General features: G+C 47.1%; 1 long non-coding RNA gene across 1 annotated transcript; it reads left to right on the top strand.

Moving 5' to 3' along the window:
- The first annotated feature begins 29,737 nt into the window (after nt 1-29,737).
- LOC147121100 (uncharacterized) lies at nt 29,738-52,324 on the top strand. Its single transcript, XR_015076567.1, has 4 exons — nt 29,738-31,478; nt 40,795-40,895; nt 44,210-44,294; nt 48,333-52,324. It is a non-coding gene; the product is annotated as an uncharacterized LOC147121100 (long non-coding RNA).
- The last annotated feature ends 19,765 nt before the right edge of the window (nt 52,325-72,089 follow it).

The raw sequence follows: 72,089 nt of genomic DNA, 5'->3' as shown, positions 1-72,089 counted from the left end.
TCTGATTGACCATATCAGATATGCGGGGAAGGGGGTATGCGTCCAGCTGGGTGTACCGGTTTATGGTCTGGCTGTAGTCGATGACCAGGCGGTTTTTATTGCCGGTCTTAACGACCACGACCTGGGCACGCCAGGGGCTGCTGCTCCCCTCGATGATGCCCTCCTTCAGGAGACGCTGCACCTCAGAGCTAATGAAGGCTGTGTCCCCGGCGCTGTACCGCCTGCTCTTGGTAGCGACGGGTATGCAGTCGGGGGTGAGGTTAGCGAACAGTGAAGGTGGCGGGACCTTGAGGGTGGATAGGCCGCAGGTGTTACGCGGTGGGCGGTTTAAAGGCTGCTGGTTGTCAACTGTGAGTGGGGGGAGGGGTCCGCCGTATGCTAGAGTGACGCTTTGGAGGTGGGATTGGAAGTCCAGCCCTAGTAGGACGGCAGCGCAGAGCTGGGGGAGGACGAGGAGTTTAAAATTTTTATACTCCATGCCCTTAACCGACAGGGTCACTGTAAGAGCCATAAAAGCTTAAGAAAATACTTTAAAATAGTGGTTAAATGGCATAATACAGTTAATTTACCTGACTGACTTATTGTATTAAGAAACCCCCTATTTTCTTGCTCCAGTAGTATAGTCCGAGACTTGCTTTGTTCATTCTATTGAGAAGCTAAATAAGAGCTGCGGGTAAAATGGCCGAGGCCTTACGGAGCCAGGAGCTTCCATCAGCCAGAAAGATTGCTGGCCAAAAGAGGGAAATAAAGCTCACCCCAAAGGCAATGGAAGAGAAGTTACATAGAAGCATAGGTGCAAGGAAGGCTAAATTAGCTCAGATAACTGGAAAAATGAAGATAATCGATCGTCTCATGGAAGATAATGCTAATATTAAGAAAGCTGAAGACATGATGTATTACGATTTCTCCAAGCTGCATGAAGAATTTAATGTACTCAATGAAGATGTATTAGCACTTCTGCCTGAAGAAGAGGGAAAACGCTGATCAGCACAACTGGTTTGATCTTAAATCAACCAGCATTAAGGACTATATCAAGGCCACGGAACAGTGGATGTTAAAGATTCGTCAAGACGCTGATACAGCAGAGAAAGATAAAGTTGACGATGAAGTCGGACCAGATGATAGCATTTCAGAGACTTCCGCCAGACCGAGCAAAAATCAAAAAGAAGGTAGCTCTGTTTCTGGACGCAGGTCAGTCGCTTCTACCACAAGCTCGTCGCGACGCATGAGAGCGGAGGCCGAACGGGCGGCGTTGATGGCGCGCGCAGCATCTTTAGCGGAGAAGCAAGCTCTTGAACGGGAAGAGGCCCAACTGCAGGTCCAAGAGGCCCAACTGCAGGCCCAACGGGCCCAGGTGCAGGCAAAGAAAGAACAGCTGGAGATAAAAACAGCTATCGAGGTCTCAGATGCCAGGTTGAGTGCGTACGAAGATTATGAAGGCTCACGGGATGGCGGGAGCCACTGCCAGTCAACGTTGTCACATAGAGTTGGATCCAGGGCACCTTCAAGAGTTACAACAGAGCCCGAAGGCAATCCCCTGGCATTACAGCGTGGAAGAGTGGCCTCTCCACTAACAGGAGCACGTGATGCTACCCCAGACGTCAGACGGTCTAGACTAGACCCTGCTGATGACCACCAGAGGCCTGAAGACACAGGGAGAAGCCTATACCGAGTGATGCAACGTCAGAACGAAATTACAGAGATGTTTGTAAAACAACAGAATCTGTTTCGACTCCCTCAAAGAGACATACCAGTGTTCCAAGGTGACCCACTCAAGTATAAGCCCTTCATCAGATCCTTTGAACAAGCCATTGACTCCAAAACAGAGAGCAGCAGTGATAAGTTGTACTACCTGGGACAGTACACCAGTGGTAAGCCACAAGACCTGGTCAGAAGCTGTGAACACATGAGACCGGACCGGGGATACATAGAAGCCAGGAAGTTGCTGCAGGAGCACTATGGTAACGAGCTGAAGATAGCCACTGCATATATCGAAAAGGCTACCAAGTGGCCACAGATCAGATCGGAGGACGGAGAGGCATTGAACGCATATGTTCTTTTCCTCATAGGATGTCGCAACACCATGGAGGATGTTGAATTCATGGAAGAGATGGACAATCCTACGACTATGAGAATCATCATCTCTAAGCTTCCTTACAGGATGAGAGAACAATGGAGAAGAACAGCCTTTGAGATAATGGAGAGACGGAAAGGTAGAGCCAGGTTTGCAGACTTAGTGAATTTCATAGACAAACAGGCTAAAATTGCTAGGGACCCATTGTTTGGAAACATCCAAGACGTCAGCCCGACCACCAATGGAAGAGTGAAAGCCAAGCCCGTTGAATCAAAGACTCTCAGGAAAGGTGGTTCCAGGGGAAGCAGCTTTGCAACTATCGTCACCCAGGCCGAGGAAGAAAGGCCCCAGAACTCATCTCCCAAAAAGAGCAGCACAGTGACGTCTGCTAATGCCTTTCAGAAGCCATGCTTATTCTGCCAGAAGAATCATACATTGGATTTCTGCAGCGACATCAAAGCACAGCCACATAAGGACAGAATCGAATTCCTGAAGTGCAACGGCCTATGCTTTGGATGGCTCTCTCAGGGGCACCTGAGTAGAAACTGTAAGCAAAGAACAACATGCAGAGAGTGCACTCGGAAACATCCCAGTCTGCTGCATATCCATAAAGAAGAACAAGTCTCTAAGAAGAGTGAAGAAAACAATACCGAAGAGAAGGTTGTCTCAAGTGCTCTGGTGTCGCTAGAACCAGAGACTTGTGGACTCACTGGGGCCGGTGACAGTGACTGTATTCTTGCCATCGTACCAGTAAAGATCAAGTCTAAGAGGAGCGAGAAGCTTGTGGAGACTTACGCCTTCATGGATCCAGGTAGCTCAGCAACGTTCTGCACAGAATCACTCATGCGACAGCTGAACGTTAGAGGCAGAAGAACAGAAATCCTATTACGCACCATGGGTCATGAGAAGTCAATGCAAAGTTATATCCTGTCAGACCTAGAAGTGTGTGGACTTGAAGAGAAGGACTTCATAGACCTGCCTAATGTTTTCACACAGAGGGAGATTCCTGTTAGAATAGGGAACCTAGCCCTGCAGAAGGATGTGGATAGATGGCCTTACCTAGAAAAGGTGCGTCTCCCATACATTGAAGCAGAAATTGGCCTATTAATTGGAACCAATGCCTACAAAACTATGGAGCCATGGCAGGTGATAAACAGCAAGGATGACGGACCCTACGCCGTCAGGACAGCCCTTGGATGGGTAGTCAATGGACCGGTAAGGAGAGATGATGGCCACAAGTCGAACAAGGAGGAACGACAAAACGTCACAGTTAATCGCATCTCTATCGCAAGCATTGAAGAGCTGTTGATCCAGCAGTTCAACGCAGACTTCTCAGAACGCAGCTGTGAGGAAAAGACAGAGATGTCACAAGAAGACCATCAGTTCATGGGTTTGATGACAAGGCTTACACAGTTCATTGATGGCCACTATCACATTGGTTTGCCACTGAGAAGACAGACCGCGAAGATGCCGAACAATCGCTGCATAGCAGAGCAACGCGCCATCAGTCTAAAGAGAAAGCTGAACAAGAACCCCGACTTTCACGAAGACTACAAAGACTTCATGAGAAACATCATAGCGAAAGGCTATGCTGTAAAGGTGCCCGAGGAACAGTTGAACAGAGACGATGGAAGGGTCTGGTACATTCCTCATCACGGGGTGTATCACCCAAAGAAGAAAAAGATCCGTGTAGTGTTTGACTGCGCCGCCTCATTCAGAGGAACTTCACTGAATGACCAGCTGCTTCAAGGTCCTGATCTTACTAATACCCTCATTGGCGTCTTGACTAGGTTTAGACAAGAGCTCGTTGCCATGATGGCAGACATAGAATCAATGTTCTACCAAGTTAGAATCCCTGATGAAGATGCTGATCTTCTGCGCTTCCTTTGGTGGCCAGATGGTGACGTTAGTCAAGCGATGGTGGAATGTAGAATGGCCGTTCACTTGTTCGGAGCCACATCATCTCCCAGCTGTGCAAGCTACGCTCTCAGAAAAACTGCAGAAGATGGCAAAGGCAAAGCACCATCAGAGGCTGTGGAGACAATCTTCAGAAACCTTTATGTCGACGACTGTCTGAAGTCCGTGTCAACAGAAGACGATGCCATCGCACTGTCAAGAGACCTTAGAACTCTGTGTTCGAATGGAGGATTCCATCTGACTAAGTGGATAAGCAACAGCAGAGCAGTTCTAGCTTCTATCCCAGAAAAGGAAAGAGCCACTGAAGTCAAAGATCTGGACCTGAGCCATGATGTCCTTCCTATCGAGAGAGCTCTTGGTGTACAATGGTGCATCGAGTCAGACACGTTCAACTTCAGGATAATGGTGAACGAAAGACCATCCACAAGACGAGGGATTCTCTCCGTGGTCAGTTCCATCTACGACCCTCTTGGATTCCTGGCACCACTCATTCTGCCGGTGAAGCTGATGCTACGAGAGCTGTGTAGAGACAAGAGAGGATGGGATGAAGATATCCCAGAAGGTCAAGCTCAGAGATGGCACAGATGGTTGACAGATTTGCAACAACTTTCTAGCTTCAACGTCAGTAGATGCATCAAGCCCGTGAGTTTTGGAGTTACAAAGACGGCTCAACTACATCATTTCTCGGACGCCAGTGAGGACGGCTATGGCACGGCTACTTACCTCTTGCTGACAAATCAACAGGGCCAGAAACATTGTGCCTTCCTCATGGGGAAATCCAGGGTGGCTCCGCTGAAGCAGGTCACCATCCCGAGACTGGAGTTGACGGCAGCGGTTGTTGCAGTTAAAGTTGACCAGGCGATGCGGAAAGAGTTACAGCTCCCACTAGAAGAATCTGTCTTCTGGACGGATAGCACGACGGTGCTGAAGTATATAGAGAATGAGAAGATACGCTTCAAGACCTTCGTAGCAAACAGAATCTCATCCATTAGAGAAGCTACACAACCATCTCAATGGAGGTATGTAAACACCTCATTAAACCCAGCAGATCAAGCCTCACGGGGATTGAAGGCCGAAAACTTCATGAGGAGTGAAACTTGGATACAAGGCCCAAGTTATCTGCTGGAAACAGAGAGATCATGGCCAGAAAGACCAGATATGCCAAGTCAGATTGCTGAAGACGACGTCGAAGTCAAGAGATCAGTCACAGTAAATCTCATAACTACGAAAGAGAACTTTGACACAGTGAACAAGCTTGTTAACCATTTCTCAGGATGGCACCAGTTGAGGAAAGCAGTTGCATGGTTTCTAAGGTTGAAAGAGTTGCTGCTACACCTGAGCGGTAAGAGAAAAGAGTACCGAGCCACTATCAGTCAGTCTGAAAGTAACCCTGATAAGCAGAGAATGCTTCTACAGCAGTATACGCATCATCACAAGACCACATTGGGCAAGAATTCATTGACCGTGGAGGATTTGGCCAAGGCTGAGAAGGAGATAGCTCGCTTCAGTCAAAGACAAAGATACCCAGAAGAAATCGAAGCTCTACAGCGAAATACTCCAATCAAGAAAGGTAGTCATATCTACAAGCTGGACCCTACACTGCAAGATGGAGTACTGAGGGTGGGAGGGAGACTAAACAAATCTGCTATGCCAGAGGAGGCCAAGCATCCTGCTATCCTTTCTAAGGACCTCCGGGTTGCTACCCTCATTCTTCAGCATATACACCAGAGTATTGGACACAGTGGGAGGAATCACGTGCTTGCGAAGCTAAGACAAAGATACTGGATTCCAGGAGCTAATTCCATAATAAGAAAAATACTCTCTGAATGCATTGCTTGCAGACGGTTACACGCTAGAGCTGGGGAGCAGAAAATGGCAGACCTGCCTGAAGACCGTTTGTTACCGGACAAGCCCCCATTTACAAACGTAGGGGTGGACTATTTCGGGCCTTTCGAGGTAAAGCGAGGACGGAGCCTTGTCAAGAGATATGGTGTGCTTTTCACTTGTTTGACCATCAGAGCTGTTCATATTGAGGTGGCACACACGCTTGACACTGATTCCTGTATTAACGCCTTGCGGTGCTTTGTCTGTAGAAGAGGACAGGTGTCCATTATGCGTTCTGATAATGGCACTAATTTCGTCGGAGCGGAGAGAGAACTACGGGAAGCTATTGAAGGTTGGAATCAGCTTAAAATACAGGAAGCCATGATGCAAACAGGAATTAAGTGGATCTTCAATCCTCCGGCTGCATCCCACCACGGAGGTGTCTGGGAAAGACAGATACACACCGTAAGAAAACTACTCAGTTCTGTACTGAAGCAGCAAGCGCTTGACGACGAGGGACTCCAAACCGTTCTGTGCGAGGTCGAAGCCATCATTAATGACCGACTGATAACTAAGACATCAGATGATCCCAATGACCTCGAAGCCCTGACTCCGAACCACCTGTTGTTGTTGAAAATACAGCCAGCCATGCCCCCGGGAGTCTTCAAAAAGGAAGATCTGTATGCCCGTCGGAAGTGGAGGCAAGTTCAGTATATGTCAGACCTTTTCTGGACCAGATGGACAAGAGAACACTTACCTCTGCTACAGGAGCGTCAAAAATGGTCCAAAATAAAGAGGAACTTCATTGTCGGAGACATTGTCTTAATTGTGGATGATTCAGCCCCTAGAAATTCTTGGTTGATGGGAAAAATAATTAAGACCATGCCAGACTCCAGAGGCGTCGTTCGTCGCGTTTGTTTGCAAACCAAGACCAGTACCCTGGAAAGATCGATCACAAAGCTCTGCCTGCTACAAGAAGCAGCGTGAAAGGTTCCCGAACGAAAAAAGTGGACACTTATATTGTAAATATGTTGAACTCATTAGTTTATGACTCTTAATGTTTGAGTAATTGATATGCTTCATGTGCCTAGTCAATTAGGGGCCGGAATGTAAGAGCCATAAAAGCTTAAGAAAATACTTTAAAATAGTGGTTAAATGGCATAATACAGTTAATTTACCTGACCGACTTATTGTATTAAGAAACCCCCTATTTTCTTGCTCCAGTAGTATAGTCCGAGACACCCCCTTCATTCTTGCCACAATGGAACAGTCCCTAAGCCACACATGGGTGCAGCTATTTTACAGTTTAAACTGCACGTGGTTGAAGGAGGCAGAAGTTGTGAGGTTTGGAGCAGTACAGTTTTTGACCGTGTTCGTTTATACGTGTTTGCTTTGTAATTCCGTTTGTTAAGTGTTATAGTAAACAGTTTAAAAGACAAAGCTACGTTTGGGAACGTTTTATTTCGACACGCGTCTACTCGTTGTTAAAAACCCCACAGCTCAGTGGCTGCCTGTTTGGAAACTAAGAAGCGCCACTACAGTCACGACACAGTAGCCACTGATGTCTGTGGCGTGGGACCTCGATGCCATCGAGATCCGGTTGCGCGTTGGCCGGACAGTGAGGGAGTAGTGGCTCACCGTGTCTGGGTGGATGAAACTCTCCGTGCTTCCGCTGTCGAACAGGCAGGTCGTGGCGCGGCCGTTTACTTTGATGTCCATCATGGACTTGGACAGGTGGTGCGGGCGGGCTTGGTCCAGTGTGACGGAGGCTAGTGTGTGGCTCAGCGAGCTGCCGTAGTCTGCGGGTGAGGCGGTGGTCGAGTCTGGAGGCGAGGTGGTGGTCGAGCGTGGAGGGTAAAATGGCGGCGCCCACGAGGTTGGACAAAATGGCGGAGAAGATGGCTGCCCCCACAACTCACATGAGGCACTGCTGGTGTCGGTTGCCTGGATTAAAGATGGCCACCCCCATGACTCACACGTGGGGATGCTGGCATCTGTGGCCTTGATGGAAGATGGCCGCCCCCACAACTCGCATGAGGCACTGCTGGCCTCTGTTGATCTCTGTTGGCCTCTGCAGGCCTTAGCAAAGTGGCCTTTCTTCAGGCAGCTTGAGCACGTCGCGTTTCTCGCTGGGCAGCGCGCCCTAGGATGTTTCGCCTGGCCGCAGAAGAAGCAGCCGGCGGCCCGATCGCGGGGGTCCGAAGTCGCAGCCGGTACCGGGGGTGGCGGTCCCGATCGGGTCCGGGACGCCGACGCAGAGGTAGGTCCCAGGGGTGGCGCTGCGAGGGGTATCGCGGTCGGGGTCGGTCCCGAGTCCCAGGGTCGCAAATTACTGTACCTGGAGTACGCCTCGAGGTCCCGATGGGCCACTTCTAGGGAGCGAGCGAGGGCTGCAGCTGTGTTCAGGTCAAGGTCCTTTGCTTCAAGAAGTCTTTGCCGTGCGTAGTCGGACCGCAGGCCTTTCACGAAGGCATCGCGGACATTATCTTCAGTATTTTCTGCCGCTGATACCGCTTTAAAGTCACAGTCCCTGCCGAGTGCTTGTAGCGCCCGTAAAAATTCATCTACTGACTCTCCTGGCTGTTGCGGGCGGGATCTTAGGAGGTGTCTGGCATACATGGAGTTTACCAGGCTCCGGTACTGTTGTTTCAGCAGGTTGATGGCGGCTTCGTATGTTTTAAGGTCCCGGATGAGTGCGAATACTTTAGGGCTCACTTGGGCGGTCAGAACTCTTAGCATGGATTTCTGAGGCACGCCGGATTCTCCCAGGTAGGATTCGAAACAGCTCAGCCAGTGTTCGAAGTCGAGGGCTGAGTTTGCTGCCTGTGGGTTTAGATCCAGGTACGGTGGTCGGAGGGCTCGCAGCCAGGCTGGCTGCTGTGGCTGTTGTAGCTGGGCGTCTGGCTGGTCGCTTGGCTGGTCGTTTGACTGGTCGTTTGACTGCTCAAGTGTCGACATTTTAAAACTTAGCCAATAAAATTGATATACCTATCAATTCATCCAATGAAAAGCGACGAGTTAAGAAAGTAACTATAGGTTTTTATTGGCTAAATAACAGAGCCCACCCTCGTGGGTGATAGGATCCAACAAGGAGGAATACCAACAGTCGACCACCTTTATACCTGGGCAGGTAGGTGGAGCCATGGGCGGAGTCAGCAGTGGTCAGCCCAGGTATAACAGCGTGACAAGAGGCGACCTCGTATAGTGATACAACAGTGTGAACAGTGATAACCATAGAGTAACGATATAACAGTGATAACTATAGTGTAACGATAGTGAACGACAAAAGTGGTTTACCACACTTCACCATCCTGGTACCATGTTATGTTCATTAATAAATAGACATTCTTATAATGAACACAGCTAGCTTTTGCTAGCTACTTTTATTGAGCACATGTGGACTTGTACAGCATCTTGTAGAGGCTTCCATCTTGACTGCTGCCTTGTGGGTAGCCTAGTGCCTCATGGGTAATGTAGTCTTAATATCATACAGCTGGGTAGTGTAGTCTTATACATACAGCTATATACAGCTCTACGGCTCCACCTAGTGTCCACTATAGAATGACATGTTATTGATCGTTACATGGGGAGAGGCTCAGGGGGCGAGGCCTAGGGGCCGAGTGAGGGGATAGACCCAGAGGCCGGTGGGAGAGTGAAGGGAGAGAGCCAGGGGCCGGCGGAGAGGCGGCGAGGGGGATATGGGCAGGAGGACAGCGGGGCCCGGGGAGAGAGTGGGGCCCGGGGGGAGAGCGGGGCCCGGGGAGAGAGTGGGGCCCGGGGGGAGAGCGGGGCCTGGGGAGAGAGTGGGGCCCGGGGGGAGAAACATAGAAACATAGAAGATAGGAGCAGGAGTAGGCCATTCGGCCTCTCGAGCCTGCTCCGGCATTCAATGAGATCATGGCTGATCATCCAAGTTCAGTACCCTGTCCCTGCCTTCTCTGCATATCCCTTGATCCCTTTAGCCCTAAGAAATATATCTAACTCCTTCTTGAATATATTTAATGAATTGGCCTCAACTGCCTTCTGTGGTAGAAAATTCCACAGGTTCACCACTCTCTGGGTGAAGAAATTCCTCCTCATCTCTGTCCTAAATGGCTTACCCCTTATCCTTAGACTGTGACCCCTGGTTCTGGACTCCCCGACCATCGGGAACATCCTTCCTGCATCTAGTCTGTCTAGTCCTGTTAGAATTTTATAAGTTTCAATGAGATCCCCTCTCATTCTTCTAAACTCCAGCGAGTATAAGCCCAATCGACCCAATCTCTCCTCATATGTCATTCCTGCCATCCCAGGTATCAGTCTGGTGAATCTTCGCTGCACTCCCTCCATGGCAAGAACATCCTTCCTCAGATAAGGCGACCAAAATTGCACACAGTACTCAAGATGTAGTCTCACCAAGGCCTTGTACAACTGCAGCAAGACATCCTTGTTCCTGTGCTCGAACCCTCTCGCTACGAAGGTCAACATACCATTTGCCTTCTTACCCGCCTGCTGCACCTGCATGCTTACCTTCAGCGAATGGCGCACAAGGACACCTAGGTCTCGTTGCACTTCCCCTTCTCCCAATCTATTGCTGTTCAGATAATAATCTGCCTGCCTGTTTTTGCCACCAAAGTGGATAGCCTCGCATTTATCCACATTATACTGCATCTGCCATGCATCTGCCCAATCACCCAACCTGTCCAAATCATACTGGAGTTTCTCGGCATCCTCCTCACAGCACACACGCCCACCCAGCTTTGTGTCATCTGCAAACTTGGAGATATTACATCTAGTTCCCTCGTTTAGATCATTAATATATATTGTGAATAGCTGGGGTCCTAGGACTGATCCCTGCGGTACCACACTAGTCACTGCCTGCCACTCGGAAAAAGACCCGTTTATTGCAACTCTTTGCTTCCTGTCTGCCAACCAGTTCTCTATCCAAGTCAGCACCTTGCCCCCAATCCCATGTGCCTTAACTTTACACGCGGGGCCTGGGGAGAGAGCAGGGCCCAGGGGGAGAGCGGAGCCCAGGGGGAGAGCGGGGCCCGGGGGGAGAGTGGGGCCTGGGGGGAGAGCGCGGCCCAAGGGGAGAGGCGGCGAGGGGGATGTGGGCAGGAGGAGCGCGGGGCCCGAAGGGGAGAGCGGAGCCTGGGGGGAGAGCGGGGCCCGGGGGAAGAGTGGGGCCCGGGGGGAGAGCGCGGCCCGGGGGGGGGGGGTGAGCGGCGCCCGGGGAGAGAGAGGGGCCCGGGGGGAGAGCGCAGCCTGGGGGGTGAGCAGGGCCCGGGGGGAGAGTGGGGCCCGGGGGGAGAGCGCGGCCCGGGGGGAAAGAGGGGCCCGGGGGAGAGAGGGGCCCGGGGGGAGAGCGGGGCCCGGGGGAGCGAGGGGCCCGGCGGAGCGCGGGGCACAGGGGGAGAGGGGGGCCCGGGGGGAGAGAGGGGCCCGGGGGAGAGAGGGGCCCGGGGGGAGAGCGGGGCCCGGGGGGAGAGAGGGGCCCGGGGGGAGAGCGGGGCCCGGGGGAGAGAGGGGCCCGGGGGGAGAGAGGGGCCAGGCGGAGCGCGGGGCACAGGGGGAGAGTGGGGCCCGGGGGGAGAGAGGGGCCCGGGGGAGAGCGGGGCCCGGGGGAGCGAGGGGCCCGGCGGAGCGCGGGGCACAGGGGGAGAGGGGGGCCCCGGGGGGAGAGAGGGGCCCGGGGGGAGAGCGTGGCCCGGGGTGAGAGCGGGGCCCGGGGGTAGAGCGGGGCCCAGGGGGAGAGTGCAGCCTGTGCCCGCCAGGAGGGAGAAGCTTCCTCTGGGATGCCCAGGCAGAGGAGGCTGAGCGGAGATTTAATTGAGATGTATAAAATTATGAGGGGCCGAGATAGAGTGGATAGGGAGCTCCGGATAGGGAGCACCTATTTCCCTTCGCAGAGAGTTCAATAGCCAGGGGTCATAGATTTAAAGTAATTGGTAGAAGGATTAGAGGGGAGTTGGGGAGAACTTTTTTCACCCGGAGGGTGGTGGGAGTCTGGAACTCACTGCCTGAAAGGGTGGTAGAGACAGAAACCCTCATAGCATTTAAAAAGTACTTGGATGTGCACTTGAAGTGCTGTAACCTACAGGGCTACAGAGCAAGAGCTGGAAAATGGGATTAGGCTGGGAAGCTCTTTTTCGGCCAGCACAGACACGATGGGCTGAATGGCCTTCTGTGCCGTAAACCATGAGTCAATGAAAATCAAGCTTCAGAGTGGATGTTTCCTACTTACCTTGGAGAGACCATTGAAAGCATTTTGTTACCAAATACTGGTGTTAGAAATTTACTTGTTAAGAATCTGTCTGATTTATGAAACAAAGCACTCCGCCTTTTTATAAAAATGAGTTTTATTTTTCTCAGCGTGCGGCAGCATGATCATTATCGAAACTCTTTTAATCACGAGCAAAATGATTTTAATGAAATCTGATAAAAATTTCCACCTATATAATTTCATGAGTATTTATAGTCAGCAGTACGTAGCCTCTTGACATCAGCATCTGGTGACCACTAAGTGAATAATAAAAAAAATTTCAAGATGAAAACTAGATTTGAACCCTGCGTGCCTGGTGGGAACGTGGCGGGTGGGTGGTTAAAATGGCAGCCATGCAGAGCCCGCAGATCGGGCCAGGAGTTCCAGATAAGTAAGACTTTCTTTTAACTTTTGCTATAGTTCCTTGTGGCCCAGGAGTTCTCCTTCTGACTCAACAAGGAAACCTTGAGCTTGCTCTCCTCCAGCTGTGATTGGCCCAGACCTTGACGGGAGCCGTTTCCGTGGCTCCCCAGTGGCGCCTGCACGATTTCCCGCTCCTACCCACTGGCCTGTACATCATCCCAGTCAGCTTCGGGCGGAAGTCAGTGAGGTGGGATTTAAATAAGGCTTGGGAGCTAAAATCGCCCGGGCATCACTCTCTGGGAGGGCTGATGGATCGCCACCCACTTCGGCCTCTACACCAGCCACCGCCCCCCCCCCCACCCCACCGCCCCCCCCCCCCCACCCCCGATTCCTACTCCAGGTTAAAATCAGGGTTTAGGTGAGTGTCAGAGCTGCTGATGGTGGTTTTTAGATAGCATGTCATGGTCACTTTTGGCCCTTCTCAGTAGGAGGAAGTCAAGGATCAGTACTGGTGATTATCAAGTTAGCATTGGCAAGTTAGCTTTGTCTAGTCTATAACTGGACGCAGGGTGGGTGGGATCCTCTCTGGAGTCCTGAAGCTTGTTTTGCCGGTGATGAATATGCATTGAAAACCTTAGTAACCTTAATAACTATTGCTTTCACATCTTGAGAACAGAAGTGGAAAAATGGATTTCTACATCTTAGTAATTACCAGACACCCCACTCAAAAGCCAGACTGTCTGGTCCAAAGCTGAACAGCTGGCAGCCCTAGTATATCAAACACTGAGGATGATGATATTATACTGATGTCTCACTGTTAAAGAAATTTAATAGTTACTGCTATAAATCGAAAATTTGTGGTAGTTTCTTTTTAAGGGTTCAAAAAAAAATCACGACCCATCGGTTGACTGTTCTTTCTTGTTTCAATGAGGCCCAAGCATCCAATCCTGACTTAGCATAATTAGATAGCTCTATTTGAAGGGAGGAAATTGTCCTCAGCTGTGTGAAGTTTTGCATCCTGTCACAACCTGTAGGTCAGGAACTTCCTCGGAGCTGTTCCCGCTCAGCCACTTCACTGGAAATAGAGCGGAAACCCCGTTTATAGGATAGCAAAATACTGCGGATACTGGAAATCCGAAATAACAACAGAAAACGCTGGAAAAACTCAGCAGGCCAGGGCAGCATCCGTGGAGAGAGAAACAGAGTCAACGTTTCAGGTCGAAGACCCTTCGTCAGGACTGAAAAAAAAGGCAGGAAATGAAACAGATTAAGAAACAAGTAGGGGGCTGGGAAATGGGGGAGGGGATGAAAGAACAAAAAGGAAGGTCTGGGAGGGGTGAGGAGACATTAAGAGATATTCAAGGCAAGACGAAATGGTAATAGGACAAGTAAAGAGACAAAGGATGGCTGTAGATGAAGTGTGAAATGCGCTGGGGTGCTGGGGGTGATAGAGGAGTGGACTAGGGTGTCTCGGCGGGAGCGGTCCCTGCGGAACGCTGAAAGGGGAGGGGAAGATGCGTTTGGTGGTGGGATCACGTTGGAGGTGGCGGAAATGGTGTTGAATGTGGAGGCTGGTGGGGTGAAAGGTGAGGACAAGGGGGACCCTATCGTGGTTCTGGGAGGGAGGGGCAGGGGTGAGGGCAGAAGTGCGGGAGATAGAACGGACACGGTCGAGGACACTCCCTCCGCAACACCCTAGTCTACTCCTCTATCACCCCCAGCACCCCTTCCCCTTCGCCCGGCACCTTCCCGTGCAAGCGCAGGAGATGCAACATCTGCCCTTATACTTAACCCCTTCCCACTGTCCAGGGCCCCAAACACCCCTTCCAGGTGAAACGGCAATTTACTTGTACTTCTTCCAATCTAGTATACTGTATTCATTGCTCACGATGTGGTCTCCTCTACATTGGGGAGACCAAACGTAGATTGGGTGACCGCTTTGCGGAACACCTACGTTCAGTCCGTAAGGGTGACCCTGAGCTTCCGGTCGCCTGTCATTTCAATTCACTGCTCCATTCCCACTCAGACCTCACCATCCTTGGCCTCTTGCATTGTTCCACGGAAGCTCAACGTAAACTCGAGGAACAGCACCTCATCTTCCAATTAGGCACTTTACAGCCTTCCGGACTCGATATCGAGTTCAACAATTTCAGATCATAACCTTCGCCCCTATTATATTTTTATATATTTTTTATCCACACTTTTGGTTTGTGCCTTTTCCTTATGTTTCTCTTTCTCCCACATGGCAACTGTCTTTCATTCTGCCAGCGCATTTCACACTTCATCTAGAGCCATCCTTTGTCTCTTTACTTGTCCTATTACCATCTCGTCTTGCCTTGAATATCTCTTAATGTCTCCTCACCCCTCCCAGACCTTCCCTTTTGTTTTTTCATCCCCTCCCCCATTTCCCAGCCCCCTACTTGCTCCTTAATCTGTTTCATTTCCTGCCTTTTTTTTCTCAGTCCTGACGAAGGGTCTTCGACCTGAAACGTTGACTCCGTTGCTCTCTCCACGGATGTTGCCTGGCCTGCTGAGTTTTTCCAGCGTTTTCTGTTGTTATCCCCGTTTATAGGAGCAGCTTCGAGGAATTTCCCGATCGTAATTTTGTTATCGGAATTTTGTTTATGAGAAGGCTGTTGGTGGATTGATGTTTGCTATTGTTTCATGCTGATGTCTGTCAGATGATGATGAAAGGTTCCAAACAAGAGGTTTATCTTCTCACTGGAATTTACTGGGAACATCTTCATAATTCTATGTTTTAGTGTTATGAGGGTCCATACTATTTGTCCCCTTGATCATGATTGATTGACTTCAACAGAATCAAAGGTATAAAACCACAATCTCATTGCGGTCACCTCAGTTTTGCTTGGATCTTTGCAGTGCACAGACCATAGCTGATGATTTCCCTTCCATCTGCGTATTTTACCACTGCTTCCTGAGGCCACCAAGGACAAGTTGGCGGCAATGACCCTGAGGTGCCCGCATTGAAAGAGAGGATTTTGTAGCGGCCTTCTCTCCCTCTATTTCACCCCAGCACTTACCTGCTGAAGGCCTTGTCTTGGCTAAGCTCCAATCTTTGGGCTGCTTCTCCCCCTTTAATTCCACTCATGTCTCTTCTGGCAGCTGCAGCGCTGGCAACATTTCCCTCTTCTGCAGGGCAGGTTCCCTTTTTGTGACATTCATTCTGACAGGACCCTTGCGCTGCATTGTCAAATGATCCCTTCCCCAGGAAACTGGGCCGGGGTTCCAGCGATGTTGGAGGGGTGGGTGGAAGTCATGCAAGGTCACAAGCGGTTCATTAGCGATAGTGAAATCATTTGTATTTGTTATGTTCATTTAATATTAATAAGGGCCATGGTAAGTACCCAGATAGCTTAAAGGGGGCACTTTCCTTATACTAAATGTTTGGTAAATAGTTTATAATGCATTTGTTAAGAGACAAGATAATAATACAAGTCTTGGCCATATGACACAAGTCTCTTCTGGTCCTTCTTCCCTTCACCTCAAAGAACACTATTGTTTTTATTTAGATGGTGCCCCTTTTAATAATCCTCACTCAATGAGCTGCCTTTTAACGCACTGCCATCTTGAAATCCCCTTAGGGGATTAAAGTTAGAAATTACACATGCAAGCCTCTAAACCAGTGACCCAAATATTCCACAGGGATTCTATTGATCTCCCACCATAACTCTGGTGGTGAATTCCCAAGGAAACAAGGGAGATTCAGTTACGTGTGCTCTCTGCCATTTCTGGGAGTTTCCTTGTTGCCTTGTAAGGGCTGGAACTGCCATCTGAAAGATGAGGCATGGTGTCCTCCACAAGTGACCTCGGCCACCGAGGAGGAAGAAGCATTTTTATCCTGGATCGGCCCTCTTTTAGGGGCCATTCAGAGCATTCCCAGGGCTATCCCCCCCCATGGCGGGCCAATGGACAGCCGGATGGCCAGCTGAAGGGAGGACTTGTAAAAATCAACATTTCATTGTGCAGTACACACGTCTGCTGCATATATGACAAATAAAATAAAATAAAAATTGAATTGAATTCCTGCTGGCATGAGTCAGTTGAGCACCACAGGTGTGCCCCAAGTGGCTCTTGTGCCCACCTGCCTCATTCAAATGAGATGTTCTCCCATTGACCCCACAAACTCAAGTAGAGGTCCGTGTTGGAGGGCACTGGTGGGCACGATCCCAAAGCAACGATCCCAATTGCTGCCTGTGGAATTTCAGGGGCCAAAATGTCTTACTAACTTATTGCAGAGCTTGGTCACACTTCTAACTTCTCGGGTTATCAGCGACTCTGTAGACATTCCAAAAATAAATACTTTTTTACTAATGCAGGCATATAGATTTACAGCTCACTCATTTGTAGGAACCTTCATCGAACAAATTGGAAAAGGCACCAAATGGGGAACTGAAGTGGGAACCATGTCCTGGGTCATAACTATTATTGTCAAGTTAAAATATATTTCTTTACGTACAGTTTGCGATTATTACAGTCACAAGTTCATAGGGCTGAAAATTTACATATGAACATACGAAAATGTCAGCCAGGAAAAGATCAGCTGGTTCATCTATCCCGTCCCAAACAGTCGTGATGCCTCATGCATCATGATTCAGACACTTTCCTATCCACCAGGAGCCATGTAATCTCCTGGGACAGTGAAAAACCTGGAAAATTCCTCTCCACCACCCCCCACCCTCTCAAGCAATTGACGCTAGTCCAGAAGAATTTAAATTAGATTCATTGGCAAATTATTAAAATCTACTTTTTCAAAGTTATTAATGGACTAATTGATTAAAGGGCTAGTATAAGAAAGTAATCATGTCCCTTTGGCTGAATACATTACTCACATGAAAACTGTTAAGGAAAATGAATTGAATCGCTTGTATATCATAAATTTGTGTTATCTTTATGCATCAACTCCTGCAGATAATAGTTTTCCATTTAAAAATTGTGAGCCAAAAACAATAACTTTGACTATTTTTCTCACCTTCCCCATCTCTCCAGGGGTTTTATCTCGATGCAGTTCAGAATAATGAGCTATTGAGTTCTTTACATACAGAATTCAGAGGTTATAAAGATCTAAGAGAAAGGAAAAGAAAATGATGTTAAATTGTCATAAAATAACTTTTAAAAATTTTGCGTGAGCAAAATGTATTTGAGTGGACTGGGCTATCAGAAGGTGGATTTGATAACAGGAATAGCACGACAGTTAAAGGTGAATTCCTGGGACTAGGGACAGGGTCACTGGCAAGGCTTGGAATCTAAGCTAGAGCCAGGCCTGGTTAGTACCTGGCGGGGTGACCATCAGGGAAGACCAGGTGCAGAAGGTCACGGAAGGAGCCCCGAGGAGGGGCGGTTGGTGCGAAGGTCACGGAAGGAGCCCCGGGAGGGGCGGCTGGTGAGCAAGCCCGGGCGTTGGGCTGAAGATTGTCGGACAGGAGGAATGGTGGAAATGGAATGGCGGCGCGCACCGACGCAGCGGCTTTGCTTCTCCCAGGACGGTGCTATTTACGTTTAATGTTAATGTTATTTGTACTGGACTCATGGGAGCTTGCAAGATCACATTTCGTTGTTCATGTACTTGTGCATTGTACAATGACAATAAAGTTGAATTATTATTATATGAGTGTTCATTTCTATGTGTGGCTCTGAAAGTAGCAAGAAAAGCATGAATGGATGTATGCAAGGCAGTTTCACTTGCACCCACAGATAGACTGCCTGCATCGACTTCCCATACACAACCATGTATCACTATCACTAAGGAAATAGTACTCGGTAAAATAATGGGACTAAAAGACGACAAGTCCCCTGAACCAGATGGCCTGCATCCTAGGGTCTTAAAAGAAGTGGATGCATTGGTTGCAATATACCAAAATTCCCTGAACTCTGGAGAGGGCACAGCAGATTGGAAAACCGCAAATGTAACATCCCTATTTAAGAAAGGAGGGAGACAGAAAGCAGGAAACTATAGACCAGTTAGCTTAACATCTGTCGTTGGGAAAGTGCTGGAGTCCTTCATTAAGGAAGCAGTAGCAGGGCATTTAGAAAAACATACTGCAGTCAAACAGAGTCAGCATGGTTTTAGGAAAGGGAAATCATGTTTAACAAATCTGCTGGAGTTCTTTGAGGATGTAACAAGCAGGGTGGACAAGGGTGAGCCAGTGGATGTGGTGTATTTGGATTTCCAGAAGGCATTCGATAAGGTGCCACATAAAAGGTTACTGTATAAGATAAGAGCTCATGGAGTTGGGGGTAACATATTAGCATGGATAGATAATTGGCTAACTAACAGAAAGCAGAGAGTCGGGATAAATGGGTAATTTTCTGGTTGGCAAACAGTAACTAGTGGGGTGCCACAAGGATCGGTGCTGGGGCCCCAACTATTTACAATCTACATTAATGACTTGGATGAAGGGATCGAGTGTAATGTAGCCAAGTTTGCGGATGGTACAAAGATGGGTGGGAAAGCAAGTTGTGCAGAGGACTCAAATAATCTGCAAAGGGATATAGACAGGCTAAGTGAATGGGCAAACATTTGGCAGATGGAGTATAATGTGGGAAAGGGCGAGTTTATCCACTTTGGCAGGAAAAATAAAAAAGCAAACTATTATTTAAATGGAGAGAGATGACAAAATGCTACAGTTCAGAGGGACCTGGGGGTCCTTGTGCATGAAACACAAAATGTTAGCATGTAGGTACAGCAAGTAATCAAAAAGGCAAATTGTAATGTATATACCTTTAAGGGGGGAACTACTTTTTACAGCTCATGTACACTGTAGTACCGGCAGTGACCACACCTGTATATAGCACTGAGTAGTAATCTGTACAGTCAGTTCCACTGTGAGCCACGTTGAGAAAACACCTGTTGTACCGCTTCTCCTGCAGTTTGTGTCTTATTATACACAGACACAACATTGGCGACAAGGCAAGTTCGAACCTACCTGCAACTCTGCATCACCTCCCGGGGATTCGTTCCTGGAGATCAGTGGATTGGAGGTCAAGGCCAGAGACTCGGGCGTCGACCATGGGCAACCGCCCAGTCATCCAGCAGAGACTCGAGAATTGCGGGGGAGGCTGTCGAGAGCCAGGCTTGGCTTTCCAGTCGAGGTGGTCCAGTGAAACGGGCTGGCAACAGGTAGTGCGCAGACCCTTCCCGGACAGCGGCGGGCTAGAGCCCGACCGAGCGGCACAGCAAAGGGCTGAGCAGCGTCGACGGAGGAGAGAGAGAGAGGGCAGAGCGCACAGGGCGCAGCCGGTGTTCAGGGGCCGAGCAGCGTCGGAGAGAGGGAGAGAGAGACGCGCAGAAACCCGCGAGGCGCCGCCATTGCCATGAGGACCACCGAGAGCGGCGTTGGCAGCAGTGCAGGAGAAGCGCGCGAAACCTACAGGGTGTCGCCATTGCCACGAGAACCGCCGGGAGCGGCATTGGCAGCAGCGGGGGAGGAAGGAAAGCGCGGGAGATGCCATTTTAAGCCATTGGGAGACGCCATTTTAAACCACACCCAAAATGCCGAAGAGTGGCAGTATCACCGCATTTGACAATGAAGTCAAAGATTGGACTACATATGTCGAACGAATAGAGGTGTACTGCAAGGCAAATGAGGTGTCAGATGACAAGAAAGCGTCGGTATTGTTAAATTTAATGGGTGCAAAGATGTATGGTTTATTACAAAATCTAGTAACCCCAACGAAGCCAATGGAAAAGAGTTTTGAAGACATAGTAACGATACTACAGGGACATTTAAACCCCACAATGCTGCTGATAGCAGAAAGATTCAAGTTTCACAAATGGAACCAGCATAAGGATGAAAGCAATGCTGATTATTTAACAGAACTGCGCAAACTATCGAAACACTGCCAGTTTGGAGCGGGACTGGCAGATACCTTAAGGGACAAGTTTGTGTGTGGGCTTCAAAGTGAAGGAACCCAGAAACGGCTTTTATCTGAAAAGGACCTTACGCTGGAAAAAGCTTTCAGCATTGCGGTATCATATGAAGCAGCAGCACGGGGCGCTGCAGAGATACAACAGAGACCTCAAGAATATGGCACAAACAAAATGTCATATGGAACAGAGAAGTGCTGTCGCTGCAGCAGAACAACACACGACCAGAATGATTGCTGGTTCAAAGACAAAGTGTGCAGACAGTGTGGAAAAGTAGAACACATAGCACGAGTCTGCAGGTCGGGAAAGAAAACCAGCAATAAGAAACCTACCAAAGGAAAGTACAAGAAGGTACATAAGATGACGGAGAATAGTTCAGACAAACAAAAGAGTGATAACGACTCCGAAAGCAGGGAACTGAGTTGTCTGAAACTACATAATGTGATCACAACGGAGGATCACCGAACCATTTGGGTCACTCTCAAGATAGCAGGAGTCCAGGTAAAGATGGAATTGGACACAGGATCAGCCCTAACAGTCATAAACCGATGGGACTACGAGCGGCTATTCTCACACATACCCTTGAGAGACACAAAAATTATTTTGAAGACGTACACGGGGCAAAAAGTCTACCCCAAAGGAAAAATAAGGGTGACTGTTATATATAATGGGAAGGAAACACCAAAACTAGACCTGTATGTATTGCAAGATGGAGGACCACCATTACTGGGACGTGAATGGATCCGGAAAATACAACTGGATTGGCATTCCATACAGGCACTGACTGTGGCTGACAAAAAGGATGATGACGTCACACCTGGGCGACTGTCAAAGATCCTAACTGACGCGAAAGAAGTGTTCCAGCAAGGACTCGGAACACTAAAAGGCATGACAGCGATGATTAAAATTGAAGAAAACGCAAGTCCAAAATTTTTTAAGGCCACACCGGTACCTTATGCGATCCGCCCAGCCGTCGAAGCAGAGCTGGAGAGTCTGGAACGTTCAGGTGTACTGTCCAAGGTAGACTGGAGTGAGTGGGCTACACCCATCGTCCCTGTGATGAAAAAGTCGTTGAGCAGCACACCTGGGGAACCAAGGAAGGTTCGCATCTGTGGGGACTTTAAGGTAACAGTGAACCCGGTCCTTCACACTGTACAATATCCACTTCCGCGGATTGAAGATATTTTCGCCTTGCGATCTGGAGGGAAATGCTTCACTAAGATTGATCTGGCCCAGGCGTATCTGCAAATGGAGGTAGAAGAAGCATCAAAAAAATACCTCACAATCAACACCCATAAAGGTCTCTACCAATACAACCGGCTGGTATTCGGGGTAGCATCAGCTTCGGCTATTTGGCAGAGGGCAATGGAACAAGTCCTGCAAGGGATCCCAGGGACCCAGTGTTATTTGGACGACATCCTGGTCACGGGCGAAAATGACAGTGATCACCTTGCCAACCTGGAGCAGGTGCTCACTAGATTGCAGGAATATGGGCTCCGAGCTAACCGCCCCAAATGCGAGTATTTTAGAAAACAGATCCCGTATTGTGGCCACGTTATCGATAAAGAGGGGTTACATAAGTCCCCAGAGAAGATTGAGGCAGTAGTCAAGGCTCCAGCACTGGAAAATGTGTCACAACTGAGGTCGTTCCTCGGGCTGGTAAACTACTACCATAAGTTCTTGCCAAATTTGTCTACAATACTACACCCACTGAACACCCTACTGCATACGGGGGCACCATGGAAGTGGAATGACGTATGTAAACGAGTTTTCCAAAAGTGCAAAAATTGATCACATCAAAAGAGGTGTTGGCTCATTTCAACCCAGCACTACCAATTCGGTTGGCGTGTGATGCATCACCCTATGGCATTGGGGCGGTGCTGTCACACAAATTCCCGGATGGCTCAGAGAGGCCAATAGCCTTTGCGTCACGATCACTAACCTCAGCTGAGCGTAACTATGCCCAGAATGACAGGGAGGCCCTCAGCCTAGTGTGGGGAGTGAAGAAGTTCAATCACTATCTGCACGGGCAGAAATTCACCTTGCTGACTGATCACCAGCCTCTTGTCTCCATTTTTAATCCGAAGAAGGGCGTTCCGGTGATGACTGGGCAACGACTACAAAGATGGTCACTTTTTCTAGGGGCGCACCACTATGAGATTGAATATAAGGGCACGAAACAGCATGGAAATGCTGATGGGCTATCACGCCTGCCACTGCCTACTGCGGAGGAAGCACCAGCAGTGGATCCTGTCGAAATATTCCATTCGACTATAGTTGAATACCTACCGGTAACTAACGCTTGTATCGAAAAGGAAACCCGAAATGACCCGACACTGTCTCGGGTATATGATTTGATGGTGAAGGGATGGCCAGCACATGGCGACTCACTGTTGCCAGCATTCTCGACAAGGAGAGAACAGCTGTCAGTGTGCCGGGGGACCTTGATGTGTGGATCCCGAGTGGTAATTCCACCCAAGTTAAGGGATAGAGTGCTCAATGAGCTTCATGAGGGTCATCTGGGAGGGGTAAAAATGAAAAGCCTAGCCAGGGCTTATGTGTGGTGGCCGGGAATCGATAAACAAATCGAGGACCTGACCAAGAGCTCCTCAGGATGCCAGAAAGTCCAAAATGCACCACCACAGGCCCCTCTACACCCATGGGAGTGGCCCTCATCTCCATGGCAACGGGTGCATATTGATTTTGCTGGTCCATTCATGGACTCAATGTTTTTAATAGCCGTGGATGCGCACTCGAAATGGCCTGAGGTCATCAAAATGTCCTCCACCACCACGGAGTAAACTATTGCAGTCCTACGGACCATTTTTGCCAGGAATGGCTTGCCAGAACAGATTTGCTCTGACAATGGACCACAGTTTGTGTCCGAAGAGTTCCGGAGGTTCTTGAAAAAGAATGGGGTAAGGCATTACACATCCGCCCCGTATCATCCAGCCACAAATGGATTGGCTGAGAGGTTCGTACAAACCTTTAAGAAGGCAATAAAGGCTATGTACAATGACAACATTCCGCTGCAGCACAAGGTGGACAATTTTCTGTTCGCCTACCGGAATGCGACACATGCAGTCACCAACCAGGCCCCAGCCATGATGTTCTTTAACCGAAGGTTAAGATCTTGCCTGGATTTGCTCAGACCAAACGTACGAAGAGATGTTGAGAGTAAGCAATTCCAGCACATCCATGAGAAGCCAACAAGGAGCTTCAATGTAGGGCAACCAGTCTTGGCCCACGACTACCGAACAGAAAAATGGCAGCCAGGAACGATATGCACACGGCAGGGCCCACTAATGTACACAGTGGACATTGGGGAGAGCATCGTGAGACGCCATGCTGACCAGATCCTTGAGTCACAGGAACAAGTCAACCCCATGCCTCGCCCATATGTACCTGGTGATGAACCCGACGTACAGGTTGCATCTACCCCAGAAACAGTAGCATCGGAAGCTGATGAACCAACCGACGACAGGGGGCCAGAATCGCCTCCGCACCAAGAGCAAGACACTCGGGAAAGGCGCTATCCAGAAAGGATCAGGAGGCCTCCCCAAAGACTGAATATATAAATAGACTATTTTCAGCTAATGTTGCATGTTAAAAGTGTTAATTGTAATTAGTTTGATATTTAATTGTTAAATGAGTGTTATGGTACTGTTAATCTAAAAGGGGAGGAATAGTAATGTATATACTTTTAAGGGGGGAACTAATTTTTACAGCTCATGTATACAGTAGTACTTGCAGTGACCACACCTGTATATAGCACTGAGTAGTAATCTGTACAGACAGTTCCACTGTGAGCCACGTTGAGTAAACACCTGTTGTACCGTTTCTCCTGCAGTCTGTGTCTTATTATACACAGACACAACACAAATGGAATGTTGGCCTTTATTTCAAGGGGATTGGAGTATAAAAGCAGGGAAGTCCTGCTACAACTGTACAAGGTATTGGCGAGACCACACCTTGAGTACTGCATACAGTTTTGGCCTCTTTATTTAAGGAAGGATATACTTGCATTGGAGACAGTTCAGAGACGATTCACTAGGTTAATTCCAGAGATGAGGGGTTTGACTTATGAGGAAAGGTTGAGCAGGCTGGGCCTATACTCATTGGAATTTAGAAGAATAAGAGGTGATCTTATCGAAACATATAAGATACTGAAGGGGCTCGATAGGGTAGGTGCAGAGAGGATGTTTCCCCTCATGGGGAAATCTAGAACTCGGGGGCACAGTCTCAGAATAAAGGGTCGCTCTTTTGGAACTGAGATGAGGAGGAACTTCTTCTCTCAGAGGGCGTAAATTTGTGGAATTCTCTGTCCCAGAGAGCTGTGGAGGCTGGGTCATTAAATACATTTAAAGTGGAGATAGACACATTTTTGCAAGATAAGGGAGTGAAGGGTTATGGGGAGCGGGCTGGGAAGTGGCTTTGAGCCCAAGATCAGCCATGATCTTACTGAATGGCGGAGCAGGCTCGAGGGGCCAGGTGGCCTATTCCTGATCCTATTTCTTATGTTTGTGTACAGGCACACATACCTGGGAATGGCCGAGGCCAATTGCCTTCACAGGCTCCATTTCACCAGAGAAGCTATGATCATTATGCCATCTGTTGTAATCTGACCTGTGGACAAAATCCACCGCCAGAGCCACACTGCTACTTTTATGCCTCAGGCTCATTCCAAAAATTATCGCATCAAGCAGGTCACTAATGTGTTGCTCACCAGGGTAAAAAGCATTTCTCCATGGAAAGCTGGCAGTAGTATGAGAAAACATTGGGGAGAGCATACGCAGATTGGGAGACTGCTCTGCTGAACACCTCCGTTCAGTCCGCAAGTGTGACCCCGAGCTTCCAGTCGCCCGTCACTTTAATTCTCCATTCTACTCCCACTCTGACCTCTTTGTCCTCGGCCTCTTGCACTGTTCCAATGAAGCTCAATGCAAGCTCGAGGATCAGCACCTCATCTTTCAATTAGGCACTTTATAGTCTTCTGGACTCAACATCGAGTTCAACAATTTCAGATCATAACCTCTGCCCCCATTTTTTCAGACGGCACCTGTTGATGATTCTGCTATTCCCATTTACACCTCTTCTAGACCCACCTACAAAAGGCCCCAGAGGCTCAGGTAGGCCTCAGTGCGTCAGCGGCGGCGGCGGGAGGAATCGCGGAGCGGCGGAGCGACTACAAAAGGCCCTAGAGGCTCAGGTAGGCCTCAGTGCATTAGCGGCGGCGGCGGGAGGAATCTCGGAGCGGCGGAGTGACTACAAAAGGCCCCAGAGGCTCAGGTAGGCCTCAGTGCATCAGCGGCGGTGGCAGGAGGAATCTTGGAGCGGCGGAGCGACTACAAAAGGCCCCAGAGGCTCAGGTAGGCCTACCAATCTCCAATCTCAGGGAAGGAGAGAAGTAAAAAGTAATCGAGGTGTGACGTCACCACAAAACAGGTAAGTGATTGGTTGGTGAGTATTTCTCTCTTTTTAAAAAAACGTTAACTCTGTGTTTTATAGTTTTTAAGGTCTCTGTGGTGTAGCGGGGACAGTTTGTAAACCAGGGCCATTAAATATATCATTTAACTGTAGTGAAATTGGTGGGATTCATTTGTTTAATTTAATTGCAATTAATTAAAGGGTAAGCCATGGCAGGACAGCCCGGTGCCGTGGTATGCTCCTCCTGCGCTATGTGGGAACTCAGGGACACTTCCTGTGTCCCTGACAACCATGTGTGCAGGAAGTGTGTCCAGCTGCAGCTACTGGCAGACCACATCACGGTGCTGGAGAATCGATTGGATACATACTGGACCATTCGCGATGCTGAAGACATCGTGAATAGCACGTTGGATCAGTTGGTCACACCACAGGTAAAGTTGGCACAGGCAGAGAGGGAGTGGGTGACCAACAGGCAGAGTAGTAGGCGCAGGCAGGTAGTGCAGGGGTCCCCTGTGGCCATCCCCCTCTCAAACAGATATACCGCTTTGGATACTGATGGGGGGGATGGCTTACCAGGGGAAGGCAGCAGCAGCCAACTCCCTGGCACCAGGGGTGGTTCTGCTGCACAGAACGGGAGGAAAAGGACTGGGAGAGCTATAGTGATAGGGGACTCTATTGTAAGGGGAATAGATAGGCGTTTCTGCGGCAGCAAACGAGACTCCAGGATGGTGTGTTGCCTCCCTGGTGCAAGGGTCAAGGATGTCTCGGAGCGGCTGCAGAACATTTTGGAAAGGGAGGGTGAACAGCCAGTTGTCGTGGTGCATATAGGCACCAAAGATATACGTAAAGAACGGGATGAGGTCCTAAAAGCTGAATATAGGGAGTTAGGAGGTAAATTAAAAAATAGGACCCCTTGGGTCGGAGCGATCATAATATGATCAAATTCTTCATTAAGATGGAGAGGGAAGTAGTTGACTCAGAGACTAAGGTCCTGAATTTAAATAAAGGGAACTATGATGGTATGAGACGCGAGTTGGGTAGGATTGATTGGGTAATGTCACTCAAAGGGTTGATGGTGGATAGGCAATGGCAAACATTCAAAGATCACATGGATGAACTACAGAATTTGTTCATCCCAGTTTGGCATAAAAATAAATCAAAAAAGGTGACTCAACCGTAGCTAACAAGGGAAATTAGGGATAACATAAGATCCAAAGAGAGTGCATATAAATTGGCCAAAAAAAGCAGCAAACCTGAGGATTGGGAGCAGTTTAGGATACAGCAAAGGAGGACAAAGGGATTAATTAAGAGGGGGAAAATAGATTATGAAAGTAAGCTTTCAGGGAACATAAAAACTGACTGTAAAATCTTTTATAGATATGTGAAGAGAAAAAGATTGGTGAAGTCAAGCGTAGGTCCCTTGCAGTCAGAATCAGGGGAATTTATAATGGGGAACAAAGAAATGGCTGACCAACTAAATACATATTTTGGTTCTGTCTTCACAAAGGAGGACACAAATAACCTCCCAGAGATGCCGGGGAACATAGGGTCTGATGAAAGGGTGGAACTGAAAGAAATCAGCATTTGTAGGGAAATGGTGTTAGGAAAATTGATGGGACTGAAGGCCGATAAATCCCCAGGGCCTGATAATCTACATCCTAGGGTACTTAAGGAAGTGGCCCTAGAAATAGTAGATGCATTGCTGGTCATCTTCCAGAACTCGATAGACTCTGGAACAGTACCCATGGATTGGAGGGTAGCTAATGTTACCCCACTATTCAAAAAAGGTGGTAGAGAAAAAGCGGGGAATTATAGACCGGTAAGCCTGACATTGGTAGTGGGGAAAATGCTAGAGTCCATTATAAAAGATGTAATAGCAGAGCACTTGGAAAGCAGTGACAGGATCGGACAAAGTCAACACGGATTTACAAAAGGTACATCGTGCTTGACTATTGGAATTTTTTGAGGATGTAACTGATAAAATAGATAAGGGAGAACCAGTGGATGTGGTGTATTTGGACTTTCAGAAGGCTTTCGATAAGGTCCCGCATAAGAGATTAGCTTGTAAAATTAAGGCACATGGGATTGGGGGCAAGGTATTGACTTGGATAGAGAACTGGTTGGCAGATAGAAAGCAAAGAGTTGGAATACACGGGTCGTTTTCCGAGTGGCAGGCAGTGACTAGTGGGGTACCACAAGGATCGGTCCTAGGACCCCAGCTGTTCACAATATATATTAATGATCTGGACGAGGGAATTAGATGTAGTATCTCCAAATTTGCAGACGACACAAAGCTGGGTGGGAGGGTATGCTGTGAGGAGGATGTTGTGAAACTCCAGTACGATTTGGACAGGTTGGGTGATTGGGCAGAAACATGGCAAATGCACCATAATGTGGATAAATGTGAGGTTATCCACTTTGGTGGCAAAAACAGGAAGGCAGATTATTTTTGAATGGCAATAGATTGGGAGAAGGGGAAATGCAAAGAGACCTGGGTGTTCTTGTGCACCAGTCGCTGAAGGTAAGCATGCAGGTGTAGCAGGCGGTTAAGAAGGCAAATGGTATGTTGGCCTTCGTAGCAAGAGGGTTCGAGTACAGGAACAAGGATGTCTTGCTGCAGTTGTACTGGGCCTTGGTGAAACCGCACCTTGAGTATTGTGTGCAGTTTTGGTCGCCTTATCTGAGGAAGGACGTTCTTGCCATGGAAGGAGTGCAGCGAAGATTCACCAGGCTAATACCTGGGATGGCAGGAATGACGTACGAGGAGAGATTGGGTCAATTGGGCTTGTACTCACAGGAGTTTAGAAGATTGAGAGGGGATCTCATTGAAACCTATAAAATTCTGTCAGGCCTGGACAGACTAGATGCAGGAAGGATGTTCCCGATGGCCAGGGAGTCCAGAACTAGGGGTCATAGTCTAAGGATAAGTCTTAGGACTGAGATGAGGAGGAATTTCTTCACCCAGAGAGTGGTGAACCTGTGGAATTCTCTACCACAGAAGGCAGTGGAGGCCAATTCATTAAATATATTCAAGAAGGAGTTGGATATATTTCTTAAGGCTAAAGGGATCAAGGGGTATGGGGAGAAGGCAGGAACAGGGTACTGAATTTGGATGATCAGCCATGATCTCATTGAATGGCGGAGCAGGCTCGAGGGGCCGAATGGCCTACTCCTGCTCCTATCTTCTATCTTTCTATGTTTCTATCTTTTATTTCTTTACTTGTTCCATTACCATCTCCTTTTGCTTTGTCCTATCATAACCGTATGTCATTTAATCACTCCTGCCTTCCACCCTATCACAGACCTTCCCTTTTGTTCTTGCCTCCCCTCCCCCGTTTCCCTGCTTCTGCACCTGTTATACCTCTAATTTTTTCCAGTTCTGATGAAAGGCCATCGACTTGAAATGTTAACTCTGTTTCTCGCTTCACAGATGCTGCCTGACCTGCTGAGTATTTCCAGCATTTTCTGTTTTGATTTCAGATTTCCAGCGTCTGCTTTTGTTGTAGTAGTATGGGAAGTCCTGGCAATTTTTCCACAATGCAGGATGCCCCAAAGTCGAGGGCATTATTGGTGTCACACAATTCCTTGACCTTTATGAACATCAATCATTGAGAAGGTGGTCAGTGACCAATAGCACAGGATTAGGCATGTGAATATTTGCTTCCCAAGCAGAAATCGATGATTCCTTCATCTTAGAGCAGAGAAGGTTGAGAGGCGATTTGATAGAGGTGTTCAAAATCATGAGGGGTCTAGACAGAGTAGATAGATTCCCATTGGCGGAAGGGTCGAGAACCAGAGGACACAGATTTAAGGTGAGTGGCAGAAGAACCAAATGTGACATGAGGAAAAACTTTTTTACGCTGCAAGTGGTTAGGATCTGGAATGCACTGCCTGAAAGGGTGGTGGAGGCAGATTCAATCGTGGCTTTGAAAAGGGAGCTGGATAAGTACCTGAATGAAATTTTTTTGCAGGGCTACGGGGACAGGGCGGGGGAGTGGGACTAGCTTAGGTGCTCTTGCAGAGAACCGGCACGGGCTTGATGGGCCGAATGGCCTCCTTCTGTGCTGTAACCATTCTATGATTCTATAAAACAATACTCTGTGCCATGGCTATTTAAAAGGGAAAGCAGACCGCAATCAAAGGCTACCTTCTTCACTGCTGACCTTTTTCTGCTACATGCTACACAACTTTGCATTCAAACAGGCCTAACTATGGAGCAGAGCTTATTTCATTAGAACATAGAAGGTTAAGGGGAAATCTTATCAACGTGTTTTAAATTATATGAGATATGGTAATATAAATACGGAACAAAATCTATTTTCGCTGGTTAGTAAGTTGGTAACTAGAGGGCATAAACTTAAGATCATCACCAAAAGAATGAAGAAAAGCAATGAAGAATTACTGCATAAATGCATATAGTGGACACTTCCACAGATGTCTAAGTGCTTTGCATACAGGTGTAACAGGTTGAGAAGAGGCATTTTGTGATAGACATATTTTGCCCGTCTGTTTGTATTGGGGAATATTGGGTTGTCTTACCTTGGCATATGTTTTGTTGCTGGGAAACGTCTTTCTCATCTGCACCCAGATTCTTTGGGTGTTGGGCATACCATTGATCCTTTGTATGTCGATTTCCCATGTAATCTGCACTGCTATCCTGTGGGGCGAGTGCCCTTTGGCGCCAAATAGGGAAACCCTTATCTTATCTACTTTGTAAAGGAGCTGAATGAAGGTGACTTGCTGGGCACTGCACCATTCTTCAACAACTGCAATAATATCCTGCCTCCTATTTTCTTTGTGCATGAAGAAATGAACTCAACTTGAACTTGCAGTTGCATTCTATTTACGAGTTGGAGCCATGCCAAATTTCCCACCTCCCCATTGAATAAATTCCAAGCGGATGGCCCAATCAAGGCCAAGCACTCACTTCGAATATATAATTAGGCCGACCCTTGGAAGAACCAGCAGGTGCACTTTTCCTGCAGCCCAAGCACCGAGACTGGAAAATTTACCCTCATGCCTTGCCAGTTAGATTGGCAATGAAATTAGTCATATTAACAGCAAACAAATTAATACCCATCTCCGGTACATTGAATCAACACAAGCTCAGTTATTAGTATTAAAGAACCATTTTTTGATGAATTATTATTGCCCTGGATTACTAAGCTTGTTATGCAAACTTTTATGAAGAAATATAGAGGCAAATGCTGTGATTATTCTGTGTTGAATTGTAGGACCCTAGCAATTTTATTATACTCTTAAGAACTTCAATCCTTTCACTGACCTGTTCAGCTTGAATAATCAATGTTATCTGTGATCTGCGGATTTACTGTAGCACTGCATATATTTTTTATTCATTTATATGGGCGTCGCTGACAAGGCCAACACCGCAGACACGGTGTGCCAGTAGTGTGGGGAGTGAATGTTTAAGATAGTGAATGGGGTGTGAATCAAGCGGGCTGCTTTGTCCTGGACAGTGTCGAGCTTCTTGAGTGTTGATGGAGCTGCACTCATCCAGGCAAGTGGAGAGTATTACATCACATTTTTGACTTGTGCCTTGTAGTTGGTGAAAAGACTTTGGGAAGTCAGGACGTGAGTCACTCGCCGCAGAATACCCAGCCTCTGACCTGCTCTTGTAGCCACAGTATTTATGTGGCTGGTCCAGTTAAGTTTCTGGTCAATGGTGACCCCCTGGGATGTTGATGGTGGGAAATTCGACGATGGTGGTGCCATTGAACATCAAGGTAGGGTGGTTAGACGCTCGCTTGTTGGAGATGGTCATTGCTTGGCACTTGTGTGGCGTGAATGTTACTTGCTACTTATCAGCCCAAGCCTGAATATTGTCCAGGTCTTGCTGCATGTGGGCACGGACTGCTTCATTATTTGAAGAGTTGCGAATGGAACTGAACACTGTGTAATCATTAGTGAACATCCCCACTTATGACCTTATGATGGCAGGTACGTCATTGATGAAGCAGATGAAGATGGTTGGCCCTAGGACACTTTGGGCCTAGGACACTTTTCTGAGATTGGGATGAAAGTACAATTCTGGAGGACAGTTGGATGTTAACATAGAAACATAGAAGATAGGAGCAGGAGTAGGCCATTCGGCCCCTCGAGCCTGCTCCACCATTCAATGAGATCATGGCTGATCATCCAAACTCAGTACCCTGTCCCTGCCTTCTCCCCATATCCCTTGATCCCTTTAGCTTTAAGAAATATATCTAACTTCTTCTTGAATATATTTAATGAATTGGCCTCAACTGCCTACTGTGGTAGAGAATTCCACAGGTTCACCACTCTCTGGGTGAAGAAATTCCTCCTCATCTCTGTCCTAAATGGCTTACCCCTTATCCTTAGACTGTGACCCCTGGTTCTGGACTCCCCGATCATCGGGAACATCCTTCCTGCATCTAGTCTGTCTACTCCTGTTAGAATTTTATAAGTTTCAATGAGATCACCTCTCATTCTTCTAAACTCCAGCGAGTACAAGCCCAATCGACCCAATCTCTCTTCATACGTCATTCCTGCCATCCCAGGTATCAGCCCGGTGAATCTTCGCTGCACTCCCTCCATGGCAAGAACATACTTCCTCAAATAGGGCGACCAAAACTGCACACAACACTCAAGGTGTGGTCTCACCAAGACCCTATACAACTGCAGCAAGACATCCTTGTTCCTGTACTCGAACCCTCTCGCTACGAAGGCCAACATACTATTTGCCTTCTTAACCGCCTGCTGCACCTGCATACTTACCTTCAGCGACTGGTGCACAAGGACACCCAGGTCTTGTTGCACTTCCCCTTCTCCCAATCTATTGCTGTTCAGATAATAATCTGCCTTCCTGTTTTTGCCACCAAAGTGGATAACCTCGCATTTATCCACATTATACTGCATCTGCCGTGCATCTGCCCAATCACCCAACCTGTCCAAATGATACTATTAACCTATGCTATACCTGACCTAGGAACTTGATTCTAACAATTGAAGCCAAAAGTGAAAAATACTCCATTCCCAGCAATGCTATTCCTCAACTTGATGAGCACAAAAACAGAAAAACTAGTGCAACTGTTTGAGCTGATAGATGATCCCTCATTATAAGACTCTGTATGTCATGATACCTGATATAAAACACGTCAAAGTAAATTTTCATCTTCACGCATTGGGGTAGTCTGGCATTGCGGATTGCCTGCCTCGCTATGGTAATCAATGTGCGAATCCTATAATGGGCGAGCGATCTACTCTGCCAGATTACCGCCCGTGCAGGGAAGGTGAAAGTTTCCCATGTTTTTTCTGCCTTCCTTTGTAATACATAAACCACATGAATGCTCTCCCCTAGCCCACTACTTATTCTAAATTTGTATTTGTATTGCTCCCAAAGAACCTCAGAAAGATCCTAATGCACATGATTTTATTCTGATTCTTTTCAACATCGAAAATTAGGAAGTATCTTTTAACATTTCTGCCTCATCTTACACTATTGGCCTCCCATTCCAGAAAGACTCTGTACTTCCCTAGCTAATCAAAACTAATCCCACTGGGTATGCTGCATGAAGGATTTTATTACAGTGTATGCCAGCTAAAATTTACCAGACCATTGATGTTATGGAAAAATCATATACACCTAATGTTTTATAGCTGCTGCTGTCATTTTATCATATTCATTTGAGTCTGTGATAATCATTTTCTGACCATAAATCTTAGCCTTGAGCTCTGAGCCAGTATGGCCTTCACTGTCTTGGCCTTGATCCGATTAATAATGTAACTGTGCTATCTGAGCATAACAGGCAATAGCAGATGCCATAAAAAAAGTCAAGTAACCATGATGTGTATTAAGTCACTCTTCGTCACACATGTGACATGTCATCAGCTCACTATGAAGCTGAACTCCAGTATAACATGCACAATAAACTCATCTTAGTTCAATGTTGATTTAAAATAGTAAAACTGAAATTATTTATTATATCACATCCATACAAATGCGGTGTCACACTTCCAATTATAGATTAAATTTGTTCACATTTGAGGCCCCTTCAAGGATATTTAATCTTGGGATTTTTTTAATTAACAATTCTAAGCAATTTTTCTTGTTCTTGAAAGCAAGAGTGTTATTCATTTTATGGCACGTGTTTGTGAATTTTGTGTTCATTAAAAGGTGAAGATTGATCGTGTTGAGAATAGAACCCTGGGATCTTGATTGGGCCGGATTTTAACTCGGAGCGGACATCCGGCGGGAAACCGTTCCGGTGAATTGATTTCCTGCTGTGCAGAGACAGTAGGTTGCCATGGCGATTTTGGCCGCTGGGCCTCATTCAGATGCCGCCGGTCCACTTCTTACCTGGCACAGGAGTGCAGAGGGTGCAATGTGGCTGCTGGCAGGTGAAGATTGGGCAGCCATTGGTCCCCGCTGGCTTCAAAGTAAGCGGTGGTGATGGAGTTTAGAGAGGGTTTCAGGGGAGGGAAGGTGGGGGGGCAGAGTCCAGGGCAGGGGAAACCACGGCTTTCCTTCTGGGGTTCAGAGGAGGACAGTTTTAGACTTACCAGAAGGGCCTTTCCTGTCTTCCGACTAGCTGCAGACCTGCTTCTATCTATCGGAAAGAGCACGGCGTCTTAGGCCCTGGATAAAATTGCATCGGACCCTACTGATGTAAAAAGACCCCAATTTGCATACATTTACCAGGTTCTTGCCTGCTTTAGGCAGGCGCCCCATCTGCCTGTAAAGTCCTGTAGATTAATAACACAAATGGTTGGAAATAGTTGGGAGCTGAGTGGATAAGTAACCTGCTCAGTTTTAATTGCCCATCTGCTGTAGGGTTAAAATCGACCTTTAAGTATCATTTAATCACTGCTTCCCGAGTTAGCTCATCTTCTTAGTGGAGCACTCCATTCTGAGTCAGACGGTCGTGGCTACAAGCTCCACTCCAGGACCTGAGTACATAATCTTGAATGACACTCCAGTGCAGCACTGAGAGAGTGCTGCATTGTCAGAGCTACTGGTCGGAATTTTCTGGGGTGGTAGCGGGCGTGATCGGAGGCAGGTTGGGTGGGAAAGTTGTTATTTTTGGAAGCGGGTCAGGTACCTGCTGTCATCCTGCTCCCACGTGCCTTTCCCCCAGGAGCGTCTTGTCAGCGCGGACCTGACCCGACTGGCAGAGGCGGGCAACCCAATTTAAATGATTAGTTGCTAGGTGTCAGACCCTTAATATTAGTTTTAACCTTACCTTTTAAATTTAACTGTATGGCTATGGGAAACACGCTGCTCGGGAACCACATCTGTCAACCTGGGACGGGAGTTCAGTGGCCATTGCTCCAGCTGATTAGTTGATACCATCAATTGTACAGTAAAAGCTCCCACCTGACAGATGATCACTTTCCTCAGCAGAAGCTGTTTCTCACTGCATTCCCAGCATAGATTCTGCAGGCTGCAGTCTTTCCAGCAAAGTCTCCATCCAGTGTCACCTCATTGGATGAACCTCTCTCACCATTGACAGATTGCTTCTGTTATCTCTACTTCACCTGCCAGCTATTCCATCAGCATGGATGTCGTTTATACTTTCTCACCTTGGTCCTCAGAATCGGACCACGATGAGCCCCAAAACTAGCAGCACCAGGCACACCAGCAGCACCAGCAACAGCACCACCAACTTTCTCCACAATCACCTGATGCTGCACAGGACAGAGGGCATCAGTACCCGAGCACATTGCGGCCCGGGAGGCCAGGGATGGCCTCATCATGGCACTAGCCCACAGCAACATCATAAAGCATCCTTGCAATGACAAAGCCATTCCTTTCAAACTCATCACTATTGCTGGAGGTACCGTTCTGTCTCACCATTCACTGCAACTCATTAAGCCACTTACAAAGTTGCACACAAATCTGTCCAAGATCGGAAAGTGTTGAAAATAAATAATTTTATGTTTGACAGCACATTAACGGAAACTTTACATAAACATTGTGGCTATCTGCGTTGGTGCTGGGTGTGCTTATGTCTGGTGACGGTGCACCCTCAGAGGCTGGAGTCTCCTCTGAGGAGTCCTCTTCCTCTTCCTCCTGGACAGTGGGGCATTAGGGGTGGGGGGTGGGTGGTGGGGGGGGGGTTGCCTCTTGATGGACCTGTAGGAGAGTATAGTGATGAGTTAGATATGTCATATGAAGAATGGGTGTAGATACCATTATGCACATGATGACCATTCACTGGCTGATGACATAAGTCCCCATTTGAGTAACTGATGTATGCCATTCAATAAGATCATGGCTAACCTTCTACCTCAACTCCACTTTCCTGCACCATCCCCATATCCCTTGATTCCATTAATATCCAAAAATCTATCGATCTCTGTCTTAAATATACTCAACAACTGAGCCTCTACAGCCCTCTGGGGTAGAGAATTCCAAAAATTCACCACCCTCTGAGTGAAGACATTTCCCCTCGGCTCAGTCCTAAATGGCTTGACCCCTTATTCTGAGATTTTGACCCCTGGTTCTAGACTCCCCACCCAGGCGAAACATCCTCCCTGCATCTACCCTGTCAAGCCCTGTTTCAATGAGATCACCTCTCATTCTTCTAAACTCTAGAGAATATAGGCCTAGTCTACTCAATTTCTCCTCATAGGACAATCCCCCCATCCCAGAGTTCAGTTTGGTGAACCTTCATTGCACTCCCTCTATGGCAAATATATCCTACCTTAGGTAAGGAGACCAAAACTGTACACAATACTCCAGGTCTGGTCTCACCAGGGCCCTATATAATTGCAGTAAGACGTCTTTACTCTTATACTCAAATCTTCTTGTAATAAAAGCCAACATACCATTTGCTTTCCTAATTGCTTGCTGTACCTGCATGTTAACTTTCAGTGATTCGTGTACAAGGACACCCAGGTCCCTCTGAACACCAACATTTCCCAATCTTTCAACATTTAAAAAATACACTGCTTTTCTATTTTTCCTACCAAAGTGGATAACTTCACATTTCTCCACATTATATTCCATTTGCCATGTTCTTGCCCACTCACTTAGCCTGTCTATATCCCCTTGCAGCCTCTTAGCATCCTCCTCACAACTTACATTCCCACCTAGCTTTGTATCTGCAGCAAACTTGGATATATTACATTTGGTCCCCTCATCCAAATCATTGATAAAGATTGTGAATAGCTGAGGCTCAAGCACTGATCCTTGCAGTATCCAACTAGTTACCCCCAATCCCATGAGCCCTAATTTTGTTTAATAACCTCTTGTGTGGCTCCTTATCGAATGCCTTCTGAAAATCCAAATACACCACATCCACTGGTTCCCCCTTATCTATTCTGCTAGTTACAACCTCAAAAAACTCTAAGCTCTAACAGATTTGTGAAACATGATTTCCCTTTCATAAATCCCTGTTGACTCTGCCCAATCCATTATTATTTTCTATGTGCCCTGTTACCACATCCTTAATAATAGATTCTAGCATTTTTCCTACTACTGGTGTCAGGCTAACTGGTCTGTAGTTCCCCGTTTTCTCTCTGCCTGCTTTCTTAAATAGTGGGGTTACATTTGCTACCTTCCAATCCGTGGGAACCATTCTAGAATCTATGGAATTTTGGAAGATGACAACCAATGTATCCACTATCTCTATAGTCACCTCTTTTAAAACCCTAGGATGTAGGCCATTAGGTCCAGGGGATTTATCGGCTTTCAGTCCCATTAATTTCTCCAGTACTATTTTTTTTACTAATACTAATTTCTTTGAGTTCCTCATTCTCGCTAGACCCTTGGTTCTCCACTATTTCTGGGAAGTTTTTTGTGTCTTCTTCCATGAAGACAGACACAAACCGTTGGATTTTACCAGCCCTGAGGATGCGGGTTTGGAGGCAGGACTCCTGGCAAAATCAAAAATATGGGAGCAGGTCCCGAACCCGCTCCCAACCCGCCTCCAAACAATCTTCCCAGGAGTTGGGTCCCTGATTTGTGCAGGGACCCGACTCTGAGCAGCAGGAAGAGGATTATAGCCACTTAACTGCCTGTTAAGAGGCTTTTTCCTATTTTGAGACTTCTGCTGCGGGCTTCCCGACATTGGGGAACCCCGCCAGGATAAGTGAGGCGTGCTGTGGGTCTGTTGTAATGTTTGTGTATAGATGGCAGCTGCAGAAGTGGTGTGAAGGATCCAATGGCACACTGGTGAGTATCAGAGGCAAGGAGATGTTGGGAAAGTCATTTTTAATGTTTTTAGATTTTTCAGTAGGTGACAAGTTTTGAAGTGTGGATACATTGGGAGAAGTGACAAATTGCTTCTGTAACCTCACCTGCAGCTGCCATCTGGTTTATCCAAAGGAGAGAGTCATTGGAGAGTCTGGGTGCAAGGGCTCACCTTTGTATAGCGATTGTCAGTGTTTGACAGCACCTCAAACACTGACAAATCATTTGTCAAAAATAAATGGTACATGTTCCTTTAAGAAAATCGCAAATGAAGCATCATCAACTGATGTCACCTGACACCGGCTTTCCTTTAATTGGCCGGCAAGTCCGCGGGGCAGGCCTATTACAAGGCCAATCAGCGGAAAATAGCGTCTGTGCATCAGACGTCGCTGGGAATGGGACTGGAACCCGGAAGGCAGCAGTCCCGCCCCCAACTCGTCTCAGCAGGTAAAATCCAGCCCAAAGTATTTGTTTAATTCCTTATTCCCCATTATAATTTCTCCTGTCTCAGCCTGTAAGGGACCCACATTTACTTTCGCTAACTTTTCCTTTTTACGTACCTATAGAAGATTTTACAGTCTATTTTTATGTCTTTCGCTAGTTTACTCTCATTCTATTTTCCCTTTCTTTATGAATTTCTTGGTCCTCCTTTGCTGAATTCTAAAATCCTCCTAATCCTCAGGCTTACTACTATTTTTGGCAACATTATAAGCCTCTTCCTTTGATCTAATACTATCTTTAACTTCCCTTGTTAGTCACAGTTGGACCACTTTTCCTGTGGGGTTTTTGTGCCTTAAAGGAATGTATATTTGTTGTAAATTATGTATTCATTCTTTAAATGCTAGCCACTGCTTGTTTATCATCATACCTTTTAATGTAGTTACCCAATCTACCTTAGCCAACTCTAGAGGGATGGGTGGACGTGCAAGATATGTTGGTGCAAGTAAGCTTGTGCAGGGGTAGGGTAGGGAAGGCAGAGTGATGGGGATGTGATGAGAGGCACAGCAGGATGAAGGTGAGTGTGGCTTTGTACTCACATTTCCTGATCTAATGAGATAATTGAAATATTCGTGGCACTGCACCCAGGTCCTCCTGACCACATCGCTGCTGGTGATCTCCTCTGCAATCTGCAACCAGGCTGTTTTGGTATCCTGGGGAAGTCTCTTGCACACATTGGAAGGGAAGAGGACCTCCCTGTGTGCTCTGACTCCCTCCACAAGGATATGGAGGGAGTCATCAGAGAACCTGGGTGCAGCCCTCTGCCTCTGTGCAGTCATTGTCAATGTTGGTAGCACTCCAATGCTGTAGTGTTCCATTGACATTCAAATCCAATGTGGCCATGGCCCCTTTAAAGATCCCAGCTGACAACACGTCATTGATGACGTCACCAGACCCGCACCATTTAATTGGGCCGGGTAATGCACAGGGACGGCTTAATAGGCCCTATAGTTCCTCCACTGTCCTGGCCATCATTTCTCCCTCAACCATCAAAAAGATGATTAACTGATTGCTTTTCGTGGGCTCTTGTGTATGAATAATTGGTTTGCTTACATAACGGTGGTTGCTGTGCTTCATAGTAATTCAGTGCATGTGGAGCATTTTAGGATGTTTTGAGAGTTGTAATAATGAGCTGCATAAATTTTTGTTTCCATTTTTCAACATTGCTGGTGTCCTGCAATGCGAGCCTCCCGTGTGTGTTACTGGTAATTCCACTTCCCACAGACCTGACACATCTATTTCAAACATGTAAAATTAATCATGAGCCGAGCATTTAACAATTGGCTGCAGTATGCTGAGTTAAAGCATTCATTTAAAGACATTTACTCTCAAATAATAAACAGAATATCTTTCTTGTGACGGTGGATTCCAGGCATTCTTTCAATCTTACAAGAACTTTTGGGTTCTGGATAAAAGGATCATCGTAATTCATAACTCACTGTCATCTGTGAGGTACCTTCTGTTTCTTATGCTGTACAGGGTCCATTGACAGTAACCTCTTTAACTTTAGTTGTTGCCATTTTACTATCTCCTATTATTTTTCATCTTACTTCTTTCATGCTTCAAATGTATTCAAGCTGCCCACATGCTTTTCTTGCAAGGCCCCAGCCCCACCAAATCAATTGAGGGAGATTGTTCCTTTGCGTGAAACGATCTTGCAAGTTTACAAATTTTACTGTCAAACTGCACATAATTCCATCAGTGCATGATGATATAATCACATCTCCAGTCATGTTTCTTGGATTTTCTTGTGATAAACTGCACAACAAGACTCTTGTGGCTAGAAGTACTTCACAAAACATATGCTTTAAAAAGAGAAAGTTTTGAAAATGTGCAGCGTCAGTCAGGATCTGAAGAAGAAAAGTAGGTTAACCGTCTCTATCCTCCACCCGAGACCCTTCATCAGTACTCAAGACAAAGAGTCATTCTGATGGAAGGTCCTAGTTGAAGATACTGATATCCTGTGCAATTCTAGAATTTCTGTTTTTATTGCAAATTTCCAGAATTCATGTTTCCCCTTTTTTGATCTCACAAAATATTTTGCTGCACTAGAATGAACTGACTCTGCAGCCCCGATTTTAACCTGAGGCGAGAATGCGGCGTGTGGGGGCCAATGCAGGCGGCAAACCATCCAGACCCCCACAGTGTGAGGCCCAGGAGATTTTAACTCAGATTTTAACCTACCGACTAATTAGCTAAAGCGCGCATGTGTAAGAATTGTGCCGGAAAAATGAGAACGGATCACTAGATTGAAGGCCTAGGCGTTCCATTCAGGGGCACATCTTGAATTCCCCAGTGCAATGGAAGTTGAACCATGTTTTTATTTTTGTTCTTACTCCCCTAAAGAGAAATAACTCACTGAGAAATATTGATTTTCTTCCTTTTAGGTTTCAGAAGGAAATTCTGGGGTTTCTGTATTTTAAGATGGCACCTGCTGTTAACTCAACGGACTGTTAACTCCAACTTGTTGTCAGACTGTCTCATGAAGGTATGTATCCTCAATTATGCCAGGGTACCCTCAATCATGTTTGAAAGGGCAACCGTCAGCCAATTTTATGCTGGCGTATTCAAATTTACCAATTCTACACTAATTAAATTGAGTATGGCAATCAATTAGTACAATTACAACTATATTCCAAGCAACATTTGTAATCTCTATTTCACATAGCAAGTAGAGTCTCAGCAGGATTATACTGTTTGGCTGCTCCAGGACATTAGTTTTTTTAATGCTGTAACTTTTAGAAGGGTCCCGATAGTGTTCTGAACTGGTATGTTAGATACCCTGTTTGTCTAGCTGCCTTGTGAGGTCATCCCTAGCTGTCAAGCAAGTGTTTTCCCAGTCTTCAGTGTACGTGCTTTGATAAAAATTCTCAAAGGTGGAATTCATTCAAAAGTCACAGCCTGTGTAACCTCTCATAAATTTTCAGATGAGTGAATGCCATTTTGGCATCAAGGAGGCTACAACCTCTGGTGAAGCTAAACTAACACTGAGAAATCTTTTGAAAAAACAAAAAGCCTTGCATAGTATCAGTTCTGGAAACTTTAACATTTTAGTCAATACTTTGAGCATAAGCTCTTCAAAATTCTATGCCAGCTGTGATAAGGTTGTTAGAGAATGCCCGTTTTAACTCGTGCCATGTTTCATCCGTGTCATGTGAAATTCTATGGCAAATCAAGTGAATTTAAATTTTTATAAAAGTGGCTAAAATCAATTTATAAACTAAATGTGACAGAAAAAAAGCCCAGAATGTAAAAAAAATTGTAGGTTTGTTTTCACTGACTGAACCAATGGCCCCAATATTACCGGGGTGGTGGGGAGGAAGCGGCGAGGTAGTTTTGCGGTCGGGAAACCCGGAAGAATGGGTTTCCCTCAGGTCCTGCTGAATTTAACGGTAGGACATGATCACCATTTTTGGGCCCCGATATTTACTGGGATGGGATTTCCAAGCTGGTGGGGTATGGGGGAAGGAGATCTGGTCGGTATCCCCGAACGCTGTGGAGTTTTAGCTCCGTGGCGTGTGTGTTTTTTTTAACCGGTTCCCCGCCCGAAAGCCAGCCTGATTAACAGGCTTGGCTCCTTGATGGACAGGGAATGCTGCAGCCCAGGAGCAGCTAGGTTTCCTGCTGCTCGCAAGTAGAGATGGTGAGGTTTGGACTGTCAGGGTGTGATCACGGGGAGTCGGAGGGAGATCAATGAGATGGGGGGTCAGAGGTGAGATGGAAGGGCGGTCAGGGAGAGATCGGAGGGGAAGATGGGTGGGTTCGGGCGAGAGTTGGTGATTGTGGGGGGTCGCTGATTGCAGGAAGGGGGAGGTCAGTGATCATGGAGGAGCTGGTGAACGCAAGGGGGTTGGTGATCATGGGAGGGGGTCAGTGATCACAGGAGGTTTTGGTGATCGCAGGGGGCGGGGGTCTGATCACTGGGGAGGTTAGCAGGTTAGCTTGGTGGGCTGGGGGAAGCAGTCCTGCTCCTCCTGGCCCACAAGCAGTTCTGGAAAAGCCCTTACCTGTTCCATGCAGCAGCCCTCATCTCCCTTTAGCTGCCGGGTTTCCCGAGGCCTGGGAAACCTGGTCGGCCAGCGTTAAGCCTGAAAAACAAATAAAATCTTAGGCACGCAGCCTCATTAAAAATATTTAAATGAGCGACCCATATCCTGGGAGCGGATTGGTCCCCCCCACACCACATCTCACCTACGTTAAAACTGGAAGTACGATGGTTCGAGGCAAGTTGGGTTCGGGCTTGAGATTTATTACATCTTTACTTCCCACCCGATGTAAACCCACCCATTTTGGGGGGTTAAAATTCCCCCCGCCCCAATGGTTCTGTAGTCCAATTGTCAAAAACATTTTTTTTTATTCATTCTGGGGACATGGGCCTCGCTGGCAATTATTGCCCATCCCTAGTTGCCCTTGAGAAGGTGGTGGTGAGCCTTCTTCTTGAACCACTGCAGTCCGTGTGGTGAAGGTACTCCCACAGTGCTGTTGGATAGGGAGTTCCAGCATTTTGACCCAATGAGCATGAAGGAACAGTGATACATGTCCAAGATTGATTAGTGTGTGTCTTGCATGGGAACTTGGAGGTGGTGGTGTTCCCATGCACCTGCTGCCCTGATTCTTCTAGGTGGTGGAAGTCGTGGGCTTGGGAGGTGCTGTCACAGAAGCCTTGGCGAGTTGCTTCAGTGCATCCTATATATAGGACACACTGCAACCATTGTATGCCGATGGTGGAGTGAGTGGATGTTTAAGGTGGTGGATGGGCTGCCAATCAAGCAGACTGCTTTGTCCTGGATAGTGTCGAGCTTCTTGGGCGCTGTTGGAGCTGCACACATCCAGGCAAGTGGAGAGTATTCAATCACACTCCTGCCTTGTAGGTGGTGGCGAGGCTTTGGGGAGTCAGGATGTGAGCCACTCGCCGAAGAACTGACAGAACTGTTAATTTAGTGGAGAAAAATACAGACAGGTCAATCAGGGCACGAAATGACACCGCTGGAAGTGAGACCAGGTGGAACTTCTGGCAACCATATCATAGCGGCATAAATCATGGGGTCAAGTAAATTAAATAATGAGCGATGTACAGGCTGTACAAATCCAGCTTGCAATGCCATAGTTATGCTGGAGAGCCAGGAAATATGTGGGGAGATGAGAGAACCGTTCCTAATGTCCCATATATGATTGGAACACAGAGGGGGAGGCACAGAAAATCAATATGGGAGAGGTGGAGAAGCAGAGCAGCAGCACTGGAGGAAGGAAGAAAGCTGAAGTTCAATGATGGCAGGTAAAGCCAAGAGAAGAGCCTTAAATTCAGGGACTCTGACCGGGATCTCCTCTTAACAAGAATACAGAGCAGGCGGGACAGGCTATGTGGAAGACCCGTTATGCACGTGGTGTGTACTTTGTGGAAGAAGATGGCTGTGGCCATGAGTACCACTTCCTCGGCCCCCAGGATTCCGTTGTAGTGCAGGACGACGTTTGACAATTTCACTAGAACAGCCGAGGTAGCTACCTGCTCTACCTTGACATTACCTTACAGTCTTTTTATATATGTGGCACTGCTTCACTTATAACACTCACATGCTGTAGGACTGTACTCTGAACCCATGATCCCTGCTCCCATCAGTACTTCACCTGCTGCCTACAAATTCTCCATTTCTCACCGAGTGCCATGAATAAACAAGTCTCCCTAACTGACAATAGCTGTCCTTTGTTGCTATCGGCCTCACGCGTTGAACTGTTATTACAAGAGATTCTGCCCAGCCTTCACTGCTATAATCGTGTCTTAGTCTCTTTTCTTCTCACTTACAGGAGAAGGTGGTGTATAATGTTTGTGATTCTCAGGCCACAGTTGGTGGTCACCCTGATGTGAGACCTCTGACTCCCTACATAAAAGGTAAGCACTTGACACACTTGACGTCCTGGGGAGCCATATGGCCGATCTAGTGAGGACAGGGAAGTAGTGGCTGCTGCAGGTTTGTCTAGACCATCTACAGCTTGCCTGAATATTAGTAATGTAAATACACTGGCATGGAGCAGGATTAAACGGAGTGGACTTGAACATAGTGTTTTATTTGGGAATTTGGAATGAGTGTGAATTTGGAGAAGAGGGGGAGGGAGTTGTTGCTTTTTGACTACATTACTTGTTACCGGTAGATATTTAATTTCAGTACCCTTAATTTAATCTAGATCAAGTAAGTAGTCAAGAAACTAAACTGTAAACTAAGTTACCTAAATACAAAGTTAATTAAATAAAACAAGGTCATATAGGGATGGCAGTGCAGGTGGTGTGCCGCAACTGCAGCGTGTGGGAGTTTGTGGAGAGCATTGCGATCCTGGACAACCACGTTTGCAGTAAGCGCCTGCATCTTGAGGAACTTCAGCTCAGAGTTTTTGAGCTGGTGTCTGAGGTGCAGACATTGCAGGGCACCAGGGATGGATTGAGTTACCTGGACACTTTGATCCAGGAGGCAGTCACACCCCTTAGGTTAGGTAGTGGTACAGGTCTGCTTAGTAGTCAGGGACAGGAGGGGGACTTTAATCTACATATAGACTGGGCAAACCAAATTTGCAGTAATAGTGTGGAGGATGAATTCATGGAATGTATGCAAGATAGTTTTCTAGATCAGTATGTTGAAGAACCAACTAGGGAACAGGCTATTTTAGATCTAGTATTGTGCAATGAGAAAGGGTTAATTAATAACCTTTCAGTAAAGGAGCCTTTAGGGTAGAGTGACCATAATATGATAGAATTTTATATTGAGTTTGAAAGTGATTTAGTTAAATCCGAAACTGGGGTCTTAAATCTAAACAAAGCAAACTACGTAGGTATGAGGGGCGAGTTGGCTACGGTAGAATGGGAAACTACATAAAAAGTTATGATGATAGACAAGCAATGGCTAACATTTAAAGAATTAATATGTAATTTATAACAAATATACATTCCTTTAAGGCACAAAAACCCCACAGGAAAAGTAGTCTAACTGTGGTTAACAAGAGAAGTTAAAGATAGTATTAGATCAAAGGAAGAGGCTTATAATGTTGCCAAAAAGAGTAGTAAGCCTGAGTTCAGCAAAGGAGGACCAAGAAATTGATAAAGAAAGGGAAAATAGAATAATAGAGTAAACTAACGAGAGACATGAAAAAAGACTGCAAAAGCTTCTATAGGTATGTAAAAAGGAAAAGATTAGCGAAAGTAAATGTGGGTCACTTACAGGCTGAGACAGGAGAAATTATAATGGGGAATAAGGAAATGACAGAGAAATTAAGCAAATACTTTGGGCTAGAATTTCCCAGGGCCGTGGAAGCGGGAATGGAGGCGTGTGGGGTGTTAAAATCATGAAATCGGGGGGGCACGAACCCATCCCACCCCCAACCCGCCTCCATGCCCGTTTAACAGGAGGCGGGTACCCGACCTGTGCTGGGAGCCGCCTCCCCGAGGCGGGAAGGGGATTAGTGGCAATTAACTGCCTGTTAACAGATAGTTAACAGGCAGTTTTTAGCCTAATCCCTATTTTTATCCCTGAAGTGGGGCTGCCCGATGGCTCCAAACCACGGCAAGTTAGCGAGGCGACCGTCGGGCTGAAGGACTTGGAGGGTTCGAGATGTCCGGTGTTCAGGTGAGTGATGGGTGCATGAGTGCAGAGGTAAGTGTGTTTGGTGTGTATAAAGTGTTTAAATAAGTTTTACTTACCTTTACTTACCTTTACAGCCTTCCTTCCTTCAGGTCTCGGAAGCCCCTCATCTCACTGGCACAGAAAGCAGAATGGCCGCGAGCTGTCAAAAGTTGCAGCCTCTGCTTTCTGTTCTGGAGAGATCTCTAAATCAGCCTGAGAGGAAGGAATTAACTTAGAGTACAGATTGTCAGTGTTTGACAACTTCAAAGAGCTGTCAAACGCTGATATTTCATCTGTCAAAAGCTCTTGACAGATGAAATGTCTGTCTGTGACATCACCTGTTGTCGGGTGGCCCCTAATTGGCCTGCTGAGCCCGCTGGGCAGGCTCAACAAGGTCAATCAAGGGAAAATCGAGTGGGTTGGCCACAACTTGATGGAGGCGGGACTACAACCCCAAAAGTGGGAGTCCCGCCTCCTACTCGCCTCCATTGATAAAATCCAGCCCTTTGTGTCTGTCTTCACGGAAGACGATGCAAAAAATCTTCCCGGAAATAATGGAAAACCAAGGCTCTTGCAAGAATGATGAACTGAAACAAAATTAGTATTAGTAAATAAGTCATACTGGAGAAATTAATAGGACAGAAAGCTGATAAATCCCCATGACCTGATGGCCTACATCCTAGGGTTTTGAAAGAGGTGGCAATAGAGATAGTGAATGCATTGGTTGTCATTTTCCAAAATTCCATAGATTCTGGAATGGTTCCCGTGGATTGGAAGGTAGCAAATGTAACCCCCGCTATTTAAGTATGGAGGGAGAGAGAAAACGGGGAACTACAGATCAGTTAGCCTGACATCAGTAGTAGGGAAAATGCTGGAATCTATTATTAAGGACGTGGTAACAGGACACTTAGAAAATAATAATAGGATTGGGCAGTCAACACGGATTTATGAAAGGGAAATTATGTTTGACAAATCTGTTAGAGTCTTTTGAGGTTATAACTGGCAGAATAGATAAGGGGGAATCAGTGGATGTGGTGTATTTGGATTTTCAGATGGCATTAGATAAGGTGCCACACAAGAGGTTAATAAACAAAATTAGAGCTCATGGAATTGGGGTATTGTACTAGCATGGATTGAGGATTGGTTAACGGACAGAAAACAGAGAGTTGGAATAAACGGGTCATTTTCAGGTTGGCAGGCTGTATTTAGTGGGGTACCACAAGGATCAGTGCTTGGGCCTCAGCTATTCACAATCTACATCAATGATTTGGATGAGGGGACCAAATGTAATACATCCAAGTTTGCTGATGATACAAAGCTGAGTGGGAATGTAAGTTGTGAGGATAATGCAAGGAGGCTTCAAGGGGATATAGACAGGCTAAGTGAGTGGGCAAGAACATGGCAAATGGAATATAATGTGGAGAAATGTGAAGTTATCCACTTTGGTAGGAAAAATGGAAAAGCAGAGTATTTTTTTGAATGGTGAAAGATTGGGAAACGTTGGTGTTCAGAGAGACCTTGGTGTCCTTGTACACAAATCACTGAAAGTTAACATGCAGGTACAGCAAGCAATTAGGAAAGCAAATGGTATGTTGGCCTTTATTACAAGAGGATTTGTGTATAAGAGTAAAGGCATCTTACTGCAATTATATAGGGCCCTAGTGAGACCACACCTGGAGTATTGTGTACAGTTTTGGTCTCCTTACCTAAGGAAGGATATACTTGCCATAGAAGGAGTGCAACGAAGGTTCACCAGACCGATTCCTAGGATGGGGGAATTGTCCTATGAGGAGAGAGTGAGTGGGCTAAGCCTATATTCTCTAGAGTTTAGAAGAATGAGAGGTGATCTCATTGAAACATATAAAATTCTTACAGGGCTTGACAGGGTAGATGCAGGGAGGATGTTTCCCCTGGCTGGAGAGTCTAGAACTAGGGGTCATAGTCTCAGAACAAGGGGTCGACCATTTAGGACTGAGATGAGGAAAAATGTCTTCACTCAGAGGGTGGTGAATCTTTGGAGTTCTCTTCCCCAGAGGGCTGTGGAGGCTCAGTTGTTGAGTATATTCAAGACACAGATCGATAGACTTTTGAACATTAAGGGAATCAAGGGATATGTGGATAGTGCAGGAAAGTGGAGATGAGGTAGATGATCAGCCATGATCTTACTGAATGGCGGAGCAGGCTCGAGGGGCCGTATGGACTACTCCTGCTCCTATTTCTTATGTTCTTATGTTCTTAGGATCATCTACTTTTCAAAACTGCAGAGGAACTGTCATGGTAGCTGTCTAATATTATAACATCTCTTCATTTTCTTTTAGTTTAGATAATCCAACCCAACTGAGGCAGAGGAGGAAGAACAAGGCCACCTCCTCTCCACTAACCGCATATTCACCCAATCATTCACCTTTCTCTCTCACTCACCACTCCAGAAAAGTCCACTTGGGGGAAGACTCTGGATATTTCTGCTGAGGACTTTTGATTGGGCGTGACTCAATAAATGAGGTTGCTGGAGGAGTCAGAGGTGAAATGGGATCAAACAATGGGGAGTAGAGGCTCTGCAGATGTTAGCCTGTGGACTCGGATCTCAGGAGTCCTGCCCAAAAAGGAAGAATGCTGGATGAGCAGTATTCTTATGTGGAGGTACTGAAGACTATCTTGGAGGATATGGCACAGATGACAGAGGCCACAGCCGAGTTCAATGCAAACTTCAGTGCCAATATCCAAGAACTCAATGCAATAAAGTGCTGCCGAGAGTAAGTGCTGACACCATGAACATCTGCATCTGTCCCACTTGACCGAGAGGCCTGCAGACCAGTCAGTGCATCTAATATTGGTGCTTTCATCACTAACCTTCAGACCTTGGGATACATTCAGAGAAAATAATGGCAACTTGCTTCTGAGAGCCCATGGGCAACACCTCTCAGGGTCTGGAGGATCTGACTGATACCATCAGGTCTGACCACCCACTGATCAGTGGGGACTCAGATCCAGGACCCAGCACAAGTAATGTGGCTACAGTCCACCTTCATGACACCCTGTCCTCTCCTGATAACAGCTCATGTGAACTTTCCAGCCAGCCCTCTCAAATGCAAGTGGCAAGATACAGGACCAGGCTGCCTATGTACCTGCAATAGTACTGTAGCTTGCTGAAGAGTCTTCCTGAGATTCAGAACAGTTACCTCCACCTTTGATGCCCTAGTCCCCATTAAAACCATTGCTCTCTCTCAACCTGGTCGCTCCCCCGGTAGGGCCCTCATCTCTGCTCCCTTAAGTCCAAGGAATGCAGACTTGACCGGATATGGCGGACAACTGTTTTAGCCATTCATCGCCAGATCTGGCTGGACCACATAAAGCACTATTGGGTCCTACTCTCCTCTGCCAAAATTGCTCACTATTCCAGGATCATCCTGGAATGCAAAGTTAATCCCCGACTTCTCTTCTCTACTGCAAACCGTCTTCTTAATCCCCTCTCCCCTGCCTCTTCCAACCTCACCTCCAACAACAAGTGTGAGGAGCTCATGGACTTCTTTGTTATTAAGATTGAGACCATCAAGATTGAGTTCAACTGCCTCTGCCACTTCCCTCTCTTCTCCTAACCCACCGGGCCAAACTTCCTCTAAGGTCCCCCCCACCCCCGCCACCCCCAGCCCTAGCCCTGAACTCGCATCTTTCTCTAGTTTCTCTCCTATCTTCCGTCATCCCCTCTCCTTGCTCATCTTGTCCATGATACCCACTTTTCTGCCCGCACAACTTACTCAAACCCCTGAATTAACTGGAAAGCCAACATAAATTGCTACAGAGAAACAGCAGACCCACCTCCTGCTCCCTTGACCCTACTCCCACTAAACTGCTGACCACCCAACTTCCCTTCCTGGCCCTTATGTTAGCTAATATTGTGAATGGTTCTCTCTCCTGAGGTACTGTCCCTCTCCCCTTCAAATCTGCCATCATCACCTCCTCTCTTCAAAAAAATAACCCTTGACCCCTCTGTCTTTGCGAACTACAGCCCCATCTCCAACCTCCCTTTCCTCTCCAAAGTCCTTGAATGTGCTGTTGCCTCCCAAACCCATGGCCATCTTTCCCGGAACTCCATGTTTGATTCCCTTCAGGTTTCCGTCCCTGCCACAGTACCAAAACGGCTCTTATCAAAGTCACAAATGACATCCTATGTGACTGTGGTAAACTTTCTCTTCTCATCCTTCTCGACCTGTCTGCAGCCGTTGACACCATCCTCCTTCAAAGCCTCTCTACCGTCGTCCAGCTCTGTGGGACTGAACTCGCCTGGTTCCATTCTTATCTATCCCGTTGTAGCCAGAGAATCACCTGCAATAGCTTCTCTTCCTGCTCTCGTACTGTTACCTCTGGTGTCCTCCAAGGATCTATCCTTGGCCTCCTTGTATTTCTCATCTACATGCCACCCCTCGGTGACATCATCCAAAAACACAGCATCAGTTTGCACATGTACGCTGACAACACCCAGCTCCACCTCACCACCACCACTCTCGACCCCTCCACTGTCTCTAAATTGTCAGACTGCTAGTCCGACATCCAGTACTGGATGAGCAGAAATTTCCTCCAACTAAATATTGGGAAGATCGAAGCCATTGTCTCTGACTCCATCCCTCTCCCTAGCATCTGTCTGAGGCTGAACCAGACTGTTTACAACCTTGGTGTCGTATTTGACCCCGAGACCACATATCCATGCCATCACTAAGACTGCTTATTTCCATCTCCGTATCATCGCCTGACTCTGCCCCGCCTCAGCTCATCTGCTGCTGCAACTCTCATACTTGCTCTTGTTACCTCTAGACTTGACTATTCCAATGCACTCCTGGCTGCCCTCTCATCTTCCACCCTCCATAAACTTAAGGTCATCCAAAACTCTGCTGCCTGTATCCTAACTTGCACCAAGTCCCGTTCATCCATCTGCGCTCCACCAATTTTGGTCTCTTGCGCACCCCCAATTTTAATCGCTCCACCATTGGTGACCGTGCCTTCAGCTGACGAGGCCTTAAACTTTGGAATTCCCTCCCTAAACCTCTCCGCCTCTCTACCTCTCCTCCTTTAAGACACTCCTTAAAACCTACCTCTTTGACCAAGCTTTTGGTCATCTGCCCCAATATCTCCTTAAGTGGCTTGGTGTCAAATGTTGTTTGATAATGCTCCTGTGAAGCGTCTTGGGGCTTTTTACTACGTTAAAGGCATTATATAAATCCAAGTTGTTGTTGTTTTGTTGAGGGTCTCCTTGGTCCCAAGAGGCTCATGATGCCACAGTACAGTTAAGCAACATTGGCATCCCTGGCTTTCAGCACCTAGACCTGAATTTTGCACTGGGGTCCTACGCAGGACCCTGATTTGTGTAGAAAAACAGCCTGTTTGAGGTGGGCACACTACTCATCCATTTACAGACACACCTGAATATGGCATTGAGGCAAGCCTTGGGTATCAATGGATGGTTGAAGGGCCGCCACGATTTTCAACTCCTAGTTTCCAGTTTGTCATGCTCAAAATGAACGGTCGTGGGTTCAATTTCTCTCCCATCTTTAGGAGAGTGAGAAATTAAAATGGGAGAACAATTTAATGTAGATAATGTTACAGTAAACTAATTTCTATAATTATCAAGATTATCTGGAAAACTTTACTGAATTTTTAGTTTCTTTCGTCAATTAATGACTTTAATCAATTTTCTATCATTTTTCTCCACACTATGAGGATGGGATTGATTATGTGTGCTGATAGCAGACACATTTAAAAGTTCCTGTTAATTTTTACAATCCTCAAGAAAGGGGTCTCTCATTGCAACAAGCACTCTGTTTAGAGACCGGTCTGGGGGTAACCTGCAGCACCAGCAAATAGTGAGTATCTGAGACTGAAAGATACTTGGACCTGGCACTCAGCCCTATGTCTGTCATCTATCATTAGAGCTGCTGGTCAGTGAAAAAGAATTCTGTACTCTGTACTTATTCTGTGGCAGATGATTGTCTGAGACAAGGTTTTAACAAAATAAAAACCCATGACTAGCAGCAGATTTACCATAGTTACAGAAATAAAGCTGTATTTACAAAGAAAGATGTGGTATGAGTATCATTACATCAGCAAACAAAATAATAATATTAGTGATAAAAATACAGGAACAAATAGGTTATTACATTTTTGCAATTTCTAATTATCTGGAACATAATCAGCAGTAATATGGTAATCAAGTCTGTGCTCTTTTACAGTCTATTGTGAAAACCAATCTTGGCTTATCTCTGAAGACTTTGCTTTTCCCATTGTATGTTCATAAGTAAAAATAAACTTTGAGATCATGTTTCCGATAAGTGATGTTGATATATTATACACAGACCACCAGTATAGAGAGACCACCTAATATCAATCCCAACTGCAGGCTAAGAATTCAAACGCAAGCTTTGATTCAGGCACCACCTGTCTATCGTGGCCACCTAATGTCAGTCCTAATGCTATACACATGGACCTTTGTAACCTTAACCATATAACTATTTAATAGTAGTCTCAGGATAAAGCAATGATCCATATTTAAACCTGCTTTTATGCACAGACTTAAATAATGCACTGCCTGTGGTTGCAAACAAGCTGGACATTAAAGGAGTGGCATCCCTTTCTATTGAGGAAGATGCCAGGCTGGCGATGGGGAACACGCAGGGTAATGTGAGTGCAGTCTGTGACTCCTTGGACCCCAGAGAAACCTGCAATGCATGTAAAGCCTAGAGCGCTCTCCTTTGCTTGATCCATCGGAAAGGAGATATAGGTGTTCCTTCTCGGCTAGAGAGCATCAGTCACCTCCCTGATGCAGCAATGTACAGCGAACTGCAAAATGTCACTAGTGTCACCTGCAGCAGCCTGGAATGACCTCCTGGAGTAAAAACTAAAAGCCACATTGACCTTGACAGCCACAGACAGTGCTGTCCATGCCCTGGTTTGAGACTCTAGTGGTGGCTGCAGCTGATGAGAGAGCTCTGTGATAGCCTCCTTGTTGAAGCGAAGGCACCTCACATGTTGCTCCTCAGTCAGGTTGAAGTAGGGAAAGTGTTGTCTTAAGACCTGCTGTGGGTAGGGACTCCTGCACAGTGCTCTCCTCCTTCCTTTTCTCCCAGCTGCTCCTACTCACCCCTGTCTTCTTTGCTGCACCCCCTCCTCCTCCAGCCCCAAAGGCAGACATAACAGACCACCCATGAGTGAAATAAAATATTTCCAAGGCAGACAAGCAGTCCAGCAGCAGCATAAAGTTATTCCCAGAACTCACAAGTCAGTAGTAGAACAGAGAAAAGAGCCCAAAAAAGTTTCAGTAGTTGACTAGCAGTCTAAAAGCACAAACCAGCAACTAACCTGCATGGCGGGGATGAGCCCTATAAATAGTGCTCCTGCAGGGTCCGTCCTGTCAGTTAGCAGCATGATTTGCGCGTTTTTCATGTGGCAAGTCAGGCACTGGGGCAGATCATTTTCACAAAAGGATCCTGTAACCAGTGCAAGACCCTTATTTTATTATAATTCATTTTTGAATACTTCCAGCGCGGTCCTGGGGCACCTGATCCAATATAGCGGGTGGCACTCTTCTGCTGCAGTATGAGAACATAAACTGCTGCCTACCATATTGGACCCCTAGGCGCCCCTTTCATGCCTGAAGAACAGGCGTGGTGCAATCCAATTTTCAGGCCATCAGAAGTTTCGAGAACTCCCTTGAAATTCTTCTATGTGGCCTTTCTGCCTTAAAGGAAGTCTTTTCTCCCCTCTGCTCTTTCTCTCTCCTTCACCTTTCTTTGCCTGATTTTCTTCTTTTTTTCTGGATTCTTCTTTTCAGTTTTAAAGGTGGGTGAAGCGCATGGTTTTATACCATAATTCTATCAAGATAAACCCCTTTCTGGGACCAAACCTTAGGTTTATCTCTGTTCCACGAATCTTTACAAGGTGTCAATCAATTGGACAGGAATGTGTCACACACCATGACGGTCAAATTTCAAATACCTTTGGTCTACAGCTCTAGCTTTCCCAGCAATTATGCTATAGCCAGAGGGCCATTATTCCAACCTTAATGTCTTCTTAAAAGCTTCTGCACTTGTTCCATCTTCTGCCTACACAAGCAAGTTGACCCATCAATTAGCCTCTTAAGTTGCCATTTCAAGAGGTTTATCAGGCATTCAGGTTAATTAAACATTTGTTGCTTGTCTGTGTGTGAGTTCCTTTGTTTCAGTTTTCTTGTGAGACTTTTGGTTCTCACAGATTTCCAGTATTGACCCTTTGATTTTTCCAGAATTCAGTAGTGTGCGTCAGGGTATTACTTTCATGTATTGTGGAGCTGATGGTAAGAATAGGATTGAACTCAGATGCAATGTCCGCACAGCTGAATATCCTGTGACACTCACAACTTCGAGACCCAGAATGAAGAGTGGCCAATTCGGTGACAGCTGATACCTTAGCCTCAGACAGTGCCTACAGGAAATGAGGGAAAACATGGGGTGGTAGGAAGAGAAAGACAATAGTAGCAGAACATGTTTCAATTTTGAATTCATTCCACTCTATCACTTTTAACTTTGTGTGTCAAACTAAAGGAACTGCACTAATACAAAAGCAAAATACTGCGGATGCTGGAAATCTGAAATAAAAACAGAAAATGCTGGAAATACACAGCAGGTCAGGCAGCATCTGTGGAGAGAGAAACAGGGTTAACGTTTCAGGTCGGTGACCTTTTGCATTCTGACAACAGGTCATCGACCTGAAACGTTGGGCTGAATTTTGCCGGTGCTCAGAGTGCGGGTTTGGAGGCGGGTCTGCTGTCAAAATCGAAATGATTGACAGCGGGTTGGGAACCCGCCTCCATGTAAGTTTCCAAAGTGTTGGGTCTGCAAATTCAGAACAGACCCGACACCAAGCGGCGGGGGAGGCATTTAAGATAGTTAAATGCTTGTTAACTACAATTTTGCCAGCCTATTTCTATTTTGCCACTTTTTGTACGAGGTTCCCGTCACTTGGGGATCATGTCAGGTAAGTAGGTCGGGTTCTCTATGTCTCCCCATTGCTGTGAATAGGTGACCACTGCAAATGTGGTATGAAAGCTACCATTTCACAGCCGTTCACTTTCCAATATCAGAAGCTTGAGCTTTCAGGAGTAGGAAGACACTTTTGAGCTGTATGCAGTTTGGAAGTGTTTGGAGTAAACTCTCTATCCACTGTTACCTCCTTGGAGCAAGTTCTCTCACCATTGACAGATTGCTTCTGCCATCTCAACTTCAGCTGCCATCTATTCCAGCAACATCGGTGCCCTTGAAAAAATTTCACCTTGGTCCTCTGAATCCCTCCACGATCAGCCTCAACACCAACATCACCAGGCACACCAACATCACCAACAACACCAACCTTCTCCGCAATCACCTGATGCTGCACATGACACAGGGCATCAGCACCTGACAACATTGCTGCCTGGGAGGCCAGCGATGGCATCACCATGGCCAGATTTACTTCTCTTGATGCTGTACACCCTGGCTGCCACATGATGTGCCAGGTTGACACCACCCCACACCAGCACCATAAAGCATCCCTACAATGTGCAAGCCATTCCTTTCACACTCATCACAATTGGGGGAGGGGGGGGGTGTGGGTTATGTCTCAACATTCACTGGAACTCACTAAGACACTTCTAAAGGTGAGCACAGATCTGTCCAATAAGGTAAAGTGTTGAAAATATAGATTTCACTGTATGACAACACATTAACAGAAACTTCACATGGACATTGGCTAAACCACGCAAGTGCCTACCCTTGTGTGTTGTTAGTTGGTACATAAGAACATAAGAAATAGGAGCAGGAGTAGGCCAATCGGCCCCTCGAGCCTGCTCCGCCATTCAATAAGATCATGGCTGATCTGATCCTAACCGCCAATCTACTATCACAGAACCATCTCCTGAATCTAACAGAATTAGACACATGAAATAGGAGCAGGATCAGGCTACACGGCCCCTTGCACTGGTATGCTTGCAGTAGGATGACGGTGAGTGTGAGGGATGGCTAGTGAGATGGGGAAGTGATAATGTAGAGAGAGAGGGATGGGTAGGTGCAAGGTAAGTTGGTGTGAGTAAGGATGTGCAGGAGTATGGTAGGGAAGGCAGAGTGATGGGGGTGTGATGAGTGGCACAGCAGGATGAGGTTGAGTGTGGCTTGGCAGTAATGTTTCATGATCTGCTCAGATCATTGAAAGGCTTGTCCCACTGGAGTCTGGTCCTCCTGACGATATCTCTGCTTGTGCCCTCCTGTGCAATGTGCAACCAAGCTGCTTTGGTGTCCTGGGGAGGTGTCTTCCGCCCATGGGATGGGAAGAGAACCTCCCTGCGTGCTGTGACTCCCTCCATAAGCATAAGGAGGGAGTCATGGGAGAGCCTGGGTGCAGCCGTCCACCTTTGTGCAGTGCTTGTCAGTGTTTGCAGCACCTCAATGCAGTAGAACACTGACAGAACAACTGTCAAAATAAATGTGGCCGTGGTCCCTTTAAGGAAACTGACTGATGATGCGTCATCAAATGACGTCATCAGACCCGCTTCCTTTTAATTGGCCTGGAAACGTGCAGGGCGGGCTTAACAAGCCCAACCTACATAAAATCACTTGGAGAGAGCGGGCTGGAGCCGGGAGCGGGACCGGGACCCGCCACCCACCTCTCCCTCCGCGATCCCACCTCCGCTGGCGAAATTGCGGCTGTTAACTCTGTTTCCTACATTACAACAGTGACTCCACTTCAAAAGTACTTAATTGGCTGTAAAGCGCTTTGAGACGTCCGGTGGTCATGAAAGGTGCGATATAAATGCAAGTCTTACTTTCTTTTTTCTCTCTCCACAGATGCTGCCTGACCTGCTGAGTATTTCCAGCATTTTCTGTTTTTATTATTAAAGGAACTGCAGTCAATTTATGTTAGAAGAGTGCAGCAAAAAACTTCCCTTAGCCAAAAATGCCCTTTTTAGGAAATTATCTTTTCACTGTTGCTAATTGTTCCAAAATGTCAAACTGCTCTTAAAAAAAATAGAATGCACTATGAAAAACATTAGTGTTTGAAAAGTGAAAAGCAAACTTTGGAATGGATCAGTATGTACCACACCGGTGTATCAATGTGCTGCTCTACATCGTGTTAGGATAAGGGTTCATGGTTATGATTCTCCACACACCAAACTCCCAATCTCAGTCTTGTAAGTGTCCCACATGCCCACTTCCCTACATGAAAACATGAACCTTGGAAGTGAGTCAATGATATACTGCCCTCACACACTAGCTGGAGAACAATTGCAGAGCTCTGGCTGAAGCTTGGGAGTAGGTAAGCTTCCCAAACTAAAAGTAACAGTAGAACCTGTGCTTGCAGAGAATGACTGACAAGTAGATCGAGGTAAATTGTTCACTTTGGTGAAGGAAAAAAAAGAAGGACTTGCATTTATATAGCGCCTTTCATGACCTCAGGATGTCCCAAAGCGCTTTACAGCCAATGAAGTACTTTTGAAGTGTAGTCACAGTTGTAATGTGGGAAACGCGGCAGCCAATTTGCATACAGCAAGCTCCCACAAACAGCAATGTGATAATGACCAGATAATCTGTTTCAGTGATGTTGATTGAAGGATAAATATTGGCCAGGACACCGGAGATAATTCCCCTGCTCTTCTTCAAAATAGTTCCATGGAATCTATTACATCCACCTGAGAGCAGACGGGGCCTCGGTTTAACGTCTCATCCGAAAGACAGAGGATTCAAATACCAGGGGTCAGAAGTTTAAAAATGAGAAAGTTAGGAGTGAGAAAGGCAATCCGGCAGAACCGATTTGTAAAAAGGCAAATCCTGCCTGATTTCCTTTGGCACATCTCTTCTACCGTTCTGGTAGAATAAATTACCAGGGAAAGCAAATAATATAAATATGTTCAAGCTGTAACTAAGTACCTTTTTGGAGAAAGACTGGATTGGCACCTATTGTGATTGGGGTATGAAATCTGTCAAAAAAGGGTGAGCTTATTGGGGATAATTTTGTAACTGACTTTTTGCTGAAAAAACAGCTTGCTCATTAAGACAGCATCTCACCCTTCAAATTATTTAATGATTTACCAAAAATGATAATTAATCCTTTTCCATCTCTTGGTGTTAGTTTTAAAAATTATTCTTGCTCAAGTTGGGGGGGGGGGGTGAGTGGTTTCTGATGACATGATAAAAAGAAATAGCTGGGACAATTCTCTATAGTCGACAACGCGAGTGAGCGAATTATCATTGGTAAATTTCAGCCTGGAAACAACTGTCCGTGCTGGCTGTAACTCATGTTATACAGAGCTGTAATTTCAGAATTGCATTGTAACACACACTCCCGCCTGCTTATTGCATGCTGCCAATTGCTGTTTGGAGGAAGTGGCTTCTGTGCACTATTGCTGAAGCCGTGCATTAAGGTAGTTGAGCTTATTATTGCCAGCATAATAGGTTCTTAAATGGCAAGCACTTATTTCAAGGTGAACGTGATATGTTGCTAATCGTCCTATGAAACAGCATTTCTATAGGGGCTCAGTCTGCTTGCCTGACTATTTATGGATATATGAGCTGCTAAGTAATTGAGCTGAAACTTACACTTTTTGGATGCTGCAGGAATTAGATTCAGTGGGGTTCGTTTTCAACTTCCCTGCCTGGGCAGCAGTGTGGCAAAGCTTCCTCGTTATAGAACCCATCCAATATTCAACCCATTGTAATCAATGGACTAAAAATTGCGCGGATTCTACAATGGGCGGGCGATCCGCTCTGCCAGGTTACTGCCGGGCTGTGAAGCTAAGAATTACCCCCCCAATTTATCACAAGATCAGCAAGATTGGGAAAGGGTGTCCCATGATGTCAGGTGGCACACAAGATGTACAGTCAGGTAATGTCGCTAGAAGATATATGCCAAAGGAGGCTGAGACGTAATAGGGAGGCTGTGCTGTCTCCTTCAGCAAGATCTACAGACAAGGTGTACCATCTGTCAACAGTGGCTGTCAAAGTTACCACAGCTTTCAAATTTTATATCTCTGGCTCATTCCAGGGTACGACTCAGAGTAGCTGTGGGCCAATTTTTGCACCCAGGGAATGCTGGAGCAAGCGAAAGCATTCAAATGCCATTCAAATGATGCACCTCCTTCCTCATTTCTCTAGGAATCTGCTTGGTACAGGCCCAAAGACAGGTGTACCCAAAATTAGTGGGCCTTCCTGCTTGCGTCCAGCCCCCTCAGATTGGAGAAACTGAGAAGGGAAGGAAGAAAAATCTGGAGGCCAAACAAAGGTAGGTCATTTTTTTCTTTCAGCCAGAAGGCTCTCAAGCTAACTCCCATTACCACTGCTGCAGCAGTTGGCGTTTCTCTCCCACTTCTGCATACAGGCTCCTCCACTTCCTCCTTTTCTTCCCCCTGCTCCTTGCCCCCTCTCCTTCTCTCTACCTCATCCTCTTCTTCCCTTTTCCTTCCCTCCTCCCCTCCACTATTCCTCCTGCCCCCTGCCTTCCCCTCGCTCTCCTGTTACTCCTGGCCTAACAAGGAAAACAAATTTAAAAACTTACTTTTTTGGGTCTCTTCTGGCCCCGATCTTCTTCCTCGCTTGGTTGGCCTGGTGGGAAGCTCACTGCAGCTTCCCGCTCAGGCTGCCGAATTAAATTTGCAGTCGGGTCCTACTGACGCCACTGGGACCAGAGATGCTTATGTGAAAAAGGACCCTGCCGGCTTTGGATGGGTGTCCTTGACATCTGCTCAGTAGAGCAGGTTAAAACTCTGATCGGTTGGCTTCTGGTGGTTCCAGGGCGGGTAAGTAACCTTGGTTAATTTAACTGCTCATCTGCCAGTTTCCGCTGGGCGGGTAGGGTTAAAATCTCTCCCCTAGTAATTGCCTACTGCCTGATGGTGTCATTCAAATACCAATAGAAACAGACTAAAAGAATCAAAGCGAATATTGAAGTTAAATGTCAGTGTGTCAGCTCAGTGGGTAGCACACTCACCTCTGAGTCAGAAGGTTGTGGGTTGAAGTCCCACTCCAAGGACTTGAGCACATAAAGCTAGGCTGACACTCCAGTGCAATGCTGAGGGAGTGCTCCACTGTCAGAGGTGCTGTCTTTTGGCTGAGATGTTAAACCGAGGCCCCGTCTGCTCTCACGGGTGGACATAAAGGATCCCATGGCACTATTTCGAAGAAGAGCAGGGGAGTTATCCCTGGTGTCCTGGCCAATATTTATCCCTCAATCAACATAACAAAAACAGATTATCTGATCATTATCAGATTGCTGTTTGTGGGAGCTTGCTGTGTGCAAATTGGCTGCCGCGTTTCCCACATTACAACAGTGACTACATTCCAAAAAAGTACTTCATTGGCTGTAAAGCGCTTTAAGACATCCGGTGGCCGTGAAAGGTGCTATATAAATGCAAGTCTTTCTTTTTCTTTTTATAGGTGTTAATTGGGGGATTGGGTGGAGCAGTCATTTAGATACTGGATGTTATTTCTGAGATTTTCATTCAAATCCAGGCTAGATTGATGGGACAGATGCCTCTTGTGCTGGCTTTAAGGATTATATGCAAAATTAATTGCAAAATCTCAATCCAGTTCCTAATGTTTACAGCACAAACTGCTCCTAAATTGGTAATCTCATTCAGAGAGGATGACTATGTTTCATTCCCTAACATCATATTTTTTCAAATAGTGCTTGTTTTCAAAATATCTTAAGATAAGCTCGATCAGCTCCGATGGACGGGCCACATCGGCCGCATGCCCGATACGAGACTCCCAAAGCAAGCGCTCTACTCGGAGCTCCGGCGCGGTAAGAGAGCCCCAGGTGGGCAGAGGAAATGTTTCAAGGACACCCTCAAAGCCTCCTTGAAAAAGTGCAACATCCCCTCTGACACCTGGGAATCCCTGGCCCAAGACTGCACAAAGTGGAGGAGAAGCATCTGGGAAGGTGTCGAACACCTCGAGTCTCTTCGCCGGGAGCAAGCGGAAGCCAAGCGCAAACAGCGGAAGGAGCGCACGCCAACCCAAGCACCCCACCCACCCGCCCCTTCAACCACCGTCTGCCCCACCTGTGACAGAGACTGTAGGTCCCTCAATGGACTCATCAGCCATCTGAGAACTCATTTCTAGTGTGAAAGCAAGTCATCCTTGGTTCCCAGGGACTGCCTAAGAAGAAGAAGAAGATCTTAAGAGTTAACTTCCTTTTTAACAGTTTAATAAAAAGAAAAAACAGTATGCTCTGGAAATGCACAGCAGGCTGGTCAACATCTGAAAGAAAAAGACTGGTTGACATTTCAGGGGATGGGGACATTCACCAGAACATAGTTGAAGCGATGAAGAGCCCCATCCTAAATACTTCTCTTTTTAAAAAGCAATTGATTTGCACGAAGCATTAGCTGTATAAAGTGTGGCAATAATATATGACTGCAATAAACTGCAGCCTTTATGAAAGTTGGAATCGAATGTTATTCTGTGCATTTACACCATTTGACTGCCATTCTGCCTTTGTGTACTATATTTGAACCTTCATCTCATTGTAATATTGTGTCATAAATCATCAAAGAGCAGTCCTTCCTCGACTGCTTCCTGCACTTTTTTTTATGACTTTAAGAGCCATGTGGAACTGTGTTTCTCGTGCATAACAGGAAAAGTGCTTCATCAGCTTTTATTGAATTCAAAGACACGCATTTCTTCACATTCGCTTTGTCAAAAGTAAGAATTTTTGAATTTCCTGATTTGCTATGTCAGAGGGAACTGTCTGACTCTTAATAATAACATATGAAAGACAAATTCCAGACATTAAACCTTCCTTTGCATGCCCTAGGGATGGTGCAGGAAGGTTTTTATTGAGTTGCAAAAGAATTAGTTAGCAGTTTTGTATGATTCATGCTGAGGTTTCTTTCCAAGCTAAATACAGTATGAGATTACACCATAACACGTTCAACTTTTTATGGGGCATTACATTTTTTGATGGTAAGGGAATCATCATTTGAACATTGACTAGGAACACATTACAGTAAAAGATACTTCGTAAATGTTTTCTGTGACATTGCAATTACCACTGGGTTAGTTGCTGTATGAAGAAAAGTCTGCCTGTACAGAGAAGCTATCGTTAATCTTACAGAATTGAGACTGACTACAGTTGGCCTTGTTAACTGTTACCATCTATACTGTTGTAAAAGCTCTGCGTATTCACCCACTTGCAGCCCATCGCGCTCCAGATGTCCGTCACACTTCAAGTGTCACAGACAAATGCAAATTTCTGTGTCTCCCTTGAACAAGACATAAATAAACAAAGGCAGTTATTTGGAATCTACAGAGAAATTCAGCTGGAGTCACAACATACTGGAGCCAGAGTGTCTGCACCTTCCCACAATCAAAGCCAGGGTTTTGATCTCCAGTCTGAATAGCAATTACCCTTTTGAATGAACTCAATTCGATGTTTACTGAACGCCAATTAGATTTTTAGCCCTAAGGGAACACATACCTACACTGTAGCTGAACAATAAGACACTGGCTGGCTGGGAGCTTCCATTCCACCATTCCAGTGGCAAGGCTGCCAGGGGTATGGTGGCCAGGAGTTCTGCTTGTAATGATCAGTAACATGTCATTCTGGAATGGTACACTAGGTGGAGCTGTATGTTTAGTAAGGGGCTACCCACAAGGCAGTAGTCAAGATGGATGCCTGTACACTAGTCCACATGGCTGAATAAATGACTAGCTCAAGCTAGCTGTTCATAATGGGAGCAGGATTGGTAATATCTGCTGAATATTGTGAAATGCGACATGGAGAATTTGAAGCCACCGGAGGGTTTGAAACTCACGGGGAATGTCGACTGCAATTGGCGGACTTTCAAACAACAATTCGAACTCTACATTGCTGCCATTGGGTTCAGTACGATGCCAGACGCAAGGAAAATAGCGTTACTACTCACGGTTGCAGGCCCACAGGTGATAGAGGTATTTAATACGTTTGTATTTGATCAAGAGGAGGACAGAGAAAAAATGGACGATGTGCTAAAGAAGTTTGATACACATTGTTCTCCCAAAAAGAACGAGACCTATGAGAGGTATGTGTTCCGTTCACGGACACAGCAGCAAAATGAGACTTTTGATAGCTTTGTGACCGATCTGAAACTAAAAGCACAGACATGTAATTTCTCTGAACTGAAATCATCCATGATTCGTGACCAGATTGTGTTTGGTATTCATAATAAAAAGGTCAGGGAACGTTTGTTGAGAGAAACCGAACTAACATTGGTGGATGCTGTGAAAATATTCCATGCCAGTGAGCTAGCTCAGAAGCACGCAAAGACTTTCAGTGAAATTAATAGTGGTGCGATTGTAATAAGTGATAGTGCTGCTGTCGGTGCTGTGTCCTACAAGGGGAAGAAACATGGGCAGAACAGAAATGCAAAGCAATCAGAGGATGGAACTTTTAATTGTAAACGCTGTGGTTACCAGCACTAGTCAAGACAATGCCCTGCGTTTGGGAAAATGTGCACAAAATGTAATGGAAAGAATCACTTTGCCAAACAATGCTTTTCAAAAGTAAAAACAAAGGGCAACAAGTCAATGTGATTGAGGACACTGATTTAAGTGAGACATTTTGTGTAGGAATGGTGTCATGTCACAATATAGAAAAGGATACAGAAAATGTGCAGCCCTCAGGAATGGACAATGCTGAACATAAAGTTAATGCAGTAAAAGAGGACAAATGGATAATGCCACTGCAGGTAAATGGAGCATTAGTTACATTGAAACTAGACACTGGGGCAAAAGCAAACTTAATCAGTATGAGTGACATTAAAAATATGAAAGAAAAGCCCAAAATACAGAAAAAGTCAGTACTACTGAAGAACTATAATGGACAGAAAATAGATAGCTTAGGTGTATGCAGACTTAAAGTGACAGTCAAAGACAAAGTGCATCATCTCATGTTTTCTGTTGTGGCTGAAGGACTTGATTCACTACTAGGTGACAGAGCTTGTGAGGACTTAGAACTGGTCAAGAGAGTCTACCATATAAACTGTGCCATAAGCAGACCAGATGACTCGATGGATTCTGTAGTGAGTAATTTCCAGGATGTGTTCAAAGGATTTGGAGTTCTACCATTCACTTACAAGATCCAGCTAAAGGAGGATGCTCAGCCAGTGGTACATGCTCCACGGAGAGTTCCAGCACCCCTGTGTGGCCAGCTCAAGAAAGAACTGGACAGAATGACCACACTAGGAGTCATCAGGAAAGTCGAAGAGCCAACAGACTGGGTTAACTCCATGGTATGTGTAAAGAAAAAGAACAATGATCTAAGAGTATGCATGGATCCAAAGGACTTAAATGCAAACATAAAACGTGAACACTACCAGATTCCCAAGCGAGAAGAAATCACCAGTGAAATGTCAGGTGCCAGATACTTCACAAAGCTCGATGCCTCACAAGGATTTTGGCAACTAAAACTGGATGAAGAGAGCACCAAATACTGTACCTTCAACACACCATTTGGCAAGTATTGTTTCCTCAGAATGCCTTTCGGGATAATATCTGCATCTGAAACCTTTCATAGAGCGATGGAACACATAATTGAAGGTCTGGAAGGAGTTCGGGTCTATGTTGATGACATCATCATCTGGGGCTCCTCACTGAAAGAACACAATGAGAGACTGACTAAAGTGCTACAGAGCATACGCCGGAATGGACTGAAGCTCAACAAAGCCAAGTGTCAGTTTGCGTCCAGGAAGTCACTTTCCTAGGAGATCATCTATCTGGTAAAGGAATCGAGCCAGATATGGAAAAAGTAAACGCCATACTCAACATGCCCTGACCCACTGACAAAAAAGGAGTGCTACGCATCATGGGGATGATAAACTTCATTGGAAAGTTCATTCCTAACTTGTCAGCCAAGACAGCCTGTCTGCGAGACCTGCTACATAAAACAAATGAGTTCGCATGGACAGAAAGACATGAACAAGAGTGGATGAACCTTAAAACAGTGCTGACAACCACACCTGTACTCACCTTCTTTGACCCAACAAAGAGAATCAAAGTGTCAACGGATGCATCAAAAGATGGCCTAGGCACGGTCTTGCTACAAGCAGGAGGGTGACGATTGGAAGCCTGTTGCCTATGCCTCCAGGTCTATGACTGATACTGAGTGTCAATACGCCCAGATTGAAAAGGAATGTCTAGGCTTGGTAGTTGGACTAGAAAAGTTTCATGGCTACATATATGGACTTCCCACCTTCACAGTTGAGACAGACCACTGCCCACTGGTTGCCATCATAAAAAAAAATCTGAATGAGATGTCTCCAAGGATTCAACAACTCATGATGAAGCTGCAAAGATATGACTTTGAACTGATCTACACATCAGGCAAACACATAGTGTTAGCAGGTGCACTATCCCGAGCACCCACAATGAGTATGTGAGCTCTACTGAGGAAGACGTGGATGTTCATGTGAGTATGGTCGCTGCTGCGCTGCCCGTGTCAGACACAAAATCAAAGCAAATAGCAGAAGAAACGGTAAAAGATACAGGCCTAGAAATTCATTGACGCCACTTTTGGGGCGCTAAAGTGGGGCGTCCGCTAAAGTTTGCGGCCGCCGCCAAATCTAGGCCACTTCTCCGATATTCATTCGCTTCACCCTACTAGTTCGGGCGAGCGCTAAAACTGCTGCTGGACGCCTCTCTTTGGGTGCTAAGCCGGAGGTGGTGATCGATAGCGCCGAGGCCGGGCGCAGCGCAGGTGTGGCCATCTCGTGATTGACAGCAGACACCCTGGCGCCGGCCAGCTCTTAAGGGGGAAGGGTCGACTGTGTCTGCTGCCACGCCCTGGATAGTGGAGCCCTCCAGCTAGGCCTGAACACTGCTGCTGGACCCAAATAGCGCCTGAAGACATGGAGAAGGCCCGTGAACGTGCGCAGCACTTCTCAGAGCGTGATCTGAGTGTGCTGCTTGCTGCTGTGGAGAAGAGGCGCCATGTTTTGTACCCGGACAATGGCAAGAAGGCGACGGCCCGCGTCTACAGGAGAGCCTGGAGGCATGTCGCCAGCAGGCTGTCAGCCAACAGCGACGTCCCCAGGACCGGTGCCCAATGCCGCAAAAAGTTAAATGACCTCACACGCATTGTCAGGGTGAGTACCCTTTCCAATGACCTCCTCATCCTTGCATGTGCACCTCACATTATGGGCAAAGGGACCTGAAAGCTCTAATGGCCAGCCTTCATCCAGCAGCTATGGCACAGGCATGAGCATCAATTGCACATTCTGCACTGAACACACTGGCCAAGCTATTCCACCATGGGAGGCAGTGCACACCAGATCATGGCGACACACTGGCCAGGCTATTCCACCATGGGAGGCAGTGCACACCAGATCATGGCGACACACTGGCCAGGCTATTCCACCATGGGAGGCAGTGCACACCAGATCATGGCGACACACTGGCCAGGCTATTCCACCATGGGAGGCAGTGCACACCAGATCATGGCGACACACTGGCCAGGCTATTCCACCATGGGAGGCAGTGCACACAAGATCACGGCGACACACTGTACTTAGAGGCCGTCCTTTCTCTTGCAGGCCAAGCTGGCGAATAATCGCAAGAGCCGGACTGCGACCGGGGGAGGACGACCCCATATCCAGCCACTCACCGACCTGCAACATCGCGTGGAGCGCCTCATGGGTGGCCAGGTGATTGGGCCCGCTGCATGTGGAGATGCCGACCCTGTTCTGGGCAGCAATGGTAAGGACATCACCTTTTGCACCTCTCTCGTCCCACTTGCGCATCAGATCTACATCCTTTGCCACTGTCCGACCAATGCGCTGAATGCCACCACTCATGCATCCCGCACTGATGCCCTCTCCTCACTCTAAAGCTACTCTTGTGCCTTCCTGCTATCAGATGGTCAAGAGGAGGTCCCTCAACTTGCCAGTGACAGACCCTCCGAGGAGGAGCAGGAGGAGGAGCAAGAGGAAGGCGGCCCATCAGGGGAACCCTCAGCCGCGGCCACCCAGGCCAATGTAGGGGACACGTCTTCCCTGGAGGGCAGCGTGGCGGAAGTGTCGAAGGGGAGGGGAGCTCCTGGGACCTGCGTGCTGCAGAAAGGCGGGAGGGGGGTGGAAGCTCGGCGGCCTTCTCCCCAGAGGGGGGATGCGTCGGAGGGGAGTCCAATTGCTGGGCCCAGCGGCCTCCAGCAACGCAGGAAGGGTCGGCCAGCTCGGCGGCCTTCTCCCCAGAGGGAGAGTCCGGCCTCCAGTCAGGAGATGCTCTTCGCCGAGGAGATGGAACGCCTCGAAGACTTGTCCGCGGACTCGGAGCGCCGGCACACGGAGCTCATGGCGGCAGTGGCACGGTTGCCTGAGTCCATCGATTCCCTCTCTCGGAGTGTGGCCGAGTTCGGGCCCTTAGAGGCCACCAGTCGGGCGGAATACCGGGCAGATCTGTCAGCGACTGGCCAGGTGATTAGTGGTGCCGTCCAGTCACTGGCTGCTCTGCTGCGGTCAGGGAACAGGTCAACACGGGCACTCACTGCTGCCACACTCGCTGTGTCAGCCAGGCATCGCCAGGGCACCCGGCGCGCTGCAGCAGCACAGCGGTCTGTCCCTCGGCAGATTGGTGCGCATGCTGCAGTGCTGGCCCGGGCGAGTGCCAGTGTCTCAGGCGACCAGCGAGCGCCTGCCATCTGCCAGCTTGCCGCCATTCCTCCAGCCGCCCCTGCCACTCCCCCAGTGGAGCTGCCAGGAGCTGCTGCAGCGACTGATGCTGGCCAGCCACAGCTGCAGCAATCAACAGCCGCCCGCTCGACGGCCAGACCTCGACTAGACCGACCCCCAAGGGCATCTGCCGTCACAACATGTGCCCCTCAGGAGCCTGCCCCCAGCCTTGCAGCAGCCAATGGCCTTACTTTGAGGCGGAGCAGCAGGGCGGGCAGGGGCCACCCAAAGATGGCCAAGGCATCGCCCTAGCGGGCCAAATAGTCGAATGTGTGGCCATTTGTGTTTGTTTCTTGAGGCCAAGAATTGGATGTTTGTTTTTTGAAGGCCGATGATGTGATGTTTGTTTTTGACGAAGGCCGAGAATGACGGCCATTTTAGTTGCCCTATTTTGTTAATCCTCTCCAGGTTGTGGGAGCGAGTAATGTGTTTGAGTGTTTTTTGGGGGTTTCGTCTGTTTTTGGTTTTCTTGTGGGAAGGGCCCAGAGTTTGCACAATAAAGCATTTTATTTATTCACATTGTCCATGTTTGATCTTTGAAGTGTTTGTTGCCTTAACCGGCTGAGGGCTTGCGGAGCGGCTGCAATCATGTTCTATCATTGGCACAAGCCATTCCCTGACAGGGGGCCTAGAAGTGACGTTCAATAAGCCGCCGACGGGCGGCCCTTGGACCTTGTGCGTCCCTCCTGGGCTGGTACTCCTCGTCCTCGTCGTCCTCATGCTCCTCCTGCTCCTCCTCCTGAGGTGGTGGTCCAACGTGAGGTGGCAGTGCCTGAGTCCTGCGGATAGCCAGGTTGTGCAGCATGCAGCAAACGACGACGAATTGTGAGACTCGATCCTGCGAATACTGGAGGGCTCCCCCGGAGCGATCGAGACAGCGGAACCGTTGTTTGAGCACGCCGATTGTTTGTTCTATGAGGTTCCTCGTCGCTTGATGGCTCTCGTTGTATGCCTCTTCAGCAGGGGTCATGGGCGCGTGGAGCGGGGTCATGAGCCAGGTACACAAAGGATAGCCTTTGTCCCCGATAAGCCATCCTCTTGGGGGAGGCTGTGCCTGGAACATGTCAGCCACAGTTGTCTGTCGCAGGATAAAGGCATCGTGGCTGCTGCCTGGAAAGCGGGCATTGACAGCTAGGATGCGCTGCCTGTGGTCACACACCAGCTGTACATTGAGGGAATGGTAGCCCTTCCGGTTGCGGTACTCCTCGGCATGCTCAAGAGGTGCCCGCAAAGCCACATGCGTGCAGTCAATGGCGCCCTGCACCATGGGGAAGCCCGCTATTCTTGCAAACCCCACTGCACGCTGCTGCTGCTTGTCCAGGGTCATGGGGAAGGAGATGAATTGATGTCTCCTTCTGAAAAGGGCTTCGGTCACCTGGCGGATGCAGCAATGCACGGCGAACTGGGAGATGTTAGCGATGTCCCCAGTAGCGGATTGGAAGGAGCCGGAGGCATAGAAGTTGAGAGCCACCGTCACCTTCACTGCCACCGACAGAGACGTCCTACGCATCAGCTGTGGCTGCAGATCTCTCTGAAGCAGCCGGCAGATGTCTGCAACCACCTCCCTTCGGAATCGCAGCCTCCTAACACACATCGCGGCAGACATGGTCAGATAGGAGGTCTGCTGGCGGTATACCCTGCGTGGGTAAGGCCTCAGTTGGTGACGCCTGTTGCCCCCTCTGCGTCTAGCCAGGGCTGCCACTCTCTCACGGCGTCTGTAAGCCCTTCTGGCATAAGGCTGAAATTCAGCGTTGCCACCCAATGCAGCCCCCATTATATGCTGGCAAACACTGAGCTCTGAATGAAGGCAAAGATAATTGGTAAGCTCTGGCCTGAGCCAAAAATACCTGTCCAAGTGTTGGTCCAAACCAGTAAACTCTCCTCCTTGGTCTCTGTCCAAAAAACCGTTGCTCAAGAGTGAATGCTGCAAAATGGCTGGCCTTTATACTGCTGGGTAAGTGCCCTTTAATTTGCGCTCCCCGCGGCCCGGCTGGCCTGTGTACCGTTCCACTTCACAGTCGCTCGGGCCGCCCGGCGCACAATGGGCCGGCGCGAGTGAAGTTCCGGTTTGGGGCGCACAAAGGGCGTTGCACTATTAAATGACGTCATGATCTGCGCGCGCAGCAGGGCGCGCGCTAAGACTTTGCGCCGGCGCTAAATGTGTCCTGAAGTTGGGGAGAGGCGCAGATCGCGCTGCGCCCGGGCGATAAGCGCCTAGCGCTCGAGATCTACTCCCCCTAAGGCGCTAACGGCTGGCGCGCCCAACTGAATTTCTAGGCCACAGTGTTACAAACAGTAATAGAGAACACTCATCATGGTTGGCCAAAAGGTTCCTGTCCAAAGTACTATCACATTAGGTCAGAGTTGAGTGTCGCAAGTGGACTATTACTAAAACAGAACAGAATAGTCATTCCACAGGCTCTACGTCGAGACATGCGCAAAAGGATTCACGAGGGACACCTCGGAATTGAAAAATGCAAAAGTAGAGCAAGGGACACTGTTTATTGGCCTGGCATAAATAAGGACATTGAGAACATGATAGGCATATGTGAGACATGTCAGAAACACCAAAACAAACAAGCAAAGGAACCAATGATAGTAGCTGACTTACCAACAGCACCATGGCAAAAGGTTGGTATGGACCTCTTTCATTTGAATGGTAAATAATGATTGACTACTATTCTAACTATCCTGAGATGGCGCTGCTCTCAAGCACATCAGCAAGCAGTGTCATAATGCATGTTAAATCCATCTTCGCCAGACATGGAATTCCCAGGATTGCCGTTAGCGACAATGGTCCATGCTTCAACTGTAAGGAGTGGCAACAGTTTGCAGCACATTATGACTTTCAACACATCGCATCCAGTCCACTGTATGCTCAGTCGAATGGTAAGGCAGAGAAAGGTGTTCAAGTTCTCAAACAGCTACTGAAGAAAGCAACAGAAAGCAAGTCTGATCCTTATCTCGCCCTGCTGAGCTACCGAGCCTCCCCTTTAGACTCTGGTTCTTCACCTGCTGAACTCCTAATGGGTCGCAAGTTGTGCACCACGCTACCCTGCTGTGCAAAAGAAAATCAGAGTAAGGAACTAAGACAGAGACTTCAACTATTAAAGCTGAAACAGAAATCACACTATGACAAGTCATCCAAAACTCTGAAACCATTGACAAGGGATGATGTTGTCAGGATTGAGGATCCAAATGCATGGAACAGGAAAGCTACAGTTCTTGAGGAAGTAGGACCAAGGTCATACACTGTTAGAACTGAGGAAGGACAGATTCTCAGGAGGAACCGCCGTTCCCTCCTGAAAACACAAGAAACTATCCAAGAGCAAATCGATGACAATGCCGCAACTGAATCTTGTCACTCACCACCAGAACAATCTAACACAAACACACATACAGGCTCTCATGAAAACACATCAGACTTACCTGCGCTGAGAAGATCCACACTTGAAGTAAAAAAGCCTGAAAGACTTAATCTTTGAGTACAAAGAAAACTAGAATAGAAGAATGAAAAGCTTAGAGTTCATAAAGTAAAGCTTTGAAAATGTGTTGACCGTTGTGAAGATGTTTATGTCGTTATGATTGATTGATATTGATTGATATTGATTTTGTTTAACCTCAAAGAAAGGGGGATGTAATGATCAGTAACATGTCATTATAGAATGGTACACTAGGTGGAGTTGTATGTTTAGTAAGGGGCTACCCACAAGGCAGTAGTCAAGATGGATGCCTGTACACTAGTCCACATGGCTGAAAAAATGACTAGCTCAAGCTAGCTGTTCATAATGAAAACGTCTATTTATTTATGAACATAACACTGCTGACTTGCCAAACCTGGAACTCACTCTGGCAGATACCCAGGGTCAGTCTAATTAGAATATTTTTCAGGCAGTGTTTCTGCCTGCCCTGAGAGCCCACCATGGCAGGAGTTGGGGGCAGGGTGGTGGTGGGTGTTGCAGCTGCCAAGAGACTCACCCACCTGTTCCCTTTCATAAATAATAGTGGAAGCTTTTCATGTTCAAGGGCACATAGAACACTCACTGGCAGGGTGTAGATTGGACTCTGGGGGAATCAAGGGATATGGGGATCAGGCGGGAAAGTGGAGTGAAAGTCGAAGATCAGCCATATGGCCTACTCCTGCTCCTAATTCTTATGTTCTTATGTTTATTAAGCTTTAAGACTCATTCCTCCTGCCTTAGCAGCACCGGATGCCAGCATGATGCTGGTGTTACTTGCATCCAATGTTACTATAGCAGCAATGACAGAAAATGTGTATAATCCATCATTCCATCATTTCCGCCTCATTGTAATATGCCTATTTGTACCAGGGATCCAGGCCTACACAAGGAGGTAAGTGGGGGACGGAAGGAGGGCGGAGAGG

This window comes from Somniosus microcephalus, chromosome 3, assembly GCF_052327205.1.
Source record: "Somniosus microcephalus isolate GS21.2 chromosome 3, FLI_Smic_1.0, whole genome shotgun sequence".
Lineage (NCBI taxonomy): Eukaryota > Metazoa > Chordata > Chondrichthyes > Squaliformes > Somniosidae > Somniosus > Somniosus microcephalus.
Note: the sequence above shows the minus strand (reverse complement) of the source record. Positions and strands in the feature narration are given on the sequence as shown.